Source organism: Sciurus vulgaris, assembly GCF_902686455.1.
Source record: "Sciurus vulgaris genome assembly, chromosome: 1".
Taxonomy (NCBI): domain Eukaryota; kingdom Metazoa; phylum Chordata; class Mammalia; order Rodentia; family Sciuridae; genus Sciurus; species Sciurus vulgaris.
The window spans coordinates 161,022,261-161,094,349 of record NC_136461.1 but is presented as its reverse complement, the minus strand read 5'-3'; the positions used below and the strand labels follow the sequence as shown (position 1 = coordinate 161,094,349).

The 72,089-nt window shown below is 36.8% G+C and overlaps 1 protein-coding gene across 1 annotated transcript; it reads left to right on the top strand.

Moving 5' to 3' along the window:
- The first annotated feature begins 13,859 nt into the window (after positions 1-13,859).
- Positions 13,860-50,033, top strand: CA1 (carbonic anhydrase 1). Its single transcript, XM_079128607.1, has 8 exons — positions 13,860-13,933; positions 39,156-39,198; positions 39,656-39,853; positions 41,045-41,163; positions 44,421-44,516; positions 46,014-46,076; positions 48,690-48,845; positions 49,628-50,033. The coding sequence occupies exons 2-8, from the start codon at positions 39,162-39,164 to the stop codon at positions 49,742-49,744; spliced, it is 786 nt and encodes a 261-aa protein (XP_078984733.1). The 5' UTR covers positions 13,860-13,933; positions 39,156-39,161; the 3' UTR covers positions 49,745-50,033.
- The last annotated feature ends 22,056 nt before the right edge of the window (positions 50,034-72,089 follow it).

Here is a 72,089-nt window from a genome sequence, read left to right as displayed (position 1 = left end):
ACAAAAATTATTTTAGTCAACCAAAATATGAGGAACCCAGGGACTTAGCTAACCCTACCCTGCTTACTATACATAAGCTGTGCCTGTCTGGTCCACTGTAGTTTGTTGGTACCCCGTTTGCCTGTGTGACCTCCGGTGTGGCCCTGCCCAGAAGACTTCTCTGTTTGGAGCTGTAACAGTTCTGCTTTTCATCTGGCCAAGCATTCATGCATTGTGCTTAGCCACCAAAAGAACCTCTAGAGTCCTATTTACTCTCAATATATTAAAGTTGAAAAGTTTAAAACTAGTTGTTATAAAGCTTTTAAGTCTTGTGAGGGTCAGGGAGTCCTGAGGGATTAAACCCGGGGTGCTTTACCAGTGAGCTACATCCGCAGTACTTTCTATTCTTTATTTTGAGACAGGATCTTGCTAAGTTGCCCAGGTTGGTCTCAAACTTGGAATCCTCCTGCCTCAGCATCCCTGTCATTGCTGAGATTACAGACATGCACTACCACACCCAGCTAAAGGTTTTGCCTAACAAGTCTATAAATCTTGAAATTTGGGGGAATACACATTATTATTTACACTTATTCCTTGATTAACGTTCAATATTCATTCCTTTGAATAATGTAAGTGTTGGAACTGATTGTGTTCCTTTAAATATTTAAACTGTGTTAATTATAAACTTGTCTCTCAAACATCTCAAATGCTTGCTGTTAGTCTTTTATACACTTGATAAATTTTTTTTAATGGAAAGGAAATGCTAATAATTAAACCAAGTTCAAAAAGGAATAGAACACATGTGTGTACTAATAATTTTCTCTTCAATATTCCAACTGTGTAGAGAACTGTGTATATGATGGGCACATACCTATAGTCCCAGCCACTTGGGAGGCTAAGGTGGGAGGATCACTTTAGCCCATAGTTCAAAAGCAGCCTGGGCAACACAGAGAGACCCTATCTAAAAACAAACAAAACTACTATGTAGAGCCTTAAGAAAAATTTTCATATGGCTCGTATGTCTAATTTTCTAATATGCCAGGTTCTATTACAAGTTTCAAGTACCTTAAGAAAACATCTTCATAGATTATTCCAGTAATTATAAAATTAAATTTCTAAACTTAACATAAATGTTTTAACATTCTGAGTTTGATTGAGCTTACCATTCCTGTAGCTATTTCTCTCTTTTCCCAGAATTACAAAGTCACTTAGTCAAATAAAGAAGAGACTTACCTCATTGGGCTGAGGTAACTGCATTAAGAATCAGGGCCAAAGTTGAAATGTCAATGTAAAAACGTGAGAGAGGAGAGGAGCAGGGACCTACTTAGGTTTTACATCCACCCAAAGTGAACTCCCTGAGCCAAGGTTCAGCATGCTGGACATTTCCTTCATGCAACCTGATACATCATGTGGACATTTACCCAATTTTTTAAATTACCTCTTTAACAAGTTTTAATTGTCTTATCTGATATAGGAAATCTTCCTCCATATTAATATTCTTTATCACTTGACTAAATTTAATTTGTTTTGTTATTGGGGTTTCATGTTTTTTATGCTTTGCAGATCTGGTTTGAGGTCAATAATCCTTTTGCCATTTTATTGACTCTTCCCTACGTATACAATATACAATAATAGTGCTATTTACTGGATTCTTTATTTTAGAACATGGAATTAGATATGCTAGCAGGACAGAACTGGCACTGTGAATTTTCTGAAGGAGGTAATAAAAAAGCATGAAATGAGACTGAGCTATTCCAGTGCAGACTGGCATGGGCTAGGTGAGTTCTCTCTGGGGCCTTCTTGGCACAAGCACTTTTTTGTGTCCTTATTGGTGTGTCCTCACTGACTAGTGAGGTTTCTCTCATTGCCCTTACCTCAATGATTTATAATTATCTGAAGTACAATAGTATAGTAGCAAGAAGCAAAAATGTAGGAGTCAAACAAAATTAGAACAAGGTGGCATTGTGATGAAAAACAATGCTTAAACTTCAGGACAGTCCACTTGCTTGGTCTACTTCAAAGACCTTGGAAGGGCCCTAGAAATGTGTTTACACTGTCATAAAATTTGCAAAAGACATTTACCCCAAATCAGTCAAACCCATTATCATTTTAGTCTCTCTACCCATCAGTGTTTTCTGTGTCAGGTGGTGGTAGAGAGGCTGCAAGCATTTTTGAGATCCAGGGGCAAGTTGAGTTCAGAATAATTTTTGTTTGACTTTAGTGGGTCTTTATGGGATTCCTAGTCACTTCTGTATATGTATTTGTAATTTTTTGCTAGTCATACTGGCATAATAAAAACAAATATCCAGGGCTGAAAGTCCTATCAAAATGTCCTTATAGCTCCTAGATCCAGACATTTGTAGAATTGAAGAGAAACAGATTGTGAAATGTACACAGGAAGTACTGATCTATTGTAAATTATTCAGTTTCCAATGTATGAAACTGCAGGCAGAGAATTTGGTTTTCATCTGATATTTAGTCAAAATGAAAGTTCTCTCCTCTCAATATATCTGATGCTATCTTATATATGATGAAAATCACATCATACTTTCATCTTTTAAAATGGAAATAGAACAGTGTTTTAAGGCACAGACCTGTAGCAATATTTCAAATGTGTATACAGTATTTTGCATCCTTAATCAATAAAAACACAATATGAATTTTAACCAACCATTCTGGCATTGTGACTGGAGTAACTTCCTCTTTCTTCCATAGAAAATAATACAAAATTTCTGCCATATGAAGAGCTAATCAAAGATTACAATCCTGGAAATATAAATAAAAGGCATAATAGAATTATATCAGGCTGTCAGTTAATATAAAATATAGTGTTATATTTTTGTTCTGTCTTCTCTTTGGTGTTTAACATTTTTAATGTCTGATTTCTTACGATTTTTTTCTTGTTTTAAATAGTTGCTCCAGAGACTCATTTTTATAATTAATTTTGCATTTCCTTTTTGTGGTAAAATTACATGCACCATTTTGAACATCTTTAGCTTACAGTTGTGGCACTAAGTACACGCACACTATTGTGTAATCATCACTTCTCTTCATGTCAAGATCTTCTCCATCTTCCCAAACAGGATGTCTATACAATTAAACAACAACTCCTCCCTCCCCCAGGCCCTGGCAACCACTCCTCTACTCTGTCTCTAACTTTGACTATTCTAGGTACCTTATGGAAATGCAGTGATATGGTCTTTGTCCTTTAGAGCCTGGCTTATTTCACTTAATCATAGTTTCTTCACAGTTTATGCATGCTGTGGCATGTATTACTCCTATTTCAAGGCTTAATAAGATTCCATAGTGTGTGTGTGTGTTATTTATTCATTTATTTGTTAACAGACACTTGACTTGTTCCTACTCTTGGCTGTTGTGCATAATCCTGTTATGAAAGTGAGTATGCAAATATCTGTTGAAGTCCCTGCTCTTATTTCTTTGGGGTTTGTACCCAGAAGTAGAAATGCTGGACCAGATGACAATTGCATGTTTAATTTTTTGAGGAATTGTCACATCATTTTCCACAGTGTCTGCACCATTTTGTATTCCCACCAGCAGTATGCAAGGATTCCATTTTCTCCACATTACTGATGACATTGTTTTCAGGAGGGCTTTTGTTTGGTGGTTGTTTATTTCATAATAGCTATCTAGTTGTTGTGAAGTGTATTTTTAAGAGGGCCCCGCAAAACTTGGGCATCCCCTGGACTCAGGACTGAACTTCAGTTCCACTGTCGTAAGTGGTCAATATGTTCCATTTCTCTGTGGTTTTGTTTCCTCACTTATAAAATGAGGATAATGGTAAGCATGTCTCTAGGATTGTTTTGAAGAGCTTGTGAAATAATATATGTGAAACCACCAGCATGACACCTTCCCTTAGAAGGTAGCAATATCCTTCCTCACCAGTTAGCTACACACCTTTCTCCTGTACTGCATTGTGAGTTTCTCACTTGTTTTTTATCCCCAGCACCAAGCTTAGGGCCCCACACACAGTCAATAGTTTTTGGGGTTGTTTTGTTTTGTTTTATTTTTCAATACTGGGGATTAAACCCAGGAGCACTTTACCACTGAGCTACATCCCAGCCCTTTTTACTTTTTAGATATATTTTATTTTGAGACAAGGCCTTGCTAAGTTACTGAGGCTGATCTCAAACTTGTAAATCCTCCTGCTTCAGCTTCCTGAGTTGCTGGAATAATGGTTGTGTGCCACCACCCCAAGCACACAGTCAGTATTTTATGACTGTTTGATGATGGGCTTTAAAATAATCTGTAGAATGCAAGCCACATTCTCTTGGCCAAAAAGAATGTAGGAATTCAGATATTCTTAGGTGAAGAGGAATAAAAGTAAATATCGGAATCTGAGTGCTCTGTAATTCCCTGAATGCAATTAAGTTCTTATCAATATAATAAAATCTTTATTGTTCTCATTCCCTAAAGTAGCTTCACCCATGCTCAGCAAATCATTTTATTTTTCTCATAAAGTTATAAATCATAGTACCTCTCTGGGTATTGCGTTAGACAAATACATATATTGAGTGGACCCTGCCTGACTACTGCCCCAAAGGGTAAGACAAGAACAATGTCATGTGATTTAGGATGCTGCCTCAGTTGGTCTAGTTTCTGTCAGGAGTATGATATATAATATTAGAGCCTACAATATTCAGAGATCCCATTCTTATATGTGTCTACATGCCAAACCCCAAAATGGTAGGAATCATAACACGTAGTTTAAAAAAATCCTAGCGGTATCTAGAATAGTATGAACCTAAGTTCAATACCTCTAAGATCACTTAAAACATAAGAGGGGTCTTTATTTGTATATGTCAATCATACTTCACCTATTTTTGTGTCTTGATCTGATTTTGAAAAGTTTGAAATTATGCATCTTTAATATAGGACAGATAAAACTCAGTTCTGTGAAAAGTCAATAAAAATAAATATTAAATCAGGCACAATAATGTATTTATTTATTCATTAATTTATCAATAGACACTTGAATTGTTCCCACTGTTGACTATTGTGCATAATCCTGCCATGAAAGTGAATATGCAAATATCTATTGAGGTCCCTGCTCTTATTTCTTTGGGGTTTGTACCCAGAAGTAGAAATACTGGACCAATGGTAATTGCATGTTTAATTTTTTGTGTGTGATTATGGAATATTTTATTTTAACTTATAAGAACTATATAGAAAGTAGCCTACATTTACACATAACTTATTCTTAATAATGTCTATCAATGTTGACTTATAAAGGATAAGTAGCAAACTTACTAATTATATGGTAGGGGGTTAGTGAATCCAGACATAGATAAAAGGTTTTCATTTATATTTTGTTCGCTTTTTACAGAGAGTTCAATGATTTATTTCTAGAATTTCAAATATGTCCCTATTTATTACAATCTTATTCACAACTGAACAAACACTTGACTGGCACAAGCCCAGGGAGTGTCTTGTTGATTTACCATTTTTGGCACTCAGAGAGATTTGTGTTTTTGTCTCATCTATATTAGGTTTGCAGGATCTACGTTTCTTGTATCAGCATTTTCATCTTCCATTTTTTTTAAAATTTATTTTTATTGTAAACAAATGGGATACATGTTGTTTCTGTTTGTACATGGAGTAACAGCATACCATTTGTGTAATCATACATTTACATAGGGTAATGATGTTTGATTCATTCTGTTATTTTTTCCTTCCCTCCCACCCCTCCTTTCCCTCTATACGGTCCTCCTTCCTCCATTCTTGGCCCCCTCCCACTCCCCATTATGTGTCATCATCCACTTATCAGTGAGATCATTCGCCTTTTGGATTTTTGAGATTGGCTTATCTCACTTAGCATGATGTTCTCCAATTTCATCCATTTGCCTGCAAATGCCATAATTTTATTATTCTTTATAGCTGAGTAATACTCCATTGTATGTATGTATATATATATATATATATATATATATATATATATATATATATATATACCACAGTTTCTTTATCCATCATCAATTGAAGGACATCTAGGTTGGTTCCACAGTCTGGCTATTATGAATTGAGCAGCTATGAACATTGATGTGGCTGTATCTCTGTAGTATGCTGATTTTAAGCCCTTTGGGTATAGGCCAAGGAGTGGGATAGCTGGGTCAAATGGTGGGTCCATTCCAAGTTTTCTAAGGAATCTCCACACTGCTTTCCAGAGTGGCTGCACTAATTTGCAGCCCCACCAGCAATGTATGAGTGTACCTTTCTCCCCACATCCTCGCCAACACCTGTTGTTGCTCGTATTCTTGATAATCGCCATTCTAATTGGGGTGAGATGGAATCTTAGGGTGGTTTTGATTTGCATTTCTCTTATTACTAGAGATGTTGAACATTTTTCCATATGTTTGTTGATTGCTTGTAGATCTTCTTCTGTGAAGTGTCTATTCATTTCCTTAGCCCATTTGTTGACTGGATTATTTGAATTCTTGGAGTAGAGTTTTTTGAGTTCTTTATAGATTCTGGAGATTAGTGCTCTATCTGAAGTATGATTGGCAAAGATATTCTCCCACTCTGTAGGCTCTTTCTTCGCATTGCTGATAGTTTCCTTTGCTGAGAGAAAGCTTTTTAGTTTGAATCTATCCCAGTGGTTGATTCTAGCTTTTATTTCTTGTGCTATGGGAGTCCTGTTAAGGAAGTCTGATCCTAAGCCAACAAGTTGAAGATTTGGACCTACTTTTTCCTCTATAAGATGAAGGGTCTCTGGTCTGATTTCAAGGTCCTTGATCCATTGTGAGTTGATTTTTGTGCAGGGTGAGAGATAGGGGTTTAGTTTCATTCTGTTGCATATGGATTTCCAGTTTTCCCAGCACCATTTGTTGAACAGGCTGTCTTTTCTCCATTGCATATTTTTGGCACCTTTGTCTAATATTAGAAAATTGTATTTATTTGGGTTTGTGTCTGTGTCCTCTATTCTGTACCATTGATCTACCTTTCTATTTTGGTACCAATACCATGCCATTTTTGTTACTATTGCTTTGTAGTAGAGTTGAAGATCTGGTATTGCAATACCCCCTGTTTCACTCTTCCTGCTGAGGATTGCTTTAGCTATTCTGGGTTTCTTATTCTTCCAGATGAATTTCATGATTGCTTGCTCTATTTCAGTAAAGTACATCATTGGGATTTTAATTGGAATTGCATTGAATCCGTATAGCACTTTTGGTAGTATGGCCATTTTGACAATATTAATTCTGCCTATCCAAGAACATGGGAGATATTTCCATTTTCTAAGGTCTTCCTCAATTTCTTTCTTCAATGTTTTGTAGTTTTCATTGTAGAGATCTTTTACCTCTTGGGTTAGATTGAGTCCCAAGTATTTTATTTTATTTATTTTTTTTTTTTGAGGCTATTGCAAATGGAGTTGTTTTCCTCATTTCCCTTTCAGTTGTTTCGTCGCTTACATATAAAAATGCTTTAGATTTATGCATGTTGATTTTATAGCCTGCTATTCTGCTGAATTCATTGATGAGGTCTAGAAGTTTTCTGGAGGAGGTTTTTGGAGCCTCTAAATATAGAATTGTGTCATCAGCAAATAGCGACAGCTTAAGTTCCTCTTTTCCTATTCATATCCCTTTAATTTCTTTGGTCTGCCTAATTGCTCTGGCTAAAGTTTTGAGAACAATGTTGAATAGAAGTGGTGAAAGAGGACATCCCTGTCTTGTTCCCGTTTTTAAAGGGAATGGTTTCACTTTTTCTCCATTAAGAATGATGTTGGCCATGGGCTTAGCATAAATAGCCTTTACAATGTTCAGGTATGTTCCTACTATCCCTATTTTTTCTAGTGTTTTCAGCATGAAGGGGTTTTGTATTTTGTCGAACGCTTTTTCTGTGTCAATTGAAATAACCATATGGTTCTTATCCTTAAGTCTATTGACATGATGGATTATGTTTATTGATTTATGGATGTTAAACCATCCTTGTATTCCAGGGATGAACCCCACATGATCATGGTACACAATTTTCTTAATATGTTTTTGGATACGGTTTGCCAATATTTTGTTAAGGATCTTTGTATCTATATTCATCAAGGATATTGGTCTAAAATTTTCTTTCCTTGATGTGTCTTTTCCTGGTTTGGGTATGAGGGTGATATTAGCTTCATAGAATGAGTTTGGTAGGGTACTCTCCTTTTCTATTTCCTGGAATACTTTGAGAAGTATTGGAATGAGTTCTTCTTTGAAGGTCTTTTAGAACTCAGCTGAGAATCCGTCTGGTCCTGGGCTTTTCTTGGATGGTAGATTTTTAATGGCTTCTTCTATTTCATTGCTTGATATTGATCTGTTTAAATTGTGTATGTCCTCCTGATTCAGTTTGGGAGGAGCATATGTCTCTAGGAATTTGTCAATGTCTTCGGTAGTTTCTATTTTGTTGGAATACAGATTTTCAAAGTAGGTTCTCATTATGTTTTGTATCTCAGTGGTGTCTGTCATGATATTTCCTTTTTCATCATGAATTTTAGTAATTTGAGTCTTCTCTCTCCTTTTTGTTAGTGTGGCTAAGGGTTTGTCTATTTTGTTTACTTTTTCAAAGAACCAACTTTTTGTTTTGTCAATTTTTTGAATTGTTTGTTTTGTTTCAATTTCATTGTTTTCAGCTCTGATTTTAATTATTTCCTGTCTTCTACTACTTTTGGTGTTCTTCTGTTCTTCTTTTTCTAGGGCTTTGAGCTGTAATGTTAGGTCATTTAGTTCTTGACTTTTCATTCTTTTCTGGAATGCGCTCCATGCAATGAATTTTCCTCTAAGTATTGCTTTCATAGTGTCCCAGAGATTCTGATATGTTGTATCATCATTCTCATTGACCTCTAAGAATTTTTTTATCTCCTCTCTGATGTTTTTTGTTATCCATGTTTCATTCAATAGCATATTATTTAGTCTCCATTTGTTGGAGTAATTTCTGTTTTGTATTTTGTCATTGATTTCTCTTCTCAGTCTATTATGATCTGATAGAACACAAGGCAGTATCTCTATTTTTTTGCATTTCCTACAGGCTGCTTTGTGGCATAACATATGGTCTATTTTCGAGAAGGTTCCATGTGCTGCTGAGAAGAAAGTGAATCTGCTTGTTGATGGATGGAATATTCTATATATGTCTATTAAGTCTAGGTTATTGATTGTGTTATTGAGTTCTACAATTTCTTTGGTTGGTTTTTGTTTGGAAGATCTATGTAGTGGTGATAGTGGTGCATTAAAGTCGCCCAGAATTATTGTGTTGTGGTCTATGTGATTCCTGAAATTGAGAAGGATTTGTTTGATGTACAGGGATGCACCATTATTTGGGGCATAAATATTTACTATCGTTATGTCTTCCTGATTTATGGTTCCCTTAAGCAGTATGAAATGTCTTTCTTTATCCCCTCTGACTAACTTTGGCTTGAAGTCCACTTTATCTGATATAAGGATGGAAACCCCCACTCTTTTACTGAGTCCATGTGTGTGGTAGGTTTTTTCCCATCCTTTCACCTTTAGTCTGTGGATGTCTTTTTCTATGAGATGAGTCTCTTGCAGGCAGCATATTGTTGGGTCTTTCTCTTTAATCCATTTTGGCAGTCTATGTCTTTTGATTAATGAGTTTAGGCCATTAATGTTCAGGGTTATTACTGAGATATGATTTGTATTCTCAGTCATTTGGCTTATTTTTGGTTTTTAAGTTGGCTTGGTTTCTCCTTTGAGTGGTTTTTCTCTAAGGTAGTTCCTCCCTTTGCTCACCTACATTGTTGTTTTTCATTTCCTCCTCATGGAATATTTTGTTGAGAACATTCTGTAGTGCAGGCTTTTTATTTGTAAATTCTTTTAACTTTTGTTTATCATGGAAGGATTTTATTTCATCTTCAAATCTGAAGGTTAGTTTTGCTGGGTATAGGATTCTTGGTTGGCAACCATGTTCTTTCAGAGATTCAAATATGTTGGTCCAGGCCCTTCTAGCTTTTAGAGTCTGGGTTGAGAAGTCTGCTGCTATCTGTATTGGTCTCCCCCTATATGTAATGAGATACTTTTCTCTCGCGACCTTCAAAATCCTATCTTTATTTTGAATGTTAGGCATTTTCATTATAATGTGCCTTGGTGTGGACCTGTTGTGATTTTGTGCATTTGGTTTTCTGTAAGCCTCTCATATTTGATTTTCCATTTCATTCTTCAGGTTTGGGAAATTTTCTGATATTATTTCATTGAATAGGTTGTTCATTCCTTTGGTTTGTATCTCTGTGCCTTCCTTAATCCCAATAATTCTTAAATTTGGTCTTTTCATGATGTCCCATAGTTCTTGGAGATTCTGTTCATGATTTCTTACCATCTTCTCTGTTTGGGCAACTTTATTTTCAAGATTAAATATTTTGTCTTCATTGTCTGAGGTTCTGTCTTCCAAGTGGTCTAGTCTGTTGGTGATGCTTTCCATTGAGTTTTTTATTTGGTTTGTTGTTTCCTTCATTTCAAGGATTTCCGTTTGGTTTTTTTTTTTTTTTTTTTAAGAATCTCTATCTCTTTGTTGAAATGATCTTTTGCTTCCTGCCCTTGCTCTTTCAGCTTATTGGTATTATCATTCATTGCCTGCATTTGCTCTCTTATCTCATCCTTTGCTTCATGAATCATCTTAATCATGTATAATCTGAAGTCCTTTTCTGACATTTCTTCTAACACACTGTCATTGGATTCTATTAATATAGAATCTAGATTTGTTTGGATCATTTTCTTCCTTTGTTTTTTCATGTTGTTCACGTATCTTCCCCTCTAGCAGTGCAGATCTGGGGTATTGCAGATTTCCCCCTATAGGCTTATAGAGGCCCTATAGGTTTCCAAAACCCTTTCTTTAAGGGGAGATCAATATTAGCAGTGCCCAATTCAGACACTATGCAATCCTAGACCAAATAGCCCCTATGAGGACAATAACAAAAGTGTCATAATAAACAGAATGAGTTCAAATATTATCTTCAGTAAAACAAACAGATTTGCCATAAGGTCTGCAGTTTCTAATGGAGGACAAAGAGGATGCAGAGGGATGTAGAATGTGGCTGTTAATGGGATAAGAAAAGAATATACAGAAGTTCTAGATAATAGAAAGGGTGAGAGTATAATCAAAAGAAATTGGATGTTAGCATGCAAAAAAGGGAGAAAGAGACTCTGAGGGAACAGGTAAACAAAAGGAAAAGAGAGCAGGAAAAGTAAAGAAATAAAAACTTAAACTTTTTCAATAAGGAGAAAAAAAGAAAATATACAGTATAACACTCATATAGTAATGAAACCTCCCAGAGTTCAGTAGCCTGATGCATGAGAGGTACCTGACAATGAGCTTCAAGCCTCCAGCAGGCGTCTCAGGATGGGTTTTGCCCCACCTAAAGATCGGAGTTACAGCTTCCAGGATTATCCAAGATGGCCGCTCTGGCTTCGAAATGTGTTGGCAAATGGGGAGCTGCAGCTCAGGGTGTGGCCGTCGTCAGCAGGAGGTCCTGGAGAGGGATGCGGTTGGTCAGGCAGGGGTCCTGGAGGTCGGGTGTGTTTGGTGTGGTTGTGGGATCTTAGAGGCCAGTTGCAATCAGTCAGTCTGGGGTCACGGTGATAGGGCACAGTCAATTGGTCTGGGGGTCCTGGTGGCAGGGAGCAGTCAGTCGATGTGAGGGCCCCAGAGGCGGGGAGTGATCGGTCAGGCTGAGGGATCCTGGAGATGGTGTTCAGTCAGTCCGGCCAGGGGTCCTACAGGGCCTGGCTGTTGTCTCAAAATGGCGGCAGCCACATATAATCAAACCTGCAGGTACTGTAACAGTGAACTTCCAGGCAACAGCAGGCAGCTGGTGCTCCACTGGCGGTAGGTGATCTGTTTGCTGATTGTTGTCGGAAGATCGGGAGGTGAACCTTGTGCGTTGGGTGATGGATAGGTGTAAGGCAGGCGATGGACAGGCGAGAGGCAGGCAAATGGCGGAAGATAGGCGCCTGACAGTGAGCAATCTGCACTCAAAAAACGCGTCGATATGCTGGCAGACTGCAGGCGATCACAGCAGACAAATGGGGTAAACACCAGGGGATGGATAAGCAGCAAAAACTGCCTTACCAAGAAACAGATATCCTCTGCTTGAAACCGGAGTTTCAGAGCAACAAGGAACCCAGCCTCCCTCTAGTCCGCCATCTTGGATCTTTCCATTCCGCATGTTTAATTTTTTGAGGAATTGTCACACAATTGTTACAGTGTTTGCACCATTTTGCATTCTCACCAGCAATGTGCAAGGATTTTAGTTTCTCCTCATCATCGACCACATTATTTTCTGGGGTTTTGTTTGGTTGTTGCTTAGTTGTATGTTGGTATACACCTGTAATCCCAGCTGCTTGGGAGGCTGAAGCAAGAGGATCTCAAGTTCAAAGCCAACCTGTGCAACATAACCAGACATTGTCTCAAAATAAAAATTTATAAAGGCTGGGGGTATGGATCAGTGGTAGAGGATCCTAGGTTAAATCTCCAGTAGCAAATAAATAAATATTGAGAAAAGGAAGAACTTGTCATACTGAGAAAGTCGAAGTTACTTTTTATTCTATAAAAGTTAAAAGCACCTCTACTTTCATGAGCAAGTTAAACTGGCTGGACCAGCTAAGAGATTGTTTCTGAATTCCATGCTTATACAAATGAGCTAGAATGTTTCACATGCTGACTAAAATTAAATCATCCAAGGTGACTATGAGGGCTCCATATCTGTTATTTTAAAAAAAAATAGAAAGAAAATAGAACACAGCCAAAATATTTTAAGTACTTTTTAAGAATTTCCAAAGTTTTATATCTGCTAAAGCAATGTAGAATATGAAGGCTTTGTTGACTTGGTTTCCTCTCATTTCACTTTTCCTGTGACTACTGACTGCCATTATCATTCATATCCTCAGAAGTCTGAATAAAGTCTGAGCAAAACTACCCTTCCCTAATCCTGCTTACTGAACTGATTTTCAAAGGGTAATAGTACAAATAAATATATGAAACACAAGAAGCAGAAGTCCTAGTGGGTTGATAAATTACAGATTATACATTGTCGCCAGTTCTCTAGAACACTTCAGCCAAATCTACAATCCATCTAGTCCTTCAGGAAGTGGTCCAGCTTTGCAGGCAGCTGGTCTGACTCCCCTCCCTTCCATTTCCTAGCCTGATTCCAAAAGGGTGGGTGCCCTGTTATTTCTCCCTACAAAAGAAGTGATCTGCCAGACACCTTACCTCCCACCCCACATAGCCAAAGCCCAGGGATCCTTATTTAGCCATGGACTATTTGTTGAACTATAATCCTGCCCCTCCCTTTACATTCAGATCCAGAACTATAATAGTTTCTTAATCATAAGCAAGCATAACTTCCAATAAGAAATCGATTAACATGGGTAACAGGGGTCAGCAACCCATCACAGTGCCAGGTGCCTATTCATTTCTCCTTCAGGTAGATATTCCAAGTACACTTTGAAAAGAGAACATCCTTCCTATGTTTCCTACTAAAAAGCAACAAGGCTAACTAACCAAGGACCTGTCCATGACTGGAGTACTCATTACGATGTGAGGAACCCTGAGAAGTTGCTCTGGTCAAAACTTCTCCCTTACCAGCCTATGCACTCCATAACATACAATTGCCAGAAACATATCCCTTTACTTAAGATCTCTTGAGTTTAAAATTACCATATAACACACAGATGGGACTGGAACATATTAAGCCATTTCCTGCCATTAATGTCCTGATGTGAATTTCTTTCAATAGTTAACTAGCCAAGGTTAGGCAAATTTGGATGTGGGACTGGAAGTTCGAGAGCTCTGACCTAGGGAATCCAAAGTGATCTCTGAAGTGGCTTAGCTGAGAATCAGCATTAGGAAACTAAACTTGGAAAAGAGAGGATAGCAAGCAAGATGAAATCTGATATGAACAAGGATCTGTCAACCAGCTGCAATCCTGACCTCTGAATTCCCTAAAGTAAGAACTTTCACAGTAAACACGCTATTTTAATGTATTATTTGAGTTAGCCGTGCAATTATGATGTACAGTTTAACTGGAATGGGGGCGGGACTCTCAAAGGAAGAGTGCAGACAGGAGCCCAAGATTATGAGAGAAGAAAGTGGTGATTGCTTGGAAATGTTTTAGGTGTCCTGGTCTGCCACTGATCTATGGCCTTCAAACCCAAACTGCAAGGGAAGCTTTTTCTGAGCCTCCCTGGAAGAAACCCATGACCCAAAAATCCTTCCCCAGAAAGTCTGTCGAGAGGCGTGGTACTGGGTCCAAGTGCAGTCTGATTTGTTTTCAGGAGGGATGACCTGTGGGGACACGATGATGACAAGTCTGGAACCTCTTGGTTTCAATGCTTGGCTCTTGGGTCACCTTACAAATAGGGATCTGTCCCCATCCCCGTCAGTAAAAAGTTACAAATCTCTGAATTTTCTCTTAACACTTTTCTCCCTCATCCCCCAAAATAGTTTAATTTTTAGAAAGATGAAGGATTAATCTTGAAAAAATTATCCAGAAACTAGAAAGAGAATACTGTGCAAATCAGCTGCCTCGGTCACAATGCAGCACAACTGACAAAGACATGCTATATTGCTTTTTTTATAAAAATAAAATTTCAACATGTTCAAAGCAAATATGTACCACAACTAAAGATAGGAACATTTTATTTAAATGTAATTCACAAATTTTTACCTTCTTGCTTTCAGTGCTTTCTGGTTTTATTTTCTATTATGGGTAACTAGCTGGAAAGTTATACAGTTCATATTCTCTTATAAGTAATGAAGAGAAAATGGGATTCAATAGCTTATAAATAATTCTCCATCATGCTTACATCCTTTTGATTGTTCAGTGCTTTTGTTTTTTTATAACATACAAAACAATAGCACAGCATATGTAGTGTTAGCAGGCAGTTATTAAACTGTTTATAATACATATTCTCAACCCCATGTCAGATATGACTTATATACATCTTTCCTGGACTCTGGTCTTGCTCCTGGAAATCTCAGCCATTTCTCACAAAGGGTATACAATAATATTTTAAAAGCAGTGATTTCTAAGTGTGACCTTCAGACCAGCAGCATCAGTATCAGCATCACGGGGGAACATGATGCAAATTCTCAACTCTTAACCTAAACCTATTGAATCAGAAATTCTGAAAGTGAAGTTGAGCAAACTGCATTTTAATGAGCCCTCCTGGTAATTTTGATGCACACTAATGTTTGAGAATCACAGGTTTAAGAGCATGAAGCAAGGATTTTCATATGCTTCAGGGCTTATCCCTCAATTTTAATTTTTCCAGTCACTTTATTTTAATGTTTTCTCTTCTTATGCCATGAAATTTTGCCCTTGATTTTTTCAAACAAGCACATTTTTTCTTTCATAAGAGAGTATAATTGCCATGCAGGTAGCATAAAATAAAATAGCTTCTCATCTGGTGTTTGGCCAGGCAATTTTCAATTTTATAAGGCAATAAAATAATACTCCAAAGACTGCACCCAGCTCTATTGACATGCCATGTCAGTAGATGCATAGTCAATCTACAACTAAAAAGAAAAAAAGAAAAATGAAACTGCAAAAATGGCTCATATAAGTGTTTAAATATGAGACTTTTGAGAAAAATTTATAAAACTATTACATAAATAATATATATTCATTACAATCATCGAACAATACAGATGTAAATGAAGTAAAATTTAGTAGTCTGTCCCATCTCTTCTCCCAATCACCTCCATTTCAAGGCAACAAATTCTGCCAGATTGTATTTATCTTTCTACTCTCAATTCACTGACTGCATAAGCTTGCATGTGCAAAAAGAAAGTTTTATAAGCAAAATCAGGATCATGTTATTCTATTGCTCTGAAATTTGCTGTTAACACCTAAAATATCACAAACACAGTTGCCTTGTATCATTATTTCATCCATCCTCTTTTAGGTTATTTCGAAAGGCCTACTCTTAGAAACATTGATTCAGTTAACATATATGTTTTCAGTAGTGTGGAGTCCTAAAAATGAGATTTTGGTGTCCACTTATAATTTAAATAAGCACTGTGAACAAATGATTGTAACACTTTATATTTCTACAAGGAATAATATTGATGTTTTCAGTTTTGGTCTCCCCTTGTTTTGGTTTGCATTTCCCCACACAGTGGATCCCACTGGAGATTTGTGAGCAGAGTTAAAATGCTTCCTTGGAATCAAAGGGGAAAAAATAACCTCTTGATGTTCTGGATGAGAGTGGGCTTGGTGGGCTTCCCCGCAGCTCAGTTGTGGGGATTGATAGCAGTTCTGCTCTAAGTTGCAGTTCCTCAACAGGGGTTAGAGTTGACCAGCATGAAGCAGCCTACACACTGGAAACTGACAGAGGAAAAGTTTTGCTAAAGAATCACAGGAATATACTGGGTTTAATGGGTTGTACCTACTCAGGGAGCCAATGTTCTGAGTTTCTCACCTCAGGCTAAAATATCAACCCTCCACCCAGCTAGGAGCCTCTGCCCTCTACCTGAGCCTGTACACAATGAAGCCTGTACCTATTTATTCTTAAGATTGTATTTTGGAGGGTCCTGGGCCTTGCTTATTCTGCTGGTTGAATCTTACCAGCAGGACATTGGCACCGAGATCAGGCCATAGATGTGCAAATTGTCCTCTTATCTCTTGTGTTTTCTTCATCTGTATGGCCACAGTTGTTTTCCCTGTGTTTAAAAATAAATTAACAAGCAAAGGCTGGAAAGAAGATGGAGAAGAGATGATTCTAAAATGTTAAAAGTGGATTATCCTTTATAAATTCATCTAGAATAAAACAAAAGTTTATAAAGCGATTTTCCAGTTCTTCCAAATGCTAATTTTAAAGAAAAAGCCCTATGTATGGATGAGTGCAGAACACTGCAGCACAAAGACCATTTTTGACTTCCCCAGTCTGAGATGTGAGAAATTCCTTTTACCATAATAATATTAGGGAGGCTGTGTCCAGCCAAGCAGGGTTCATTTTCTTAAGTCATAGAGGTTCATGAGGTCAGGCAAAGTTTCAGAATCATTTAATCTCACCTTTCATCATCCATTATGATAGAACAGAAGCTATCTACTTTCAGATTTATGTGCCTGTAATTTTTTCATGATGCTCTGAAATGCGGCACCTGTAAGTTTACTCCCCAGGAGATGCTCAGCTGCATCTCCAACCTAACCTTGAGTCCTCCTCCTAAGACCTACCTCATCTCACCCCATATCATCTTGGACCTTTCAGTTCTTGGAGCTTTCTCGTCTATCTCTTGGACCAAGGGAGAGAGCCATAAGGCAGCTGTTGCTGCCAGTACCATGACTGGAAGCTGAACACCTACCCCCACCCCAGCACCTCTCTCTCCACATGCCCCTAGGTGGCACCAAAAAAGACTTAAAGCTTGGGCTAATTTGATACTCTCAGTTCTGTTACAGTTTATGATCTATTGAAAATTGAAACTTATTTATTCTCTAGTTAGAAGGTTTCAGTTTTCTAGTACTAAGATTAGACCAAATCTTGGTAGAGAGATGGTATCTCTTTGCTGAAAATGGTGTACTAAGATTCTGGCATGTTTTCCAGAGATGAGATTTTTTTTTTTTTTTTTTTTTTGTAGCTCAGTGTATAATATAGCTGTTCTGCTTGATTGAAAATCGTGTTATTCCAGTTCCAAATGGGTCTTATTCTTGAGTGAAATCAAATGGTTTGTTCACATTATCACTAATCTCCCATTAGTAATAAATGAACAAAATGAATTCATTTGTTAATTCATTCCAACATCTAACAAATATATACGAGTATCTATTAAGCTAAATGAAGGATCCTAGGATTAATAAGATTCTGTCTCTGATTTCAAGTACTTTACTTTCTGATGGAAAGACAAGTGCACATATAAATGTAATCATGATTCGAATGTGAAAAAGATCATAGGAAGATACAAAACAAATTCTACGGCATGCAAAGAATTCTCCCAACTTTCATGAATCTCATGAAAGAATTAAGGAAATGCTATAGTTCCTCTTTATCAGCTGGTTTTATTCTCCTAGTTTAAGTTACCTGCAGTCAACTACAGTTCAAAAATATGAAATGGAAATTTACAGAAATAAGTAATTCATAAATGTTTAGTTGCACTCTTCTCGGTAGTGATGAAATCTCATGCCATCCTGCTGGGGATGTGACTCATTCCTTTGCTCAGTGTATCCACACTGTATATACTACCCATCCATTAGTCACCTACTAGCTCTCTGGTTATCAAACCAACTATCATGGTATTGCAGTGCTTGTGTTCAAGCAGCCCTAACACACTAGCCTAATGTCTATCACGATGCCTACATCATTCACCTCACTTCACCTCATCATGTAGGCACTGTATCATCTTGCATCACCACAAGGAGAAAGTGAGTGCAGTAGAATAAGGTATTTCGAGAGAAATTCCATTCACACAACTTGAATTATAGTAGATTGTTACAACTGTTTGATTTTATTAGTAGTTGTTGTACTCTCCTATTGTGTCTAATGAATAAACTTTATAACTTTACCGTAAGTATATGTGTATTGGAAAAAACATAATAATTATACAATTTGTTGGTATCTGTGGTTTCAAGGCATTACTGATGGTCTTGGAACATCAATCATGTGGATAATGGGTTCCTCTGTACCTATCACCTAAGATTTATTTGGAATAATGGGACAATTTTTCTGTTCTGGATGGGAAGCTGAGCATTTCACATGGAAGACCAACAGATGTCAAACATTGAAAGTGGAGAGAGACACATAGCATCAATTGGACATAACAGCCCTGTTATGTCCAAATCAACAATATAAAGGGAACTTCCAAAGTATATATAGAAAAGTGGATTTGAGGCCCTTGTGTGCTAGGTCTGGTATTCATCTATTATGCAAAGTTGTGAGAAACTATTCAAAGTTCCCGAACTGTGAATGAGTTGATTGGACCTAGTCTTCAGGACTATGAGTCTCACAGTGAGACTTGAGCTGGGTTGAAAGAACAAAGGCTCAGGCAGTGCTAATATGATTTTATGTCAGCAGGTGAGAGGCAATGGTAGGGAAAGGAGAAGAAAGAAGGAAGGAATGCCAGAGGACACCTGGACCCAATATGGACAGCATTCTTGCCTGGGAACTTAAGGAAGGGAGGGATAGCTCTAAGAGACAGCTACACTCTGACCCTCCATAATAGCAGCAAAAGGAAATGGAGGTAAAAGGAAAGCAGTTCCCAGTGTAGGAACTGTTGGAGGCAGGAAGGGCCCAGAGTGCGGACAAGTCACTCTAGCAGTGCTGACTCTTCAGCAGATAGAAGAAACAGACAAGTTTGTAATTAAGAAATAATATTCTCATAGAAATACTTCAAAAGTAAATTTGCATTTTTAAATGATTAGCAGATGGAACTCTTGACTTCATTCTTCACCTGTATGAACAGAAGTATTTGTCGTGCTGTGCTCCAGGGGTTGGAAGGACAATGGACAAAGATTGGTTTTAAAATGATATGTTAGAAAACTAGAATTTCTGTCAGTAGAAAAACTATGCAGCTACCTAAAAGTGTTGAGAAAGGAAAATATTTCAGTTAAGATTTTTTTTTAAGTAAACTAAAAACAGAATAGTGATTATCAGAGATGGGGGGGCATTGATTAGGGCACACTGTATGTATGTACAGAAATATCATACCAAGCCTCATTAATATATGCAATTAATATGTGCGAATTAAAAAAAAAAAAAGCTTTTCCACAAGCAGAAGAGAAAGAAAAAAAAGAAAGGAGAGAGGGAGGAAGAGAGAAAGAAAGATAAAGAGGGAAAGAGAGAGAAAAAGAGAAGTTCTAGTTCTTGGAGTTCTCTGTCTCCTTTCCCTTTCTTAAAGAAAGAGAGAGAGAGAAGAGAAAGGAAAGGCGAGGAGAGGGGAGGAGAGGAGAGTGAGGGGAGGAAAGGCAAGGGAAGGAAGGGAAGAGAAAGTGTTTTCTTTTTCCCCTAAATTCGTGGATGGATTTGCCACAAAATAGTAACCTTGATGACTAAGCAAACATATATACACTTAAGAGCCCTAATAAGATAAAATTTACACCAAAATCAATCTGACTCCCCTTCGTACTATTATGTCACAGGAGAATTTAAGGTTGATGGTTTACATTAATGACTTTATTGATAATCATTTTGCCAAAACGAACATTTTCAGTTTTTCTTAATTATTTCTGCTCAGGTATCTATTATTGATATCAGCACTAATATTTTCCTCAAAGCAATATATGATATATTATCCACCTAGAAAAATACAATAATGAATGACCAATTAGTCACTTACATCAACTAAAAACAATGGTAAAATATCTAAAGAATGATGGTCTTCATAGTAGTAATGAAACTTACTAGTTCATCATATTATTTCAATTACCAGTATCTCCCCTTGTTAGCTCCACCCCTCATACCCACGTTTTATTATTTCTTTATTCAGTTAGTGCTAAGGATTGAACTCAGGCCATGTGCTTCTCCAATAAGCTATGCCCCCAGCCTTATACCCACATTTTATAAAGCAAACTTCCTGGACCTTTTTTAGTACAACATGACCTAAGTTTCTTGTATCTCCCACCTAAACATGCCAATGCAATCACACCGAGTGCTGAATTTCATCTCTTGTCCCTCAGTTGGCCTGTTTTCTCCTGGAGAACCCATCCACTCCCACCTCCAATCTTTATCATTACTTAATGAATCCTGGAGAAGTTGCCCTTTGCTCCCTACCTATAACTGACTAAATAATGGCCTTCAGAGACATCCACATCCTAATTCCCAGCATCTGCAAATATGTTACCTTACACATCAAAAGAGACTTTGCAGATGTGGTTGAATTAAGAATGCTGAAATGGGAAGATTATTCTACATTACTCAAGTGGGCCTGATACAAGTACAGGAGTTCTTACAAGAGGAAGGCAGAAGAGAAGAGGGAGAGAATATTCTTGGCTGCTGACTTTGAAGATGGAGAAGGGAACATAAGCCAAGGAATACAGGAAGTTTCTAGAAGTTGGAAAAGGCAAGGAAACAGATTCTCCTCCAGAGGCGTCAGAAGGGATACAACCTTTCTGACACCTTGAATGTAGCCTCTGAGATGCATCTCAGACTGGTGACTTCCAGAAGTGTTAAGAGAATAAATTTATAATGTCCTAAGCCACTAAATTTTTGGTAATTTATCACAAGAGCAATGGAAAACTATTACAGTGCCTCTATATATGCTATTTCAGAAACTCTCAACCACAAAGTCATAGAACAGGTCCTCAGAGAGAAACAAATTGCTTGATCAACACAGACCTCAGGATAACAGTAGCTGGAGAACTGGTGCTTACAGCCTTGGTCCAGAGTAGAAAGGATGGAGGAGGATCCAAATAGAGCTTCCATACAGTGAGCACCCACTGCACTCCAGACACCACGCCAAGTGTTCTGTAAACGTTCTCTCTTTGACATGTTCTACTTTACTTTCTTCTTATATTTGAATATACAACGACTGTTTTCTTGAGTATCTGGTGGTCTTCGAGTGTGAACTCATTGTTTGATGATGTGAGAAGTCCTAAGTTTCTAAGTTGGGCAGTCTTTTCTTCAGAGAAGTCAGTAGCCACTATCACCCACCATGAATTAATTCACCCAAGCTTTAGCTCACCAAGTGCTGGAGAATGGTGGTAGTAGAAAATGGTGAGAAAGGAGATGGATTTAAACTGCATTTAGGAGGAAAAGACTATTAAACTTGCCAGAGACTTGATCTGTAGGTTTGGGGAAAGGAAATATTCAAAGAAGACTCCTAGGTTTGTTCTTCAAGAAACAAGGAAGGGGCCGTGTGCAGTGGCTCATGCCTGTAATCCCAGCAGCTCAGGAGACTAAAGCAGGAGGATTGAGAATTCAAAGTCAGCCTCAGCAAGGTGCTAAGCAACTCAGTGAGACCCTGTCTCTAAATAAAATACAAAATAGGGATGAGGATGTAACTCAGTGGTTGAGTGCCTCTGAGTTCAATCCCCAGTACCAAAAAAAAAAAAAAAAAATTATTTTTTTAAAAAGTTTCAATATTTAGTGTCCAGAACAATTTCATTACCTTTTAGGTTGACAAGAAAAGGTCAGTAGTAATTTTGATTCTTATATATGCCTACTTTAAGGGAAAATTGATATTACCTCTTATAAATAATATCTGATTGGGTTTGATTTTCTATTTAAGACAAAGAGTTAGTGAATATTTCAAACAAGTGGAGGTAAAGGAGATAAAAGAGTGCAAACTCTCATGCTTTTTAATCTTCCTGGAAAAATTTATAGAACTGTGAAATGTGTCTCCAAAAACTGACTGGTAAGGATTTAATGCAACTTGAATGGTTCCTTATCTTTTATCTCTTATTTTGTTTTAAATTTCTTCTTCTTAACCAGTGCTGCAACCAGGAAATGCAATCTGTGCGGAACGTCAGTATGTGTTCTCCATGTTCCTCCAAGGAATTCAGTCTCCTCATTGGTATATCGTGTATAATACCAGTAAACAGGTCTTGAGCCAGTAGAGTTTACTCCAGGGCTCAGCTTTCAGAGTGTACGCATGTCCTAGGGTATACCAAGGAGACAATGATCAGTGATAATGTATATGCAAATATCATGGACACTAGCGGAATGAACCTCTGTTGTAACTCCCACTCTCCATGCAGTTGTCAACGATAAGTGAAGTCCCACTGCATCCTGCTTCTACTGGATTCTTGCAGAGATGAAGGGGAACAGAAGCTATCCCTCAGTGAAACTGGTCTCCTCTTCTTCCAGCTCCCTCTTCCTGCCTCCCTCCATCTCCACATCAGCCTTTCTTTTAGTTTTAGGCTCATCATCCTTTTTCTTTCAGATCTTCTCGACCAATCAAAATAAGGCAGGTCCTAAAGTCATCATTTGCATTTCACCTAATCTTATTTTTACTTATGTGTTAGGTACTCCAGGTATTTCTATTTTTATATGTTACTTGAATTCCCCTAGGTCTCATCCACCAAATGAAGTCACTGATTCATAGATCTCGCTCACAAGAATAGACTCTCCTCACACCCCGCCCTAGTGAGAACACCACCCAGTCAATTCCTGGCATCCTGTGCTCAGAAACAAGTCTGCTCATGTCTGTTCATCTGGTCTTTCTCTTCTAGCCTTTCTTACCTCAAAAGTCATTTTTAAAAGGCACTTTCCCTCCATCTTGGCTGCTGATAACTGTACTGGGACTGTGGCTTTCCTAATCAAGGTACAATCTGTGGGTACTTTCTGTACAACTCGAGGTTATCAAGTGACACTGTTTCTCTTTCGGTCCTCACTGTGTTCAAGCTACTATATTGTACTTCGTGAGCTAATGGGCTGAATGTGCCCCAGGTATTGCAGTCTGTCACCTGGACCCTCAGAGCAACTTGGCCTTGACTGTTGATCTCGCCAAATCCATCTTGAACACATTTCTTTGGTTTCTACTTGTCCTATTTGTCCCCCCACACACACTTTTTTTTTTTCTTTTTTTGAAGAAAATAAGGTATTTTAAATCTTCACCTTCCATTCCCTTTCCCTTTTTTCCCCTAAGAGGTGATCATGATCACCAGAATTTGGTGGCTACTTTTTTCAAGAACACTGTCTATGTTGTCACTATTAGTCAATTGTGATGCATATTTTAAACTTTACATAATTGGCGTTATACAGTATTCACTGTTTTGCAATTTAACTTTTTTGATTAGTTAATTTTTTTACACTTAACAGTGTTGATGTATTCTGTTTATACTCCATGATATGCAGTGTCACATGTATTTCTCTATTTTTCTACAGGTTGACATACAAATTATTTTTAGTTTTCACCTATTAACTACTATAAACCATGCTTCAATAAATATTTTTCCTTTTAAAATAAATTGAAGCAACCCTAAGGTTGGAAAACTTAAAGAGATTGTTCTTCAGAGATCATACTTAGTAGCACTTAGTCACACTTCTTGGGAGCAATACCATTTGGGTAAAGATAGGTAAACTGAAGAGTTGCTTTCTTGAAATATCCCTTCCTTTCCTCTTATCTCCTTTCTAATTGTAGCACAACTTTTCCACTTTCTCACACATCACTGGTTTTCTCACATTTCACCAATCCAGAGCCATCTAATCACTTATTTAGGCAAGCTCTGGATTAAAATACCACCTCCACCTCTGTGAAAGCTTGAGCAAAGCTCTAGAACCCATTTAAGTTTCATTTTTCTCATCTGTAGAAATTAAAGTGACACTAATCACTTTATTGTGCTATTGTGAGGAATGAGAGATAATATCTGAGAATTTCCATGGCAGGCTGGATTCTCCTTGTGATCTCTCCAGTATAATAAACAGTTTTCTAAATGGAAGCATAGACTCCCCAAGAGAATGTTCCAAGAAAGGGAAACAAGCTTCTCTGATGTCTTAAGTCCTGAACCTGGAAACTGGCATTGGGTCTCTTCCACCATTATTCAAAGCAAGAAATTGATGACTAGAAGAGGCTTCTCACTGGCCTCTTCAGTCATGGATCTTTACCCTTTAAATCTGGATTTCATATAAAATTGTATTTCATATAAAATAACTTTACACGTGTCTGGTGCTCCTGTCTACTTCTCTAAACTCTTCTCACAGTACCTTTCTCCTACTCACTGTGCCTCCACTCTGTTTCAGTTCATTCACATGCAACAAACCATTTAAAATATTTTAAAAAGTCACATGGTCAAACCTGGAGCCAACCTGGGGGAGAACAAGGTGAGGGTGTAAGTGACAGGGGGTAGATTCTGTGGGGGCCATTCATGTGGCAAGACTGAAATGTCTTGTTCTAATGAAGGCCCCAAGCTCTTGACTACCTAAGAGCCTCTGCAAAATCTCTTCCCTTCCTTCATTCCACCAATGCTTAGGTATCCAAAGATACTGGATTAAATGTTCATGACTCACGTGAATCTTTCTTCCTAAAGGAAAAAAGCACGTAACAAACAAGTGCAAAAATAAACAAGATGATCTTAAATGATTATAAAAGCTCTGAAGAAATAAACTGGGGTAATGTGTAGAGAGTCACTTGCAAAAATGGAGGAGTTAATTGAGGTCAGGAAGGTGTTCTGAGGGATGGCCCTAGATCTGAAACCTGAGTGAAGAGGCGAGTCAGACTAATGGCTTTACAGAGGAGTGTTACAGGCAGGGGAAAATAGCTCATGTCTCCACCACCGCCATGCTGCCCTGCCCTCACCACCACCTGCCCAGCAAACTCCTTTAGAGAATGTGCCAGAACTTGTGGGCATCAGCTGTTGTTTTCTTCTTCATCATAAGTCCACAATAAACTATAATATCCATGAAGATAGAGCCATGTCTATAGATTTCTTGAATATTTTTATATAACTTTGCTTAGTCAACATTCAAAAAGAATTGTTACATGAAGAAATAAATGAATTCACAGTCACCCTCACAGGCTAAAAAGCAGGACTACAAGATGCATAGGGTGGCGATAGGCCTCCTGGATTCAGACTACCTTTGACCTATCTCCCCAGATTGAGGTTGGAATCAGCCCACTGTGCAGGTTCTTTCTACCCCTCTGGGAGGTTCACTTGAGAGGCTATTCGGAATTCCCCTGACTCTGGGCTTCAGTCAGTGCTGCCCTATCTAGCCCAATGGGTTTTAATAAATTTAAGTGCCGGAGAGAAAGCTTTGGAGGCTTGCTCTTTTTTTTTTTTTTTTTTTTTTTTTTTTCCTTTAAGAAGTTTGTTGGGATTTTTATACAAATCCCTAAACTCTTCTCCTCCTTGCTCCAAATCTGAAATAATAAAATACAGAGCTTGTATTCAATTTCATTAGAAACCGCCTCTCATGAACAATAATAGCAGCTGACCATTGTAGTGTGCTTAGCAGTACTTGGCATATAATATCATTAACCCTCACAACTATCCTCCAAAGGAGGAATCTTCCCCTAAGTGTCCAGAGGAAAACACACAGAGGCTTATGGAGTTGAATAATTTCGACAATGTATTTGAGGAGTAAATGAAGATCAGGGTTCAGATCCACCTGCATCCATATAGAATGGTCTTCCTGCCACCCATATTGCCTGTGTGTTGACCTGCTCAGCACAGGGACTGAAGATGCAAATTCACAGTTTCTTACCTCCAGTCCTGAAATCCAAACATCTAAAAACCAAAAGTTTTACTGCAAAAACCTGACCTGGCTTAACTCGAGCAAAACATGATTTGAGGTAACATGAATCTACTTAGAGTCTTTTTACTCTTAGTATAAATATTCATGTTTTACTACAAAAATAGTAGTGTGCTTCCCCAAGTCCTGTGAAGGAAATGACTGGCATAGTTTAGTCTTTGCATTGTATTGTTTTCATAAAATCTGAAAAATTCTGAGTTCTGAAACACGTCTACCCCAGGGGTTTCAGATAAGCACCTAGGAATTTGTAATAAGTTGTACTTGTGAATGGCTTTATAGTTCACCGAGCTTTTAAGAGTTGAAGAATTCTATTTTATTTTCCTTTAATATACACAGAGGAATTTGGCAGATTTTTATGTGCCTTGTTTTCTTTCTTTTTTTTCAAGCAGTTTTGTTTCCTGATTTCTGGCTACTAACCACACTCGGGTTTTGGGTTATTTATTCTTGTAGAAAGATATTTAATTTATTTAATTTTAAAATTAAATTAACTGAAAAAGATGGAAAGCATCTCAATAAGCACTAATGTTTTACAAATATTTTAAATTAATTTTAATTTTTTTTTTTTTTGTACTAGGGTTGAACCCAAAGGCGTTTAGCCACTGAGCCACATCTCCAGCCCTTTTTATTTTGTATTTAGTAAGTTATGGAGGACCTCACTAAGTTGCTGAAACTGGCTTTGGACTTTGTGATCCTTCTGCTCAATCTCCCAAGCCACTAGGATTACAGGCATATGCCACCATGCTCGACTTAAAATTTTAATGTCCTAAAAAGTCTTAAAACAACTTTAACCATCAAGTAAATGATTCTTAAAATGGTAAATAAATATTGGAAAAATATAAGAAAATAATAAAAATACCTTGCATTTACACATCAATTCACACTTTCTTAAGTTTTTTCACTTACCTGATCTCATGTATAATCATAATTATTGTAGGAAGTTGCCATTTGCTTTCTTTGCACCAGGTACATGTAATGAGACAAGGAAATAATAGGAATTGCTATAGCTGTGTGTTATGCAGTAATAATAAGCTGTATTTAGTATTTGCCTGGACTTGTAAAACCAAAATAAAGGCACCTGGTGACAAACTTGCTGTGTGGCAGGATGACACTCCTGAACAATGCTGATATGAACCTTTATCTATGATTTGAGTGGGGGCTCCTAGTCTAGTCGTGTTCTAGTCTTTATCAATGAAGACCAGAGCATGACTGGGCTGAAAATCATTACTTAAACCCCTGGACTTTTGGAGCAAACTGTCAGCAGCACCGTGACCAGAGGACTCCAGGTCGTTCTGTCTCTTGACTGCCCCGGCTGCTGTCCGCTCCATCACTGATTGCTGATCAATCATTTTCACCGAGGCCAAACAACTGACCACCTCTCCCGCTACGACGACTGCCACATGGCCTCTGGCTTATCGGACACCTGAGGACATCCAAAGACATCCGAGGAGCTGAGAGAGGCTGTGGCTGAGAAGAATCCCCTGTCTTGCTGACTGACTTCTTGGCTAAGTGACGTTGCATTGAGTAAGTCCATGGAGATTGGACTCTAGGTGAACAAGGGAGCGAATCTTCAATGTATTTTGACTTGCTATTATTAGGAATGTTAAGTTTTGTGTACATTGCATCATAAACAACATTACTCATCCTCACACATCTATATTGTGGGCATTATTATTTCTATTTTACAGTTAAGGGAAATGAGGCTAAAATATTTGGCTCCTGTTGCACAAATAGAGGACTAGGGTGAGGACAGGAGGGCCAGGTCCTCTCTGGTACATCACAGCAGCTTCTCCTGAGCCAAGATATCCCACAGATAAACTTCATGAGAGCTCTGTAGAAGGCATTTCCTTTCTGGAATTTTATTTTTACTAACATTATATTTAACCTTCAAATTCCTGATTGTGATAGAGAGAACACTTGGGCTGAAGGCAAATTGGGATCAAATATCGACACTGCCGCTCTGAAATGTGACTTCAGACAAGTGACATTCGACTTCAGTCTCCTCATTTGTAAAGTGAAGGTCACTATATTCAGACCGTATGTTGTTATGGGGACCATTTCAGAATTAGAAGCATTAGATGCTAAGGGAAGCCATGTGAGTCATAGCATGCAGAGGTTCTCCATATTTGTATGAAAACTTTTTATTGGTGCATTATAATTATACATAATAGTGGTATTTGTTGCATAGTTGTACATGCACAGGATAGGACAATATAACTTGGTCAATATCATTTCCTAGTACCTTTCCCTTTCTCTCCCTTCTTCCCTCCTCCAATCCCCCTTCCTCTATTCTACTGGTGGTTCTCAAACTTTCCATAAGAGGAAAGGGTATTCTGAAACCTTTTGTACCTCTGAACTTAGAACCACAGGAATATCAGTGCCCATTCAAAAAAGAAAAAAAAAAAAAAAAAAAAAAAAAAAACCTGAAGTTTTAAATTAAAACATCCATGGGTAATTTATTTTTTTACAATGTGTCAGAAACTCAAGATGCAAATACTGCCAACATCAGCTGAGCTGGAAGTACATAGCTTCATGGTAGTTTTAGTGTGGCACACATTAGTGGTCCATATTCTTCTTCTCCCATTTAGGCCAGATGTTTTCCCTCACATTTTTGACCACTGGAGTGCACACAATGCCCTTTGTGCCTGGTTCAAGCGAGAATGTACTCTTTCCCTAAGGGTTGGATCCCTGGATAATAGTCTGCAGACCTAAACTCAGCCACTTACCTGAGCCTGAACTCAACTAATGGTCATCCCGCTGCCAAAGATAAGAGGGTGCTCAACTGGAAGCTGGACTGAACTGGCAGATAGGGGAAGTATGAGTCCTGAAACAGGAAGCAGTCAGTAGCTGTGACATAGGCCAACCACATGTCAAAAGAAAAGTCAGAGTCCAGGTTGGAGGACTAGGGCCTGTCCAGAAAACTGAGTTATTCCTAATGGCAAAGACAGAACAGAGACCAGCCAAACAACTATTGGTCTGATATTCAAGCTAACCTAAATCCATTTACCAGAAAAGACAGGTCCACACAAGTCCATTTCAGAATGTAACTAAGGATTTATGTCCCCAGCACTGGTTTTCAGCTCTTTTCCTTCTGAGGACATATAAAAAGAAGGGATTGGATTCTGCAAATGCCACTTATAACATGGATTAGGGCCAAATATGATTCTCTCCCCTGCCATTTTCAGTGATGTCTATCCCAAATCTTCTACCCTATGAAGTCATGGGTCTTCAAGTTCCAAACAAACTGTCCATTCAATCCTTGGAGTTGGGTTGACTGGTTTGGACGCAGCCCTGATGTTTAAGGAGACAGGCTGGTGACATCAATGACACTGTGTGAGTAACTAGGTTGCAAAAGTCAATCTACAGCTTATTTCAGCAACCAGAAGCTGTGGTGCCTGAAGCAAAGGCAAACTGCCATGGTACCATTTGTTTTGTTCCTTGTTCGTATTATGATGAAGGGATTAAGTTGTGCTCAATTTAGCTTCATCTAGACACTTGGTTCAAGTCCTCAGTCAGTAGCTCCATTTTAATCCTACAGAATTTAATAGCAATGCCAAATATCTCTAAGGTACATCAATTTATTATTGATCATTATGTTGTTTCAACAACAAGCAGCCTTATAATTAACAATGAATACATCTGGTCCTTGCCTCTGGGCTCTCTGCAGAGGGAGTGAAAAGAACTGGATTGTTGAGCTTGCTTTGGAAGAGGCAAATGGGAAGGAGACTGAAAACTGATCATAAATCAGTTGCCTTAGGCAGAACACCTGCCCTGTCAGTCTTAGCTACATCCAAATGGAAAAATGGGTGATCTAGGATTACCCCAAGGCAATGCCAATGGCCAAAGCACTGAAAGGTCATATCTATTATCGTTGGCATTTCTCCCCCCACTGGGCTGTTTTCTGAGTGGATGTCATACTCATCTCATACAGAAGGCATGTCCATCATGTCATAGCATTGCTGTCAATATTTGATCTAATAAAAGACACCCTATCTTTCTTTTCTTCAAATTTCATTATACCTAGCTGCTGCTAAAAGATGATTCCTTTCTCCCTTACTACTCCAACACATTTTAGGAATTGGAAGCTCAAAGCAAAGCTTCACCAAGTGCCTCTGATTTTAAAGTTAAAATGATTCTTTTAAAAATATTAACCAAATGAAATGGCATAGTCAGTCCCCTATCCAGAAGTGGCTTTATGTAAATAGTGAATGATCCCTTGGAAGAAAACACTGGCCCTTACAAATATCGTGTTTGCCAGCAATCAGAAGTGGGAGGAATGGAAAAACAATCTTAACACACAAAAATAAAATAAGATAGACAAGAGTAGCAACAGCTGGTGCCGGCTGCAAGCAACCGCACAGAAAAATGCCATCCAGATCGGCCGAGGAATTTACGAGACTGCCCAGGGCCTTCTACAGGAGCAACAAAAGACCACAGTGTAAGAACAGCAAATGTGAACCCTGGCTAGCTAGTGCCCCTGGGAATTACCAGCAGGAGGCACTGAGAACATTGCCAGGAATTCATCCTCCCCAGATCAAATCACTGTATAAAAATCAGCCCTATTTGTTCTAAGAAGTCTACACTCAGGGCTTCCTTCTAACTGGAGTGTGGTTCTTAGCTATCAAGACCCTTAGGACTCCCTTGGACTTCATGGGTCTCCATTTTAAAAGTGTTATTGACATGAACCTGGGAGGTGCTTTTCCTGGAGTTCTTTCTCACCAGACTGGTTCCGGCTGCCTCCTGGGTGATGATGGAAAACTATGGCACTTGCCAACATGTCATTCCCTCATTTTGTAATCCTCAGGCAGTTGTACAAAGGTTAGATGGAAACTTACCAACTAGTGAAAGGCAGAGTCCAGGACAGTCTTAAAGGAATTAGGCCTATCATCGTAGTTTCCAAGTATTGCATATTGAGAGACTCCACCACAGTGCCAGATAAAACTCAGTGTGAGGGGATGCAATAAGAACCCTTTCATTTAACACCTTTTCACTTATAACCCTGGAGTTTTGAAACCTAGGGCCCTTAAATCCTAGTTGAGAACTGCTGCCTAAGCAGCTTCTCCAAAATTTTCTGATTCCAGAAACTAAAGGAGCTCTAAGAAGCCAGAGGACAAAACCCTGTGCCCTCTTTTTATGGGAATTGTTGCTAAGGAAGAGTCTTACTATAATAACCAGAGATCGTTAAAAGTCCTTAAAATTCATCATCTACTAATAGATAAATCTATCTTAGAGATCAACTTTTATATTTTATATATTCAGGTATCTCTCTTTTGCCTAGAACAATTTGAAAAAAATTAGAAAGAAAAACAGAAGAAATCAAAATAAGACCTGGCCTCTATCAGCTAAACTAATATGTTAGTCATACTTTCATCTCTGTGCCCATAATACCTGACAAGAACAACTTCAAGGAGAAAAAGTTTATTTTGGCTCACGCTATTAGAGGTTCAGTCCATTCATGGCAGCCAGGAAGCAGAGAGAGGGAAGGGAAGGGAAGCACACCTTACCTGCCTACAGTAACCACCCAGTCAATCCATTCAAACTAGGCTGAACTGATTAGGTTATAGGTCTCATAATCTAATCCCTTCACCTCTGAATCATCCTGCATTAACACAAGAGTTTTCAGGGGACACCTTTATTTAAGGCATAACAATTAATTTCCCAAGAAATCCTTTGCACAAGGGAGTCAGGACTTGTGCAAAAAGAACTTTCCTATAAATCCTGCTAGTTTGCCTTCAGCTAAAATGATAGGGATCTTTTCTCAAAAACTTGCTATTCTTTGTTTGTTTGCTTGCTTGCTTGCTTACTTTCTATCCAAGAAGTCGAAGGAAGGAGAACCTATTCTCTTATTCCTGTGCTATAATTCTTTCCTCCAGGACTAGAAAAAAATGAAGGTTTTTGTGGAAATGTAGAAATATGTCTTCCCTAGCTACTCTGGGATCAGGGAGTATAAATCACATTTATCTTGGTTTCTTCAAAAAGAATAGGAAGGATAGGAAAGATGGGCACTGAAATAGCCCCAGTGGGGCTACATGAGACTGCTCCATGATTCTGGACAGGCTGGCGCTGGAAATGTAAAAGTCCACAGTAGGCATTCACTTGGGAGAGAAGATGACCCATAATCCCACCACCCACTCCCATGAACAGAACCAAGCCCTGTCTACATCAACATTGTATGATCTATTTTAGGGAAACTATAATGACTGCTTTGAAGCAATAACTTCTCATATGAATGAACTCTTTGTGATATAAGGAGTAAAAAGTGGTGGAAGAAAGAAAGCTATTGTTAGTTCGGTTTTGTCAATAATTGGTCATAGTGGAAAGAATATTGACATAGAATTTGAAGATTTGTCCTTCTAATTATAATGCTTACATCTGACTTTGGACAAGTGCCTTAGTTTTCTCATCTTGAAATTCTTTTTCTTCATTTTGAAGCAAAAACACTAACATTTATATTAACCAGATTTCTTAAAAGTTAATAAATAAGATCATGTGAGTTAATATTATAGTTGGATAAAGCCTCATTCTGTGGGACTATTCTAAAAGAAAGTATTTCTTTCTTGAAAAGCACCTATAATCCCTCACCTACTTCTCAGAAAAATCCCTAGGGAGGATTATGCCCTGTGGCTTCAGGGTTGATTAGCTAATAGGCTTCATCCATCAATTGAAGTCTTGGAAGCCCTGGCAGAGCCCTGGGTCCTCCTCACTCTTGCTTCAGTTAACTCCCCTGTCCTACTCAACCACAGCCCATGCAGCTTTCCATTATGATTAGTGTGTGCAGGAAAAATAAAATCTCTTACAGTGTCCCTGCTGCTTGCCTGTATCTCCAATACCCATTAAAAAAGAAAAAAAAAACTTCAAGGTGAGTTATTAACCCAGGTTCACAGAGACACACAAAAGAAATAGCACTACTGAAAGAAATTGCAGTAGAATTCTGTAGTTAATGTTAACAGCTGTGAAGCAAAAGTCTGGGAGGCTAAAGGAACACTGTAAATGTCACTTCAGTCCATTATGTATCTTTGTTCACTCTTTTAAGATCAGTGAAGAGATGCTCCATAATAGACTTCTTTCTCTGCCCTTGGATAAGAAGTCATCCCACAAACTACTAGTTCAAATAGTGCACTTGCTTCCTTTTCTATTTTTAAATAAATCTATGAAAAGAAGGATCAGATGAGAACAAAATTAAAATAACAACTTCCTGCATGCAAAAAATGGATATTTCTACTACCTAAAGACATTATCTCTACTTAATAATGGATCTGATTTGAGCATTTGATCCAGACACCTCTGTGGAGCAAGCTACTAGACCATATTTAGCATACTGACTCAATGGTTGAAAGGATATGGCAAAAATGAATGAAAAAAATAAATTCTTCTCTGGATATTACTAAATGCATTAAAAACTTAAGAAATCTGACGAGGAGAGAGACTAATTTAATAAAAGAGTAAGTATTTTTGAAGTGGTTTCTGAAATGAATACTAATTCACTGTTTTCTAAAGGAGAATGCATGACCAGCACCTCTCCTTTAGAATCTTTAAAAAGGGGTTGTAGAAGGAAGTGTCCAAATGTGATTTTCAAATATCACCTGGGAATGTTTGGTAAAAAACACAGATCCTAGGCCTCACTTGCAGAGATTTTGACTCAGTGGGTATTATATTTACATATGATTTCAGTATAAATAATGTATTTGCTTATATAATCAAATGTTTAATAAGAGTGCTTAGTAGCTTCCTAATTAGGACCTCACATCTTCAGAGATGGCCATTTGGGTATTTGCAGCAAAAATCAACAATAGGTTTGTTATTTACTATAAAGGATGTTAGAAATAATTTTGTACACATAAAATCAATGGTATCAAAAGTAGTAACTGAGTAGAAAATATTTACTTGACTCAGTCCTTATACAAAGAGGACATTTGAATGAACAATTCTAGCACATAAATTCCATTTATGTAATATGTCAGTCTATGCCCCACTAAACCCAGCTGTTGTGGTCCAACAAAGAGGAACACCAGGGATTGCGGTTGTATCTCAGTGATAAAGTGCTTGCATAGCATGTGTGAGTCACTGGGTGCGATCCTCAGCACCACATAAAAGTAAATAAATAAAATTAAGGTATTGTATCCATTTGCAACTTTAAAAAAAATTCTAAAAAAGAAGGATTACCAATCTTGATGTCATAAAAGCCTATTTGGAATGAATCTTTCCTGTGAGGTCTCAGTGGCTAGCATCACTTACAGGCATCTCTCCTGCAACCTCAGACAAGTTGTAACTATTTTGTGCCTGTTTGCTAATAACACTGTCCAACTGAGGAATTTGGCTAGAGACTTGCTCTCATTTAAATATGTATCTCTCAGTGATAGATTTTGGAGGTAGAGTTGATACCCCCCAAGATAAGGCTACCGATACTTACAAAAAGAGATTAATATTTGTTAGTCACCCAAATTGGCTACGGTCATTTCACCAAAGTAAGGAATTAGGTGAGATACACACATAAATTTTTGTATCACCCCAGGTGAATTTGAGGCAGGTGATCTGCAAACTATACATTAAGAAACTCTAGACTGAGAAAGGACGTATTTAATTGTGAACTAAATAGAAATTTAGTCTTTGATAAAAAGGTTTTGGAGCTTGCCAGGGTCCAGCCCTAGCAGCAGTTGGGGGTCCTAGGCGAATGGGAGGCATTGGCGCGGTGGAGAAACAGCAGACAAAGACACCAAGTGTTCTGAGGCTGAATCTGAATCTTCATTATTCACAGAATCTTTTTGTATGTTTTTTCTTTGGTATTGATTACATCATTTCATGGTTAATACAATGAAATGTTAAGTAAAAAAAATCTTTAAGAGTAAAATTAATGATCTTTTTCAAGAAACATGTTCTTACTGCATGATAGCTTAAATTAAAAAATAAATAAATAAATAAATAAATAAACAGTTCCCAGCAAGGTAGAGGGCACCAGGCTCCCTTTACTTTTTGTTTCCCTGAAAAATACGTCATTAAGTTTCTATAGAAGTTACCCTTTCCAAAAACTCTAATGTTAGTTATTAACAGTGGAAAGTTTTTGATATTACTAACAGAGAATAGAAGAATCAGCTTATAGTTAATATTTATTCTATTTCATGTACTCAATGGCAGACTAAAACTCTATTTTGATCTTTAAAGAACTAGACATAGGAAGATTACAAATTGTACTTATGATTAACCTATTTATTTTTTTATTAAGTGGGAAAAATATCCTTAAACTTAATCATAAACACTAAGAAAGCAATGAAACCAAACACCACATCAAAGCTCAGAGGAATACTCTCACATACTTATATATAACTTTTAGAGAATTTGTATACTAAAAGAAATCACAGACTCCTTACAAATTTGAGCAAATCATAATTGCTTATTTATAATTTCATCTAAGTATTAATATTAAACTTTATTGTATGTTATTTTGTGTCCCAGCATCATGAAATATCCCCAGTAGTCTCTATAATCTGAATCTAAGGATATATTGATTTTTAGTATTAAAAGCAACTGCACATGGAGACATGCCACGCCTATGGCCCCCAAGAGGGAGGATGATCTTTCAACAGAACTATGGAAAGTGATGAATTCTCTACTCCAACAGAACCATGTCCAGCGTTGGAGTGGTAGGAAATAGATGCGGCAGGAGCTAATGAAGTTATTAGGGGAGTCGGAACATTTCTTAATCTTAAAATAATTTTAGATAGACACCCCAAAGAGGTGCATGATAGAAGTTAGGACAAAATGACTGAGAGGACTGATCTTGACCTCCCTTAAAATTTACACTTAAGAACTTTTCTTCTTCTAAATACATAAAGTTTAGTTTAATATGCTGCAAGCAAATATCTGTTATGCAACTGTTTGAATTTCAGACCACATGCAATCACTTGAACTGTTTTGTTTTTATATAATCATCTATTTGCCTGAGAGTTAAAATCAACTTTTTTTTTTTTTTTTTTTTTTTTTTTGAGGCTAACTTGACCACTTAAATTTGTGCAGTGTTTTAGGATTTTCAAAGTACTGTGCATTTAAATTGTTTTCTTTTTAGATGAAAAATGCTGCTTAATATTATCATTGTTATAGAAGGACACACTAATTCCCCAACTAATTATAAACACAAGATAAAAATAGTATTTCTCAGTTTTAAAGATAAATATGAGGATGTTACAATTAACGTGCTCACATCAGCCACTCATGTAATAGAAGATTCCTAACTATTATCTTAAAGGTTCACAAACCCATATTCTCAGTGTATCTTTCCAACTGGTAATTTCAATAAGCTTGGCAGTCAATTAGACATATGTAAAATTTCAAGTTTTCAGAAGCATGAAAATTTAAGACACTACAAACACTTATATGTCTCTGCTATGGATTAAAGTGGTTATCTAGTAGAGTTGACTTAGTTGTTAATAAAAAATATTCATCACTAGATTTGAAAATTTTTTTCAAAAATAAAATATTCTTAGAGAAGAAATATTTGTTTGAGAATTCCTTAAATTATGGTAGTAAAATCCTTAAGGATTATGAACTTTTAAAATTTATATGACAAAAATTCAAACCATATTTGAAGAGTTAAAGTTTGACACTTATAAAGTGTTAAAAAATTTGACACTTACAAGGACCAAGGTTCTCACTCTCCCAGCAATGACTGACAGACACAGTTGGTCACCTCATTTCTCCCATTAATAGAACAGCAAGGGGAAACTTTCTTTCTCCTTAGTCCAAATATGATCATGAGTTTACCTCTAGCAAAGCTCATTCACGTGCTCACACATCAGTGTGCCATATACTGCTGAGTTTAGATCTGTGCGTTTGGGTAGGCCTAGTCCCTGAGGAGCATTCTGTCCTTCCAGCCTTTATAAAAAGAAAATAGTTGAAGTTAAAAATTATATCTAACTCCTCTCTCTACATTTATTGAGCACTACTAATTTCCAGCCAGGTTATAGATGAAGAATATACAGTCTTTTCCTCTCCCAACTTAATGTCTACACTATCATCATCGAGGTACCATTTTAGAGATGGTTATAGACATTAAACAGCCTTGTTTCTCGAGATTAAGTTTCAACTGCATATGGATTTATTCAGAATAGTCTATCAAGAAAAACATATATATGTTTTTGGATTTGATCACCTTAGGAATTAAGCTGTTTAGAAGACCAGAGGCTGTGTAGATTGAATGCATTCTTGGTATACCAAAGCAGTTCAAAGATTACAGCCCTGGAAAAGTATACTGGAAGAAGTCTATGGATAAAAGTGAAATTAATGCAAAATTAAACATCTTGGATTTAGTGTAGATATTAACTTTGGAAAGGAAAAGACTGTGAGCAAAAGAAAAAAGAGGGATAAAGGTAAATTGGAGGATGTTAGGGATTAAACTATATGCGCTCATTAAATTTTACATCCTCTGTTTAATTTTATGCTTGTGGGAGTACTCAAACACACCCTGAGAACATAATAAAATAAAGGGTCATAAGAGTTAAGTAATTTTGTACCTAAAACTTTAAATGACTGTTAAGACTGATGTGATGAGTCATCATGTAATCATGGAATGAAATGGGGGTTATCTTTTTCCAAATATGTTGTTTAATATAATTGTTCAATTTAGAGTTTAAAAAAGTTGATCAAAGGTTACATAATTTCAGTTAGATAGGAAGAATAATTTCAAGACATCTATTATACAGTGAGGTGACTATTGTTAATGGATGATTTATTGTATTACTAAAAAATGCTTAGAAAATGAGTATTAAGTGCTACCACCACAAAAATAACTATGTGGAGTAATGTAATTGTTAATTAGCTAGATTTATCCATTTCACATGTATTCATGAGCCATTGTCCATTCTGACACAAGGCAGCGTGCTGTCATCAACCACAGAGGAGCCAACAGTGGGTCTTAGTCAGCCTTGTTAAAAATGGGTCCTGACCCCTTCTTCCTTCAGGGGCTGCAGACAGCTTAGGCAATTTCACCAGGTGAGATAAAGTATGACTCTCATTATTATGGAAGCTTATTTTTCTGGTTGTATTCCCTGTGAGCACATGTTGAGCCTTGAAAATGAGGACCCGACCAGAGAAACACATCCTGATCAGTTATCAATACTTCCCTGAAAAGTCCTGTGGATCTTCACATACCTCAATAGATGTTGGTTCTCATTTTGTTCCAGATTTAAATTGATCTTAAGAGAACTGTGAGTGACAAAGGAGAATTAGGGACTCATTCACCTCATAACTCACCAATGTGGAATTTGGCAGTGGTATAGTGAGGGAAGCAATTTAATCAGAGGCTGAAGTCTTGACTTCTTGCTAGTTGTGGTGAAGTTCTCAACATCTCTCTACTACATAATGTCATTCTTACTTTATAGAGTGTGTTGGTAAAATAGCTTCAAACAAAGTATAAATTTGTATAGAATTACAAATAAGAAGGTTTTTATTCTAGTAGACTTGGTATATAAAATAAATATAATATTTAATATTAATAAATCTCCATTTATGAATTCCAATATTGCTCCAGAATGAAAATTCTCATTCTGTGCATCTATAAAATGTGCCACTATGAATAATATATATTACAAACAGTAATTTCATTATCTGATTCTAAATTAATATCATGATTCTAGCTCAGTTCAGCCTATAAACATGCAAATTAATCTTATTAAATTACAGTTGCTGGTATTGCTTAAGTAACTAGCAAGAGTGGAATTGGAAAACTGAAGTACATGAAATATTTTTAATATAGAAAATTCAAAGAATTGCATTTGACAATATTTTCTAATAACATGAAAGAAAGAGGACTTGGTGCAATAAAATCTATGATTTTGGTATCTTTCATAGTAAAATAAAACAATTGGGCTGAGCTATCCCTTGCAGACATTCTTGTTACAACATCTTTTTTATATGCTTCCTGATAAGCAGAGACATGATGAAATAGTGGCCTATTAAGGGCAGGGAACTTTCTATAAAAACCCCATGTGAAAGTTGAAGGTATCTACTGCATGCACAGTTGTGGTTGGTTATTCCAGGTATTATTTTTGTTTTCAGAAAAAGAAAACTAAGTAGAAGATCATGGCAAGTTCAGACTGGGGATATGATGGCAAAAATGGTAAGAATACTTCTTTTCACATGGATCCAAATGATACTCATTCCCTTTACTAATACACAAGGTATGAAGTTTTTAAAATAATATACAGCCACAGGTTAATAGTTCAAATTGCCTGTTTTGAATAATTACAATATCTTTGTAAGTATCTTTAACTGTTCTTTGTGGCATCTTTATCTATAAAAGGTATTTGATATATTCATATTAGAAATCAGCTTATAGTAAATTTTATAGTCTAATCCTATAGACTGGGTACATAGGCCTATACCACTGATGCTGATGAACTTTTACAATATAGTATAGAAAAGAGACATTGCCAAACACAGAATTTCCAATTAACAGAATGTCATTTAAGACACCTGAATAAATTATAATCTAATAAGCAAACAGGTAGAATCCTCAAACTTGGAATCAAGCATTCAGTAAAGTGTTGGTTGTATACATATGTTTATCCTGATAGGTCCTGAGCAGTGGAGCAAGCTGTATCCCATTGCCAATGGAAATAACCAGTCTCCTATTGACATCAAAACCAGTGAAACCAAACGGGACACCTCTCTGAAACCCATCAGTGTCTCCTACAATCCAGCCACTGCCAAGGAAATTATCAATGTGGGACATTCCTTCCATGTGAATTTTGAGGACAATGATAAGCAATCAGGTTAGCCCAAAAATTATTCTGTTATTTTTCCTTAGAATCTACTGGGGAAATTGAAACAAAGGGACTAAGAAACACCGCCTGCCATCACAAGTACTTTGTGCAAATGTGTAGTGTTGCCTTTGTCTGGTGAGGCATTTTGGGCTTCTGGAAAATGCCCAAGTGGTAAAGATATCTGTGAAACTCCCAGCTCTGCCTTTGCTTAGCCCTTTTCCTTCTTAATGACACCATCCTGTCTCCCAGGATCTTTAGGTTCACTTCACTCTCTCAGTATAGACTACTTTTTCCTAAAAGCCTAAGAAGCAAATCATTATGAATATAAGCCCAAAAAGGAAAACATGAGTGTAATGAACATGATGAACACAGTGGGGGAAAGGGTCAGGAAGATGATTGAGTTATCATCCTATACCAGAATCTGGCACATTGCCTGCTACATAGACAGCTTTTCATAAAGGTTTGCTGAATAAATTGTTAAGCAACACTTTCCAAAGACAGTTCTACTGATGATAAGGCCGAATTTGTTTTAGCACTCTTCTATGAGGTTCCAAGTCTGAGGTACCACGGGTGCTGTGTCCTTTATTAATATTAGATTAGGTCTGTGTTTAAGTACTTACAATTGCAAAGACTCTCCAAAATGAGCCCCTTCAATGTACAGGTTTTTAAAGTAACCTTGGCCCACAGGTGCTTTCTTTTGGTCCCTGGCCAGGGATTCTCAACAAAGCTGGCATGATACATGGTTGTGTCATCATGAAATGCAAAATATGTGATAAGTAATTTGATGCTCAAAACAAACAGCTATACCGGTCAAGGCATGCCATCTTTGTTGAAAGAATGAATGAATGAACTTGCAAATTAAAGGAGATTCAAGAAAAGCTCTTAATCATTCATGTCACAGCATGAAGCACAATTCATTCATGTCACAGTATGCTTTCTTGGAAGTATAAACAGATAAAATTGTGCTCGTGGGCTGGGAATTGTTATAACGCATGAACTCTGTCGCATCAAGCCACAATCAGGAATGTGCCATACATGTACATGCCGTTATCCTGGATGAAAGGGTTAGAAATCAAGATGAAAACTTTGGCACTAGTGTTTGCTTTCATTTCTACTAAATAAAATTTAGTGTTTGTTTATAAAACATGCAAAGCTGGAGTTTATGATCATCAGACTAACAGTAGTTCCCTTTTCTTCTAGTGCTAAAAGGTGGTCCTCTCTCTGAAAGCTATAGACTCAGTCAGTTCCATTTTCACTGGGGCAGTACAAATGAATATGGTTCTGAGCACACAGTGGATGGAGTCAAATATGCTGGAGAGGTAATGTAATCCAGTAAGAGATAATTACACTGAGAGTACTCCCCAAAGCAGCTCCACTAGTACATAAGTCACTATCATAATGACTTTGAAGGAGTGAGCACTCCGGGCTGTGAGGAACTTCCCGTCTCCATTAAAATCAACAGATGCACCATGTTTGACAACTGAGGGATATTTTTCATGTAGAAAGGAATCGCTGAACTTGGAGCTGCACTCCTGAGGCCAGAATGTACCTCTTCTAAAAATGCCTTAAACAGTGTGACCTTGACATCACACAGCTTTATAGATGGCCTTGCTTCCTTTGAAATTCTAACCCTGAATGGGCACATTACTATTCTCTTTGTACTTAGACTTTAAGTTTGGACACACCCGTCCCATGGGTGTGACCAGCAGAAGCACTTTAGTAAGTCTCTACAAGGAGTTCAAGTTCAAGTCCAGCAATGGTCGCAGGGAGGAGCACACACCTAGTGAGGTTCTGAGGTTCCCTGGCTGCAGCAGCCCCCACCCCACCAGTGCCATCTCCTGGACTGCCCTCATGTGGGAAGCTGTGATCATTTCAAGACACTATTATCTGTATAGCCACATGAACCTGTGCACATGTACATCAGATTCAACACAGGGCCTAGACAATTCAAAGGGGAATTATGTGCAAATATATAATACATATATATCCATATATACAGGTTAACTTTTTGATTTTACTTTTATTAAATGAGTTATATATATATATATATATATATATATATACACACACTTTTAAAACTTGATGTTCTTCCCTCTTTGCAGATTATCATGATTATTTTTCCAAATTAAAAGGTTTATTTCCACCTCATTTTTTAACATCTGTGTATTATTTCAATTCCGTGAATATATCAGAATTTATTTAATTGGCCTCTATTAATGGATAATTACAATGTTTTCTGATTTTTATTGCATTGTGTTCTTCTTTTTTCTTTCACGAAAAATACCTTAATAATTGCATGGCACTTGTATTTCATGTACCAGTGAAAGTGATTATGCAGGACAAATTTTCACAAAAGAAATGGCTAGGTTATAAAGTAAATGCATCTTTTATTATGAAAGAGGATTTGGAGATTTTATACAAAACTAATTTGCTTTGTGTTTTATTGTAATATTTGGATAATATGTGCTGCATGAATCTATTAAATGTTTATCTGCCATTTCTCACCCATAAAATTGGAGGTAGGCCAAAATCAAGTGGACTAGGAATCTAAATTAGTATTGTGTTTCTGAAAGAATCCTTGGTAGTATTCAAGAAATCTAAATCAATGATTCTCTCACCTAAATGGACAAAAGTAAATAAAATCAAGGTTAATGAGAGACAGTTAGTCACAAAGTTCAACAAGTCATTCAATACACCTATGTGGGCTACCTATCACCAGGTTAAGAAGTGGCACAGCCCAGGGGTTAAGAATGCGAGCTCCTCAGATGACTTTCAGAGTTCGAATCCAACTTCTGCCACTCACTAGTTGTAGAGCTTTGGGAGAAACTGCTGTGTATCCCAAACTTCTTATCTAGAGAGTCAAGATAATATATTAGCATGTAACTCAAACAATTGTTGGACAGAAAGAAATGAGTAAACCTCCAGCTCCTTTCACACCGGAAGTGCTCAGCAATGTTACTTAAAATACTGCAAATAAGACATAAGAGTGTACTCCTCAAGCAGGACAGATATGCATAAGTGATTGTGATTAAACAAACAGAGCAGCAAAAGCCAGTGTGAATATTCAGAAAGCACCCTGGGAAGATAGATGTAAGAATAATCAAGGGTAGGGACAGAACCTAGACTGGGTATCAGAGGAAACTCTAATGAGATGACACTTCAAGTAAGACTGATGTGAACTCTTCGATATTTTGCTCTAGTTTTTTTTTTCAACAAATTGTTACTGATTCAGGCATGGTAGCGCAGACCTGAAATCCCAGCAACCAGGGAGATGAAGCAGGAAGAGTGAAAGTTCAAGGCCAGCCTCAGCAACTTAGCAAGGCCCTAAGTAACTTAGTGAAACCCTGTCTCAAAAGTAAAAAAAAAAAAAAAAATATGAACTGGTAATGTAACTCAGTGGTAAAAATTCCCCTAGGTGTATGTATGTATGTGTGTATATATATATGTATATATATATATATACATACACACACACACACACACACACATATGTATGTGTACACACACACACAGAAAGAGAGAGCACTTACCATATATTAGATATTATTTCAGAAAATACTTGCTATCAGAATTTGCATTTTGGTAGGGAAAAAGAAATGTAAAGAGGAAGGAAAGAAGGAAGAAGGGAAGGAAGGAAGGGTAGGAAGAAGAGAGAATAGATAAGTGGTATTTAGAGAAATGATTTGATTTATGGTAGTCACTTTATATTGGATAATCAAAAAGAGATTCCTTGAGGAGTGATATTTGAGTTCAGCCTTAACTCAAGACAAATGTCTGCTATTCAAAGATTCTGAGGGGAGGAATCCCAGAGAAAATCAACAACCAATGCAAAGATTTAAAATTATGATCAAGTGAGGAGGTATCATGAGTGAGATGTGATGTGGAAAGTAATAAGTTAATAACTTTGGTACTTTTTGATTAATTAGATGGATAGCGTTATCTTTTCCTAAGAAGGGAAAATTAAGCAGGTTTGCCAAGGAGGAATCAAGAGTCCTTCTGTGGCCATGTTAACTTTGAGATGTCTACTAGACACCTGTGTAGTGATTATCAAGAAGCTATCAAGCCACACAGACATATCTGCATATACAGATATACATACAGACATATCTAGATATACAGTCTAGAGTTAAACTGGGAGTTTAGCTGCAAATGTTGCTTTGAGAGGTGCCTGGAAATGACACTGATGTGCCCCAGAGACTCTGTCATCAGTCATGGCTCCCAGGCAATCCATGAAGCCCTTCTTACAAAGTTACCACAAATTACTTCATATGAAAGGAAATTACTTCAGTTTTTGTCCTAGAGCTAGTTAGTCATATTTCCTGATTTTTTCATGCTGGAGAGAGAAATTTTTTTAAAGGACTAACATTGAATAGTTGATGATATCATAGGAAAAGAAATCTTATTTACTGATCCCAGGAGTTGTCATCAGCACACCCCTCCTAAGAGTGGGACGTAGACCCTCTTATACACTGGATACAGCTCAGACACATAGTCATATATGGTCAAGTTCACTTGCAACTTACTTACCTTTTGCTTTTACCCTTGTATAAGTAATTAACCACATTGTCGTTTTTAGCTTCACATAGTTCACTGGAATTCTGCAAAGTACTCCAGTATTGCTGAAGCGGTCCCCAAGGCTGATGGTTTGGCAATTATCGGTGTTTTGATGAAGGTGAGTTAGAAGTAGTTGCACAGTTGTGCTAATGCTAATCCTTACCAATCCGACCTGAAAATAGGATGACAGAGGCAAAAGATACTTGAGTTTTTCTTTTTGGAACGTTCCCATTCTACTTATGACTACGGATAATCAGTTTCCTCGGGCTTTTTTTTTTTTTTTTTTTTTTTTTTTTTGCTTCGTTTCTCTGTATTTCCTTCTTAAAGAGAGAAATAAGCCTCAGGTGGGGGTGAAATAGGAAGTTGTAACAGAGAAAAGGGAATTTCTTCCTGATTAGAATAAGTTATGCTTCCTGTATGCATAAAATGTCAAAATACACTCTACTGTTAATGTACATCTAAAAAGAACAAATAAAAAATACCAAAAAAAAAAAAAAAAAAAAAAACCCTAAAAACAAAAAGAGGAATTTCTATTTTTCAGCTCTTCCTAATTCCCTGTTCTCTGAACTTCCTACCTCATAGACAGGGATTTATCTATTTAATATCTCATCAGGAAAGAAATATTAAGAGAATTTTTCCCTATAAAATTCAATTGATTTTTGAAGTAGGGATGTTGCTCAAATCTCCTACTAAGGAATCCCTGAATCATTTTAAAACTTTGGAATTACAATAATTCAAGCTAACTTTATTGAGCACTAAGTATGCCAAAGACTTGCCAATCATAACTAATAGAACAGGCCAAAAGTAAAAGCTAATTTTTTGTATCACAGTTTTGCTAAATTTCCAGATTTTATCTTGTATAGCTTTGAACATCTTGCTCATAATTAAATTTAAAACAAGTTTTTTCTTTGCTCCTTTATCTGTCATTTTACCTGATGAACAATTTGTAGCGTACAAGGGCCTACAACGACATACAACTTTGGTACTTTTTGATTGAGTAATTAATTGCTGTTCACTAAAAAAAGAAAGATTTAGCTCAACAGTACTCTCGTGATTATAATCTTTATCTCACACTTTTTATTTATTTATTTATTTTTTTAATTGTAAACAAATGGGATACATGTTGTTTCTCTGTTTGTACATGGCATAAAGGCATACCATTTGTGTAATCATAGATTTACATAGAGTAATGTTGTTTGATTCATTCTTCCCCCCCCACCCCTCCCACCCCTTTTTTCCCTCTATACAGTCCTTCCTTCCTCTATACTTGCCCCCCTCCCTAACCCTAACTCTAACCCTAACACTAACCCTTCCCTCCCCCCATTATGTGTCATCATCCACTTATTAGCGATATCATTCGTCCTTTGGCTTTTTGAGATTGGCTTATCTCACTTAGCATGATAGTCTCCAATTTCATCCATTTGCCTGCAAATGCCATAATTTGATCATTCTTTATGGCTGAGTAATATTCCATTGTATATATATACCACAGTTCCTTTATCTATTCATCAATTGAAGGACATCTAGGTTGGTTCCACAGTCTGGCTATTGTGAATTGAGCAGCTATGAACATTGATGTGGCTGTATCTTATTTATTTATTTTTTAAATCTCCAGGTTGGTCAGGCCAACCCAAAGCTCCAGAAAGTACTTGAGGCCCTAAGTGCAGTTAAGACCAAGGTAAATAAACACATTAAATTCTGAGAACAAGAATCCAGGGAAGCGCAAAAATCATTTAATTGCTTATTGAAGTGGGAGTAAGAAGATTGGTGTAAAAGCTAATTTGAAAATCAAAGTCCTACTTACAAATTGTGTCTAAGAAAATCCCTAGTGCAAGGATTTGTTTTGTTTCATTTTCATATTATCTGTCAGTTTCAGCAGGAAGAAGCCTATGGAAAGCAGGTTACTGAATCAAATTTGCTTGAAAAACTGAACCCAGACAAGATGTAAATGTTTTTTCTACTTCATGAAACATATCTATATTTTTTCAGAAGTATAAAAACTTAGGCATGAAGAGTAGTCTTTCAAGATACCATTAATGTGCAATATTTGGTAATCATGATTCCCAACTAAAAAAAAAAATGGATATTTTGAAATATCCAACCTTAGCGCCACCATTTAACAACAAAAAAACCATAGAATCAGGGATTTTTTTTTTCACAGTGTGGATAACTGTCCTATTTTTATATAAAATAAGTTTGTTTTGTGCTAATTCCAAAAAAAAGATTAAAGCTTAAATAAGTATATTACAAAGAGGGGGAAAAAAGAATATAAAAGATGCCCAAGATACATTTTAAAATATGAAAATAGGACATAAGTAATAAATATCAAAGCATAAAATAATAAAGAAAAATGAATAAGCAGCATAAAATAAATTTTTATCAAGAAAAGGAAAGTTGATTCTTTAGGATAACCAACAAAAAAGGTATATTTTGGCAACTTTGGTAGTGGAAAAGTGGCACATTTACAAAATATTATTAGAAATAAAAAAAGAGGATATAACAAAAATATAAGGAAAAAAATTAAGAGAACATTATGAAATGTAAATTTTAAAATTCATATAAAATGGATGATCTGTGAAAAAAATGAAGAGAACTGAGTTGACTCAAAGGGGGCGAGGAAACCTAGGTAGACCAAAAGCCTAAAAATAAAGTGAAAAGGTTGTCAAAAAGTATCCATTAAAAGAAAACTCTGAGCCTGGATCATTCTAGGGAAAAACTGTTCCCCAACCTTTAAGAAACAATCATATATTTTACCTAGGTAAGGGAACAGGCAAAACATATTCCATCAATTTAATTACATTTAATATCAAAACCAGGTAAGAAAACTACAAAAAGAAAACTAGGCCAATCTTTCTTAGGCATACAGGTAAAAGAAATCTTAAAATTAGTTATAGCAAATCAACTTCCACGTATTGAGTACTGTTTCTGAACTAGTAGAGTTTATCCCAGAAATGATTGATATTCAGTATTAGAAAATCTCTAAATATAATTTATTATATTAACAAATTAAAGATGAAAACTATATCACCAATTTGTTACCTGCTTGAAAAGCATTAGATAAAATTCGATACACATTCTTTTTTTCTACTTTTTTCTTTTTTTAATTTAATTTAATTTATTTATTTACTTTATTACCAGGGATTGAACCCAGGTGCACTTGATCACTGGACCACATCCCCAATCCTTTTTTATATTTTATTTAGAGACAGGATCTTGCTAAGTTGCTTAGGGCCTCGCTAAATTGCTGAGGCTGGCTTTGAACTCACGATCTTCCTGCCTCAACCTCCCAGGCATGCACCACCACACCCAGCTCAATACCCATTCTTTTTTTTTTTTTTTGTGGTGCTGGGGATTTGAACCCAGGGACTTGTGCTTGCGAGGCAAGCACTCTACCAACTGAGCTACATCGCCAGCCCTCAATACCCATTCTTGAGGATAAAACAAAATAAGTAAAAACTTTTAGAATTTGATGAAGAATATTGCTCACTATTATATATAATTGATGCACTAATAAAAACATAAAAAGGAATATTACCTAGAAACTTGAATCAAACATCAAACTGATTTTAAAGCAATTGAAGCATTTCTATTTTAACAAAGAACAAGACCAGGGTGCCATTACAATTAAACATCATAATTAAAGTCTGAATTAAGACAATAGGAAAGAAATAAGAGCAAATATTGGGATAAATATTGGGAAAGCAAAGTCAAAACTATTATTATGGACAAATGATATAATAATTGACATTTACCAGAAAATTCAAAGGAATCACCTAAAAAACAGAATAGATATAAAAAGTTTGATAAAACTGCCTGTATATAAAAGATTAGTGTACCAATATCAGTTTACTTCACATACAAATAAAAACCAGTCAAAAAGAAACTGAGAGTAGGTAAGACTAAAATGTAATCGATATACATGTCTATAAGTATCTCTGTCTCTAGAACAAAATTTAGCATCACCTCTAGAGACACAGAAATGTCTTATATTGGAAATTAAATATTTTTTGATGAACACAGATTGTAAAAATTTTTGAAACTTATCTTCAACCAAATGAAGAAGAAAATTTCTTAGTCAAAACATCCATGTCGTCCATCTTCCGTCTTTTCCATTGTTTTTAGATTTTAGATCCACAAACATGCCAGTCAGGAAATAATATACAGAAAGTCAATTCAACTCTTAGCTAAAATCTCAGGATAATATATAATAAGGTAAAAATTACATGTATGTAACATATTGATATAAGTATTTTATATCACGAAATAATGATACAGACTTCTTTTTTCTCAGGGCAAACGCGCCCCATTTACCAATTTTGACCCCTCCACTCTTCTTCCCCCCTCCCTGGATTACTGGACTTATGCTGGCTCTCTGACTCATCCTCCTCTCCATGAAAGTGTGACCTGGATCATCTGTAAGGAGACCATCAGCATCAGCTCAGAACAGGTAGCATATCCAAGTGAATGAATGGAACTTGGGAGGACAAAGCAGGAATATCTCCTCAATGGACAGTGCCAGCAGAAGCCATTATGACTTCAGTCAGGTTTCTGAGGAGTTTATTTTCCTTTCCATCTAAAAAATATTCATTTCTGGCACAAATCTATGGAATTATCCAAGAAAGCATATTTATAATACTGTTTTTACTTTGTACATAAAAGAGAAAACATGGAATTTAGAACTCCCACTATTCTCAAGTTTTTAAATTTTTAAATTTTTTTCTTCAATCATTTTTTACAATGACAATGATAAGAATTATCATTGAACAATACATTTATTTAGGTGTCTTGCATGTGTTTTGTCAGATAATTCTCATAACATGAATGGGGGACAAGCCTTATATCCTACTGCTATCTGACATTTATTGAGCACATAATATGTGTCAAGCATTATTCAAGATACTCTACGTGTCTGAGTCCATTTATTCTTTACAGCAACCCAATGAAGTAGGTACTATATTAAAACTGAGGCACCAAGTATATGTCAACTTACCCAAAGTACTCCAACTGGCCAGCGAGAAAGTTGGTATTCTGTAACCCAATTATCAATAATTTAAGCAAAGTACCTAGTTTAAAGGAATGTGAAGGATCTTGGTCTTCCTTGATTACCAATGGTGAATACCCTGCAATTCTCAATTCAGTTTTCTAAATAACAGTGTGTTCATTATATTGGATATTAAGTGCTTTGTGTGACTTACTTGTTTTTGATTCTCTTATATTTCACCCTTCCAGCTGGCACAGTTCCGAAGTCTTCTTTCAAATGCTGAAGGAGAAAACCCCGTCCCCATTCAGCACAACAACCGACCGCCCCAGCCCCTTAAGGGCAGGACTGTGAGAGCTTCCTTCTGATTAGCCCAAGAGGGAGATCATCCTCTCTCAAGAGCAGGTCCTACATCTGACATAATCCAGTAAAATAACATTTTCTAGGAAACAAATTTATTTCAATATTAACAAGATAGCATACCTGCAAATTTTAATCTGCAGAACTAAAACAACATTAATTTTAGGTCCTAACTCAGATAAAAATCTTTAAGCCTGCAAATATGTAATCGGTAAGCATAAATTTATGCTTCAATTCAACTTTATTTTGTGGAATTTTTTTTACAATTGCAATTTAGTGATTCGTATCTTTTTCTAGTTTTTTCATTTTAGCTCATACAATAAAATAGTTTGATCTCTTCCTTCTTGTCTATTGTTCATTCTATAAAAACCATTAAGTTTGTACTCCATTTACACTAAAAACATCTTAAATACCTTATTCGCAAAAGTATTTTGCCTCCAATGTAATAACCTAAAAGAAGCTTCAGGTGAAATATTAAGAAGACAAATATAGAACAAAAGATGACACATGCATTTAATATTATTATGCTGGCCCAATATTGCTACCATTTTTTCTCTGTGATTAAAAATGTTATTTTTTTATACACAAAGATGATGCTTCTAGATATTGCTTCTACATCTTCTCCCTGCAACAAGACCAGTGCTTTTATGCCATATTTATAACTAATCAATTTGTATCCAGAATCTGTGCTTTCAAATGCGAAAAAAGTCACAAGTGAATTGTTTATAAAAACACTGAAGGAACCTGGTAAAGAGGTGCTTGCTTATATTCCCAGCAATTCAAGAACCTGAGGCAGGAGGATCAAAGTTCAAGACTTGCCTGGGCAACTTCAATGGTGCTGTGTCTCAAAATCAAGTTTAAAAAAGGACTGAAGCTCAGTGGTACAGCACCTTCTTAGCAAGTCAGAAGCCCTGGGTTCAACCCCCAGTACGGCAAAAAAAGAAGAAAATAATACTGAAGGAGTTATGTGGGGTTAGAATACATGTGGGTGTAGAATCATACAGAAACATCATTCAATCTTTTATGAATTTAACCTGAATCAACTTTTTTCCATAGCTATACCTACATTCAGAATTTTACAAATCCTGGGCCCAGTGTTTTTAGCCTTGTGGTTTACTTTAGTTCTTTCTTCTGAAAAAAAAAAAAAAAAAAAAATCATATTAGAGAACAAAGTCAATTCCAGTGTTTTGTTTTGTCTAATATCACAGGATCCATCAAAACCCCTAAATAGCTAGAATCAAATTTAGACAGACCCAGCAGATTCTTCTTTACTCTGAGGGAGAACTTCCATGGAAGTTGTGTGTGTTTTTTTTTAGCACCTAATGATTGTACCAACAGACTTCTTTTGAAATATTTTATTTGGAATCCAGAATTTACATTAATTCTCTTTATTAAAATATGATGAACCCAAGTAATACCTCTGCTCTCATAAATGTCAATAAATATAAAATATTTTTGTTTACAAAGGTAATCTATGTAAACTACTCTGTATTTGCCAAATATTGAGAAAGCTTGAAACAGTTACACCTGTCCTATGATCTCTTAGTGCGTTTGAGATATCAATTGGATTTTAATTCAAAAGTTACCAAAGGTCATGAGAGCCACAGAAAGAGGGATATGAATTTAATTTGAGAAACACATCTACAACTGATAATCAGGACATAAAATATTTGAAAACATTTATGAAAAGAAAGTAAACAATTTAGAAATAAATTTCACAGGAAGGACCTGAAATATACTTGATCTGATGATCCATGTATTTTTTAAGAAGGTTAAAATGGATTCCAGGATTTATGAATAAGTCTATGAGTTCTATAAGAGAATCGGTAAACAGGTGAGAGGAGATATACGATGATGATCAGACTCTACCCCTAACCTGAATGCCTGCTGGGGAGTTCATTTCCCTTTCCTGCTTCTGCCAGAACGTTATGAATCTGGCAGAAATCATGAGGTGCATTATGGGTGCTTTCCGTGTTTCTCTCTGAAGTGTCCATAAAAACAGGTGTCAAGAGACAAAGTGTGCAGTAGGCATGGGGCCATTTGGGAATTCGGCTCATGTTTTGTTGGCTTACCCTCCTACTGTATGCCCTCCTCTTGCTGACTTAGGTAGAGGATTTGAACATCCTGCAAGGATTCTGTTTTTTCCATATCTTTGGCAGTTAACTGTCTTTATGCTAAATCTGTTGGGCTTCTCAGCATCCAGAATGACAACAGCAGCTGATGAGGCATGGGGCAGTTTCAGGGAGAGAAAAAATACTTCTGCACCTTGCTGCCTTGTCCCTCCTTCTCAGAAAGACTGTACTAAATACAGCTTTAAAGCACCTGTCAGCTGATTCGTGAGTTCAGGGAACTCAAAATATTTTCTAAGTTGTTCATTTCTGTTAAGTTTCAGCAAAAAAAAAAAAAAAAAAAAAAAAAAAAAATCTTCTAATGATATTAAATTCATCAAAGAGGGGATTAAGCCAAAGAAAAGAAAGGAAAAGAAATATCTTGTTTAATTTCCTTACAAGACTCAAAAGAGCATATGTCTATTTATTATAACTCTGGTTACACCATATTAGTGATTCTTCATTATTTTGTGGTCACAAATGCCTATGAATACATGATTAAAGCTATAAAACTCTTCCCCCCTCCAAAAAAATAATGAGATGTAGCCAAATTTTGCAGTGGGTTTTAAAACATTTAGAAACTCATGCTTTTCCTTCCTTCCCCACCACAGAGTCATTTCTGGACCTCAGCATAAGATCCTTGCTCTAAACTATTAAAAAAGAGACTTGACCTTGTTTCCTAATGTAACTTGGAATTTTGCTTTTCTACCTCATTCTTTACAGCAGGTGCCTAGAGATAGAATGACAATATATTCTGGTACAGGTAGTGAATTATCTCTGTGTTGTTTTTTCCCCTCTCCAAATACTTTGAGTTGATAGAAGTTCCCATTGTGAAGAGATGTAAAAAGACAAAAAAAGAAAGAAAGAAAGAAAGAGAATCCAAATTTCAGTGAATCGTTCATTTGTGGGTAAACCAACGAAGAGTTGCAAAAAAAAAAAAAAAAAAAAAAAGAGTAAAAAGGATGGAGAAAAAAAAAACACTCACCTGAGGAAGATATCATCAGAGTAGTAATGGACCATAATCACTCTGAAAGCCATCAACATTCTTTGAATCCAAGACCATGAAAGCAAAAGGAAATATTATTTTATGAGTTTTATCTTCATATTATCTCTGAACTATAAATGTTTATTTGCCCAATGTTCTCCGTAAAACACTGTACAGTATTTCCTTGTTACTAACCAGATTTTGCTATTTTTCAATCACAGTAGATAGAGAAATAGTCATAGATGAATAAAAGAATAAATAATTACATTTACTTCAGGGCTACTCTACTTTGATAAAATAGGACCATAAAGATAAGCCTTGACCCATTACAAGATGATAGATAATTTTGTGTTCCTAGACTTATAGAAACACATTTATAAAGCTAAAGAAAAAAATGCATAAAGTGAAAAGTATTTTAGTAGAAATAGAACATGTTCCAAAGAAATGAGAAGTGGTCATACTGTTCTTGTTTCCAAATTCTGCTTCCAACAGAGAAGTAACTCCTAAGAAGCAACTTAGAGTCTTAAAGATATGTGCTTGGTCTCATCTTGTACCAACAGAGGAAGCAGGAAGGCAAAGGGTCAAGTTATAGATGTTGGAAAGCTGAGACTATAAGCACATGGACCAGTGATTTCTCATGATGGCCTCTGGGAGGCTGTTCTCCTACTAAGAGAAGGTGGAAATAGCAGTTAAATCATAGAGGAATAGAGTTAAGTGGCTTTATTTTTCTTCTCAAAGACTAGAGAGTATAACTTTTCCAAGTCATTGATAAATATTTTAATACCTTTAGAGGCAGATTCATGTTAAACCATTTAGGTACATTATTTTCTGCTATGTTATTAAGTGACCTAAGTTGCCAGCAAGAATAAACAGGCATAACAGAACCATATTATGCTAGAATAATGTTTAGTTACTTGGAAAAAATTAACAGAGCTTTATCTCAACTATCTACCAAAGTAAATCTACCAAAGTAAACTTTTCAATGAAATAATTAATATGCTAGAAAATAAGTAAGTATTAATATTTGGTGAATAACTTTATTCAAAAAAATTCCAAAGGAAAATAATAGGATAATTGATTAAACTATGAAAAAATTTAAATGTTCAGGTTAAAGCAACAATAAAAAAAATTTAATGAAAAGTAAAATGACAGCTGGGAAAAAATGTTTCAACATAAATGACATCTACAGGAACAATGGTCCTGCTATGTAAAAAACTTTCACAAGTAATTAACATAAAAATTGAATTCCCAAGAGAAAACAGCAAGAAGATGCAATGAGGCAACTCAGCAAAGAAGAAATACAAATGACCAATAAATACATGAAATGAGCTCAATATTAACAATCACAGAAGTACAGATTGAAACAATGTTCCATCATTCCTTATGGATAGAATTAGCAAAGGTTTTTAAAATAATACAGTGTTAATGATGCAAAGAAATAAGAACTGTCAGACATTTCTGGGAAGAGGGTAAATTGGTACAATTGGTAAATTGGTACAGCCTTGCACTAGAAATGCAAAAGTTGTGTTCCAGAAAAAAAATCTTATTGTCAAAAATCATGTAATAAAAACTATAGGCTCAACGTAGAAAAGGAAAATTAGGTGGTAGAATTTTAGATTTGCACTAATGAGGTTAAGTATCCTGGCTTCAAAGGCTATGTTCATGATATCCAAATTCATATTTTCATTCAAAATAGGTCTTAAATGCCTACATCTAATGCCTATCTGATATCTCCACATATATATACACATATATATATACACATATATATATATATACACATATGTGTGTGTGTGTGTGTGTGTGTGTGTGCGCGCGTATACCATAAGAACATTTCAAACTATTCAAAACACAAATCTGGTCCTTCCTAAGTTGATTTTTACCATCCCTGATGTGCAGAGACCACAAAGCAGGACTGCTTAGCAGGACGAAAACCAGCACAGCCTGACCTTGACTTGCTGACACCACACTAAACTTGAAGTGAGTCTCATCGTTTAACTTTTCAAGCACAACTTTCCCTTATGTGCTCCATGGTGCTCCTTTTTTGTGTCATCAAGAACAAAGTGCTCTCCAAATAAATTTCTTATATAACCAGCTACTTCTTACATTTTCCTTTTACAGAAATGAAGATATCTACCACATGAAGAAATAAATGTTTTTCTAGTCCATTAGAGATTCCTAGGAAAAAGACCCCAACTGACTTGAATGGGGTCCAGCCCTGGTCCCATTGGTATGACTGAGCACATGGTTAGGAACCCATAGAATTTGCTGGCTTCCAGGAGCCTCTAGGAGCAGATGTGATTCAGGTTATCATTGTGAGTCAAATAGAGACTCCAAAATGGGTTACAGCTTCCTCGAAGATGAAAACAACAAAGGAAAGAGGAGTTTTTAGACTAGGAGTAAAGTCACGTGAATCTAAGTAAAGCTTAGAACTGACTTCATTTGAGGAAGATAACTCTAATTGTGAGACCTGAATTTGCCCTAAATTTATAATAGTAGAATCCTAATATATCAGTTGTTTATCAAAAGCAACCACTTTCTACCATCCATATGAACTAAATAGCAAGTCAGGAATTATTTTTATTTTATAAATACAAGAGCAAATTACTAAGACGGTCCAGGAAAATAAATCTCTTTATAAATCAGAAAACTGAGTCAGAAAACACATACAAAGAGAAATCTAAGCTTGTAATCTAAATGTAGATTAAATAGAAGATTAAATAGTTAAATTTTAATCTAAACAGATTAAATAGAAGAAATTATTCATTTCATAGAAAGGAGGAGCACAGAAAGTCCTGCAGTTTAAATAACAAGTAAACAAGAAGAAATTGAAGTCCCTGTTAACATTTCTTTTCTATAGGTAGCTCAAACTCAATAAAAGCTAAAGAGGAAAGTTCTACCTAGGGAGAGATTTTAGAACCCAGACATCTCATAGGCATTTTTTTTCCCCTAAAATTGGAAAAGAGCGATTTTTTTGTACTTTGTACATTGGCAATGTACAAAATTGTTCTGGAAAGTTTCAATTCCTCATCCTAACAGGAACATGGTTTTCTGTTGCACTAAAGGACAGGTTAATAAGGATTCCATTCCAGCCTCCAGCCAAGCCTTACGTGCTTTGACAGCTCATCAGTTCTCATTAAAAGCCTGGCGAACCCAGTCCTACCAAGAGGAGAGTGCTCTTTTCTTCTTCCTCATGAGCTTTTTGCTTTATCTGACACTTTTCTTGTAGCATTTTCCCCCTTGATTCTACCGTGCTAAGCAAACAGAAGCAGGTCTGTGCCCTTCTTCATTTCAGCTCCTATTTCAGATTTTCACCATTGTACCCTGAATTCCTTTCAGTGACTTCAAAACTTTTCCTTCTCCCACCTGAGCCCTCAGGTCTTGGCTAAAACTTTACCTCCGCACAGTTGTCTCCCCTACTCAGAATTGTCAGCTCCTGATAAGCTTCCTCAGGGAACCCCGCACTTTTTCTCAACAGCATTTAACACAGTTATAATTCGTATAATTAATTACCCATTTAGTGTTGGTTCATCTTGCCAGAATGCTAAACCTATGAAAAGAGCAACAGTGTCTGTTGGCTTCCTCTCTTGTGTTTTCAGTAATTCATATGCTATCTGATATGTCAGAAGGACTCAATTGATTTTTTGATGAATAAATAGAATTTCCTGGTCAGTAAATCTAAGATCCACAAGTGACTCCCAAACCTGGAAAATAAAAATCACTTGAAGCTTTTTTATTTTTTTCTTTCTTGAATAGAGTTTGCTAGTGCCCCTGACAGTCTCATTCAACGGGTATAGGGTGATTCAGGATCTTTTGTTATAGGGTGCAACTTAAGAACAGACCGACAAAGGTGCCAAAAATATGCAATGGAGAAAAGATAGCCTCTTCAACAAATGGTGCTGGGAGAATTGGAAATCCATATGCAACAGAATGAAACTAAACCCATATCTCTCACCCTGCACAAAACTCAACTCAAAATGGATTAAGGACCTTGGAATCAGACCAGAGACTCTGCAGATTATAGAAGAAAAAGTAGGTCCCGATCTTCAACATGTCGGCCTAGGACCAGACTTCCTCAACAGGTCTCCCATAGCACAAGAAATAAAAGCAAGAATCAACAACTGGGATAGATTCAAACTAAAAAGCTTTCTCTCAGCAAAGGAAACTATCAGTAATGTGAAGAAAGAGCCTACAGAGTGGGAGAATATCTTTGCCACTCATACTTCAGATAGAGCACTAATCTCCAGAATTTATAAAGAACTCAAAAAACTCTACACCAAGAATACAAATAATCCAATCGACAAATGGGCTAAGGAAATGAACAGACACTTCACAGAAGAAGATGTACAAGCAATCAATAAACATATGAAAAAATGTTCAACATCTCTAGTAATAAGAGAAATGCAAATCAAAACCACCCTAAGATTCCATCTCACCCCAATTAGAATGGCGATTATCAAAAATACAAGCAACAGGTGTTGGCGAGGATGTGGGGAGAAAGGTACACTCATACATTGCTGGTGGGGCTGCAAATTAGTGCAGCCACTCTGGAAAGCAGTGTGGAGATTCCTTAGAAAACTTGGAATGGACCCTCCATTTGACCCAGCTATCCCACTCCTTGGCCTATACCCAAAGGATCTAAAATCATCATACTACAGAGATACAGCCACATCAATGTTCATAGCTGCTCAATTCACAATAGCCAGACTATGGAACCAACCTAGATGCCCTTCAATTGACGAGTGGATAAAGAAACTGTGGTATATATACACAATGGAATATTACTCAGCCATAAAGAATGACAAAATTATGGCATTTGCAGGCAAATGGATGAAATTGGAGAATATCATGCTAAGTGAGATAAGCCAATCTCAAAAAGCCAAAGGACGAATGATATCGCTAATAAGTGGAGGATGACACATAATGGGGGGAGGGAAGGGTTAGTGTTAGGGTTAGAGTTAGGGTTAGGGAGGGGGCAAGTATGGAGGAAGAAAGTACTGTATAGAGGGTAAAGAGGGGTGGGAGGGGTGGGGGGAAGGGGAAAAAATAACAGAATGAATCAAACAACATTATTGTATGTGGATTTATGATTACACAAATGGTATGCCTTTGTGCCATGTACAAACAGAGAGGCAACATGTATCCCATTTGTTTACAATAAAATAATAAAATAAAAAAAATTAAAAAAAATAAAAAATTAAAAAAAAAAAAAGAACAGACCGATCACCACTGAGAAGTCCAGATTTGAGAGTTTTTATTAAGCCAGCCGGCTGACTGTCTCACACAATGCCCCCAAAAATGGCTACTGGGAGAACAGCCCTGACCATAAGGTTGTAGGGGTTCTTATACCAAAAATCACATCAATCATAAGTGTCTGTTGCTATGATTTGAAATTACAAACTAACATCATGAGATCATCAACAGAAGAAGTGGGTCAAAATGACCCTTACCTAGGTACAAACTAAAGAATGGTTACTAACATCCACACAATCACTGTTCACATGGTGCATTGTTTAGGAGCCATAGGGATCAAAAGAACAATTTTTTTTTACATAGGAATCATCATTCTGTATTGTTAAACATGTCACACTAAGTAACTTATTATGGGCACAGAGGTGGGGTGTTCCCATGGGAGAAGCTTATGTCCTATATAACATGGAGTCTCAGAGCAAAATGGAGTCTGTTTAGTCATTTCCCTTAGAGTCTGCTCTATAACATTCTCATGGAGCCAGATCTGTCAGCCCATCACACTTTCTCATAGAGTCCCAAAAGATTATGATGCCTGCCACGAGTGGAGCCAACAGATGAGTATGTGTGGGGCAGGGCTGTTCCAGGCTCCCATTATCTTCTAAAGTTAAGTACAAACTTGCTGAACTTCATACTATGTCCCATGTACTTTTACCCTGCAGGGCTTCCCGCACCCTTGATTGCTGTTTGTGCATTGTGCCTTGCCTGATGGACATTTTTTACATTCTTTAAACACGTCTTGCTCCCCTGCCTCTGCTCAGGCTCTTCCCTTCTCCAGCCATCCTCTTCTATTAAAATCCCAGCCATACTTCTGTGTTGACTTCAAATGCCTCCCCTCTAGAAGAGCTCCTGGGTCCCCACAGCTGGATGCCAGGCTTCCCTAGCATGGAGTTCCCATTGAACATCAGCTACACCTCTCTCAAGCTCTTCCTTTTCTCTTCTTCATAATTCCTTTGTGCTTGGTTTATCCATTCCTTTAGACTCTTCACAGAATGCAACAAGAGCAGGTGAGAGCAAAATACCATGAAAGTGATGATTCATTTTATCACTCATCTTTCTATCGCCCAAGTTGCTCAAAGTTAGAGCCTAGAGTGGGAACTCCATGTGTTCGATTTGACTCAGTGCATTCTCACTATGAAAGAGTAAGGACATGGTCTACGAAAAACTGAACACTAACAACCTCGCAATGGACCACTTATGTGCAGGGAAAATAACCAAACACTAAATTAATACTGTATTATAAATCAAACTATATTAATTAATAATATATTATAAATCAAATGCTATATTAATAAAATGACATTCAAATTCTATACCATTTCAAACATTTAGTATTTTACTATGTAGAAAGCATTATGCTGGTGTGTTGAAGATCTGAATAGAACACTGATCTTACTAAACAATCTTGCAAACTCTACCTTTATATTTCTTCATTTCTTTTAATTATTTACTGTGTATTTGCCATTCGAGAAATACTACATTAATGCTGCTGGGGACGCAGGGATGAATAAGAATAGATTCTGTTATAAAGGAGATTATAATTCAATTGGGGGATATATTGATGTAAATAACTAAGTCAAATTAGAATAAAATACATACTGTAATAAATGTGTGAAGTCATCTGTATCTAGCAGAATCAGACGTGGTTGAGCCCTAGAACACTGAGGCCTGACTCCCAGAAACTGGCAGCCCTGAGGGACTGTTCCAGATCACCACGAGGAGGTGGCCCTGTGTGGGAGTGGTTTACCGCCTGGTTATATGCTAGTTTCCCTGAGCAAATGGCTCCCTAACTCCACCCATCCTGTCCATCACAGAAGAAGCCCCTCCCAGTCTTTGCCCCCTTTACCTGTGTGACTATAAAATAAAGGAGTGGTGGTCTACTCCATCTTGTAAGAGGGCTAGATCTGGTATGCCCCAATCAGTCACACCCCCTCTCATTTGAAAGGAGTATTAGCTCTTGTGTGTTTATTGATTAGATAAGTTTATGGGTAATTAATTGATTTATAGCCAACATCATTGTCCTTGGCAATTAATCCTTCCCTCATCTACACGTGATGTGGCTGAAACCCCCACAAATAAACGTACAGCAAAATGCCAGGAAGGCAGAGGGAAAGTGACTTCAGCTTCCTGTTGCTGTTTATCAAACAAGGTTTCTACCTGGATGCGAGCTACAAATTTGCCTGCCTTTCAGGATGCAACCAACCTGCTCAACAAGTACTCATTGAACACAATGCAAGAATGTGTAATCTATGGTCAGTCTTTTCTCCTGAAATGAAGAATATGCTGGGGAATACATCCAATTCAGTGAATGGAAGAAAAGCCTTCCCTGGCACATGAAATAAAATATGTAAAAGGTAAGGCATCAGACAAAAAATGCAGTAAGCCTATACTGAGAAAGAAACACAAGACAACAGTATGTCCTGAGGACACCCAGGACCAGCCAATCATCCCAAGTGCTAATACACAATCAAGAGACACCATCCCAAGACTAGGGTAGAGGAACCAGGCTTCAATTCCTGGATTTAAAAATGGGTGACCTTCAACAAATGGTGCTGGGAAAACTGGAAATCCACATGCAGCAAAATGAAATTAAACCCCTCTCTCTCACCCTGCACAAAAATCTACTCAAAGTGGATCAAATACTTAGGCACTAGAACAGAGACCCTGTGCCTAATAGAAGAAAAAGTAGTCCCAAATCTTCATCATGTCCCCCTTAGGACCTGACTTCCTTGACAAGACTCCTAAAACACAAGAAATAAAATTAAGAGTCAATAAATGGGATGATTTCAAACTGAAAAGCTTCTTCTCAGCAAAGGAAACACTCAATAACATGAAGAGAGAGCCTAGAGAATTGGAGAAAATCTTTACCACATGCACATCAAATGGAGCACTAAGCTCCAGGATATATAAAGGACTCAATAAACTTAACCAAAAAAAATAAATAAATAAAATAACCCAAGGAACTGAGCAGACACATCACAGATGATATACATTCGATCAACAAATGTAAGAAAAAATGCTCATCATCTCTATCAATTAGAGAAATGCAAATAAAATCAAAACTACTCTAAGATTTCATCTCACTCCAGTCAGAATGGCAATTATTAAGAATACAAGCAATAATAAGTGTTGGCAAGAATGTGGGGGAAAAGGTATACTCAGTCATTGCAGGTGGGACTGCACATTGGTACAACCACTCTGGAAAGCAGTAGGAGATTACTCAGAAAACTTGGAATGGAACCACCATTTGTTCCAGATATCCCACTCCTCAGTCTATACCCAAAGTACTTAAAATCAGCGTAGTGACACAGCCATACCAATGTTCATAGCAGTTCAATTTATAATAGCTAAACTGTGGAACCAACCTAGATGTCCTTCAAGATGTGAAAGGATAAAGAAACTGTGGTATATATACACAGTGGAATATTACTCAGCCTTAAAAAAGAATGAAACTATGGCATTTGCAAGTAAATGGGTGAAGCTGGAGAATATCATGCTAAGCAAAGTAAGCCAATCCCAAAAACACAAAGGCCAAATGTTTTTCTGAAAAGTGGATGCTGATCCATAATGGGGGAAAGGCGGGGGGTGGGGGGAATGGTGGAACTTTGAAGAGAGCAGAGGGGAGGGGAGGAGGTTTGGGAGTGGGAAAGATGGTGGAATGAAACAGACACTGTTACCCTATGTACGTATACGTATGATTGCATGAATGGTGTGATTCTGCATTGTGTATAACCAGAGAAATGAAAAGTCATACTTCATTTGTGTACAGTGAGTTGAAATTCATTCCTCTGTCATGCATAACTAATTAGAACAAATTTTTAAAAATGGGTGAGTCAGGTGCAGTAGCACACACCTCTAATCCCAGATAATCTGGAGACTGAGGTAGGGGGACTGCAAGTTTAAGATCAGTCTGGGCGAGTTAGCAAGATGTCGTTTCAAAATAAAAACAAAGGTTTGAATATAGCTCAGTGCTAGAGCACTTTGCCCAGCGTATGCGAGGCACTGAGTTGAATCCCCAGTACACACAGGAGGCAAAAAAAAAAAAAAAAAAAAAAAAAAAAAAAAAAAAAGATAAAAGTGCATTGTCCATATCTTGGAGAACTCAGGTTTTGGGAACTACAGCATATGTCAGTAACAGTAGCAGGCTGACTAGGGGCAGAGTCACTAGTTGCTAAGGTGGACAGTCTTATATCCCTCACTTCAAGACCAGGACACATTTTAGAGACCAGCAGAAGTGAATTTGCATCAAGCAGTCCAGTTGCCCAGTTATGGTGAGAAGACAAACATAATAAGCATGAATAAGAAGGGCTTTTAAAGAGACACAAAAACAACATAATTCCTATCACCTGAGACTGCCAAATTTCCAAGTCAAGTTCAAGATACATTTGTTACAAATCTGCTCCCAATCAGTTTTGAAAGGTTACTTGTGAAGTCAAACAGAGCAAAACAAAACAGAAGCTGTTTCAGGTTAAACAAGATTTAGAGATAGATGATTCAGCACTTTGAAGAACAAGGAAACATTTTATAAAGTTACAGTTTATTTAGAAAATTCAAGAAGGATTCAAATTGTCCCACTGTGAAAAGAAGACAAAGAATCTTACCAAGGTAACTCAAGGGCAGTGCAGTATGCACACAAAATGTGTACACATTACAACCGTTATCTAGGAACTGATGGACCTACGGGATGAACTTGAACCCAAGGAGACAGCAGTCGAGATGCATGCTTGCTCATATTGGAAATGAAGACAATTATGTAACAGTATTAGACCAGCTTCACCGAGAATTTCTGGCCTTAGAATCAATCTTTCCTTAGAATGTACCTGCTTTGCAATTCAAAGTATTGAAACAATATATCCAAAATAATTCAACTGAACAAAGGCACATGATAGTGCAGTTAAAAAGCTGGAGACACTGGAAACAGAAGCAAAATTTCACTTGAACAAATACTTTTCAAACAATTACAAATGCCACGCCCACTTGTCCATCCAGCCTCTCACCTTATTCCACATCTGCTCAACTTCTCTCGTCAGTTCCACATCCACTGCCACATCCTTATTAAAGACATCATTGCTTCTCCCTGGGATAATTACCACCCAAACGAATCTGTCTTTGTTATTGTCCTTCTCCTAACTGTGCTAAAGTTCAATTTAATCAAACATGCCCTATTATAAAAGTCTTTAGTTTCCTTCTCGCATTAGAATAAACTTCAGATTCTTTAAATTTGGCTCTTAGGATCTCTGTGGACATGTCCCAACCTCCATGACTCTCCAGCTTCACTTCCCACCACTTTGCTCAGCAACTTCTGCTCCAGTCATACAGACTTGTCTCTGGTTGCCTGAACAAGCTGCACTGCTACATACCTCAGTGCCTTTGCACACTCTCAGCAACATGCCTCATGTTGCAGGCTCAAGTAAATATCTGACTCATCTACAAAAGTCATTTGTCTCAGGTAGTAGTTAACATAGCCCCTTAGATCTAACTGAGAAGGAGCCCTGGGCTAGACCCCACTCTTTGGAGTAGCTCATATATCATAAACAAAAATAAATGTATTGGTGAACATAGGATGCCTCTATCAAGATCTAGTTTTTGAACTTGTGCAGAGGACTTAAACATCTGCTGTCATGACTAACATGATTCAGATCCGTTATGGTTTGAATATGAGGTGTCTCCCCAAATAGCTTGTGTTAATGCAGGAATATTCAGAGGTAAAAAATCATTGGATTATGAGAGTTGTAACCTAAGCAATCCATTCTAGCTTAAATGGACTGCCTGTGTGTAGTAACTATAGGCAGGTGGGGTGTGGTTGGAGGAGGTGGGTCACTGGGGGTGTGCCCTGGAAGGATGCATCTTCTCTCTGTCCCCCTCCCTCTTGATCCTGCTATGAAGAGAGCAGTTCCCTCTCCAGCACTCTTCCCTCATGATGGTCTGCCTCACGTCCAGGCCCAGAACAATGGAGTTGAACATCTGTGGAGTGAGACCTCTGAACCCATGAGCCCCAAAATCGTTTCCTCCTTTAAGTTGTTCTGGTTGAGCATTTTGATCACAGTGAAAAATACTAACACAGATTCCAATCCCCCCCCCCAAAAAAAAAAAGTACATCTCCACATCTCTAACTCTGACCTTAAAGTAAAGCCAACTACGTCTGAATGGTGCAGAGATTTATGGGTTATAAAGCTGCAGATGTTGTACATCTATATGGCTGCAGAGTCTAGAGGAGACTTAAGCAGTAATGGTGCTTAAACAAGAGGAAGCTCTCAGATAGCACTCATGCAATCTGGAATTTGCAAATAGATTCTTGCAAAACAAACTACTATTCCCAGTAGAGAGAGAGCCAAGTATGCACTTTCTTTTTTGCCCAAGTGCTCAAATGGTTCCAAAGCTACTCATGAATTAGTGAGCATTTGCAGCAGCTATGCACCGACCTGAGAAGCATGTGGCACTTTTTAAAAATCACATTACTCTTAAATTTGTATATAAATTGATCTAGAGGAAATGTGTGTGACTTGTCAATCCATTTAGCAGCTAGACGGCCTTTAATTGCTAGGATTAGGAATTGTTTTGTTTTTATAAAAATGTTTAATGCAATTCAATTGCATTTTTAAAAAATTGAATTAGAAATCTGTTTTAATTAATTTTTTAAAGTTTTCAGTTTTCTTATACATCTTACATTTTATTTTTAGTATATTACTTTACATGAAAAGCAAATTTTAGGGGCTAGAGATATAGCTCAGTTGGTAGAGTGCTTGCCTCATAAGCACAAGGCCCTGGGTTCAATCCCCTGCACTGAAATAAATAAATAAATCTTGAAAATAATTTAAATTTTGTACTGTTTTCAACATACAACCTGATAAAAATAAATTCACGAAAGTTCAAATTAATCAGGACTTCCATAAGAAAACAAACTCCAAGTCTTACAAAAAGTTAGATATTAGTTTTTGAACAAATGCTTTAGTGCCCTTCCCATATCACTTAGTTCTACCCTGGAGGTCACCACATGTGCATCTTCTTGTGCATGTAGACAGCTTTTTCTATCTCTTTGCCTAAGGTCACATTCTAGCCACTGGAGTATGTTCGGTCTGTCTTTGGGGGTCAGCCAGATGTTCTGGGGGGGTCAAAACCTCAGGGCTATTCTCAATCGAAAATGAAAAGAATTGGTGTATAAATAGCCCACGTTCTTTGGCTCTCAGAGTGAAATGGGATTGAGTACATGTTCCCTACTCTCTCACAGTGCTTCCAGAAATTATCTTCAAAATTAAGTCTTTGCAGGCAAATATCTGTCATTGAGATTTGCTTTTAGGGGGATCTACACTGTCACAGCTTATATTAATCTCTGTGGTGTGATGAAATCACAGAGAAAGCATGTTAAGTGTTTATATACTGAAATCATCAAACCATTTTGTTATGTCCAAGCATTTACCTTGATTAGTAATAATCTGTTCACATAATTATCATGTGGGTCCAAATATAATTCTGCATTTACTTACCAAGTATATTAAATGATTCAAATAAATTTTCATAGCACAAAAAAAAGTTTGAATTTTATATGCTTTGAACACAGGTATATTTTTTAGATGTTCAGGTCATTACTGTTAATAGTTTACAGATTGCATGAAAATCTTGCTTGTAAAATTATAATTAGTGATTTTGTTAAAAGTAAGGCCATAAAAATATATTTGTGGAATGAAATAAACACATAAACAAAAAATACAACAAATTGTACCTCTATTATATGTACTGTTGTCTGGTGTTTTGCAAAAAAAAAAAAAATATATATATATATATATATATGGGTGTGGGGGGGTGTCTGTATATATATGCACATATGTATACATATATTTGTGGAATAATTAACTTTGTTTATAAATTGTGTGTAATTTACTGCTTATCCAAACATTGCCATTCCTTCAGAAGAATGCATAGACATGCCCACTAATATTTAAAATCAGTCTTTTTTGAATTGTGCCAGTTAAAGTCAAATTCATAACTTTGCATATACTTTCAATTTTGTCATTACAAAAATGGCTTTATGGAATTTGATAAATGATGTTTAAATATTTGGTCATGTGGAATGTGGGCCATGTCTGCACCTCTTTCCCGGCCCCGTAAGTACGGAGAGGCCTACCATTCAGCATCCTCCCTACCCTGCTTCCATAGGCCACTGCTCCTGTCTTCTATGGATGTACATTATATTATACTTATTTGTTCACTAATCTCTCTTCACCACTAAACCATGGTCTTCTCAAGAGCAAAGACTTCTTCATCTTTGTAACTGGAGTACCTAGGACATTTCCTAACATATGGTAGGAGTTCAGTAAATTGGCTGAAGTATCATGTAAATACAAGAGAACACTGTGGCTTAAGAGCTTGAATTCTTAAACCTAATTGTCCATGTTACATACCTGGCTCTCTCTGATTTTGTCTCTTAATCTGAAATAGTTACTTCTCAGCCCCTTGGTTTCCACATCTATACAGTAGAAATAATAAAATCATCTATCCCATAAAATTGTTAGGATTGAAGTATTATTAAGTAAAAGAATAAATGAATTAATGTTTGCCAAGAATTAGAAATGTAGCACTTCACCTTAAATGGTAAATATTTGCTAAATAAATACCTAAATGGAATCAGACCATATTTGCTTATGTTTTTCTAGAAACTGTATCTTATTTCCTCATCATGAACAGTTCTCTAAATGATGTATGATTATTATCTTTATTTTTCAGATGAAAAAAAATTGAGGCTTAGAGAACTCTCTTTGTCCAAGGACATATAACTGGAGCCAAATCTGACTTCTCTACCAAATTATCTTGCTTTCAAAAAAAAATCACTTTTTAAAATATATATATATGTAAATTAGAAAAATATAGTCCAGTTTCTTTTTCTACGTGTCTTATCTTTTTTTATTTTTACAGACTGCATTTTGATGCACTGTACACTAATGGGTTACATCTTTTCATTTTTATGGTTGTGCATGATGTAGATTCATACCATTCATGCAATCATACATGTACATAGGGTAATGGTGTCTGTCTCATTCCAGTTTCTTAATGCTATGTTTTTTTTTTTTAATTGTTAGAATATTCTAAAAATTTTCAAGAGAAAAAGTGTCCTGGGGTTGGGACTGTAGCTCTGGCAGAGCACTTGCCTGGCATGTGTGAGGCACTAGATTCTATCCTTAGCACCACATAGAAATATACAAATAAAGTAAAGGCAGGCTGTCCATCTACAACTAAAAAAATATTTTAAAGTATTCTGAAGCTATGCAGTAAGTTTAGTAAGCAGTATGTCAAACAAGGTAATATATTTTATTGCTTAATATGAGTAGGAGCAGTGAGTATGAATGCATATGTCATTAGCCCTTAGAAATATGACATGCTCCTAAATGACCTTGGATATTGAAGTATTTTATAAGCACTAGTATATTTGTTCTATGGTACAATAAGTATGTGATAATTAGAGACATCTGCCTGATGAAAAAAATTTAAATCAAATTACTTCTCTCGGGTCATTTTTGGAGCAAAGATAGTGACATTGATGTTCCTTCCTTCCCAGAACAAATTAGAACTACTATCCTACCACCATAGGCCAATGTTACAGAATGACTTCACAGACTCTGAGGGTGTTTCCACTGCGTGTTTATATTATCAAGTTTATAAACTTTCCATGTGATGTTCTCTATCCTCAAGGATTTTATAATAGAAAATTAAATTGGATAAGCACGGTTTCATAAAATGTGCCTGCTAACATTGTTAGAAATGAGAGGGAATTGAGTTTACAAACCTTGGGTTGTTGCATAATTCTCTGTTTATCCAGGCAGGCTGAACTACATGGAATATTCAGGAAAGCACAATAAGAAATAAAGCAAATGGCAATGGAGGAATCAGTACATAAAAGAAGAGGACAGACACTTACCTCGTGAGGTAAGAACAGTACATATAAGTAGATATAGTCAAGATGGCGATGTCCTAGATCTGTAATAAATCCATAGAGTGAATATAGGAAAATTGTGGTGGGCTGCTAGAATTGAAGATAAATAAAAGAGACCTCAAGATCATAATTCCTAAAATGTTAATATATTTTTCCTGTATTGGGTTGTTGCCTTTGTATTCTCTGCACACATTGTATACTCCCTATATGGTCACTATGTATCCTTTAAGAATTCATTTGCTGCACATAAGTATAGACCCTGCACTGCAGAGGCACAAGTAGAAACTAAATTTTAAGAACAGCTACTACAGGAAGAAGAGAATGCAACAGAAGCTCCCATCATATCTAGCAATATCTGGGATTCCCATGAAGCCAGAGACCTCATATGTCATTTCATTATCATAGTCAGCTGTTGTACAGGCAGTAAGTCCTCAATAAGTATTTGCTCATTCATGCAGATAATTCACTTATCAATAATGTAAGCTTGGTCTGTTTTTGTTCTGAGCACCAGGTTGTTGTTCTTGGGGGAGGAAAAAAAAAAAAAAACAGAGTGGTAGAAATATACAGGAAAAAAGTATCTCCTGGGATTATACAAGAGTAGCAAGACTTACATAAACAATGCACTGGCTTTCTTTAACTTCCAAAATCTTGCATTTCCTATACTTCATGTATGGAACAAATTCAACTAAAGTAAAATAATCAGAAAGGAAGAGGTTAGTTTCTAGTTGGGAAGATGAGAGGGTGGGAAACTAGTTAGTTCCATGATGAGGACAGCCCACTTGACCTCATTCTCCTGCATGTAACCCGGTGATCATTTTCTTTTTTAGAGTTTTGTGAGACAAAAATGATTTTTTAAGAATATTCCAAGGTGTCAGTATAAAAAAAAAAAACTGATAGAGTCCACATTCAATGTGTGTTGAATCTATTGAGTAAAAATAGTGCCTTTTCGAGGAGATATTTAAAAAAGAAACAGTTGTTCCAGACCTAGATGAGAACTAGGGTGTAGAAAACTTCACCCATTTAAAAGACCTTATTGGGGCTGCAGGTAGAGCATTTCCCTAAGCATGCGCACGGCCCTGGATTTCATTCCCAACATCATAAAAATGCATAAATAAATAAAAGATCTTATTAAGTCTTCCCCCATCACTCTGCCTGAAAAGTGTCGATCCTTTTTCAGTTTACTGAGATGAAGTATTCTTTTCTCGCCCACTCTTAACCCAACTGAATGAAGAATGTAATGCTTGCATATGCATAGTTTTGATTTTTAGATATCCTTTTTCTATCTGTAAGCTGTTGTTTTTTGGTCTGTTCTAATTCCCTTCAGGACCTTGCTAGTGGAAGCCCCTGGAAAAAGACGCTTAGAGACAGAACATCTGCTCAACCCAGTCTCTGCCAGGGGCATTTCAGAAGAAATTTCAAAAACTAACTTTGAACATGTCTGCATGTCACTCTGTGGCATAACATTCTGAAAATGCAGTATTAATGTTCTATTGATCTTTAAAAACGAATGTGCAGATTAACTTAAGAATATCGATCTTAAACCACAACCACTGTTAATTGTTGATAGTGCAGCCGTATTAGATCTGCTGGTCCTGGGAGCCCGTGACATCTATAGACCACTAGAGCCAAGGATGTGAAGTGTCTGTGCAGAAAGATAGTTTGGATTGTATTATTAACAAAGCAACTGAAAGATTATACCCTGAAGAAATGAACTCCAAGCAAATGCCATTGTAGAGCATTCAAAGTCACCATAGCATTATCTGCTTACTTTCTGAATGAGTAAAGTCATCCATAATAAGAAGAGATTCTTGTGGCAAAAGCTAAATTTTGCCCTAACAAAGTGTTTCAAAGCTGACAGTCATCACACTGACCTCTGAATTGGGGTGGGCATACCACGTTGAATGCTCTGACATGGCAACATTGCCTGATAATCCCCAGGCTAAAAAAAAGATGCAGAACACAAAAGGCATCCCGACAGTGGAATTGGCAACACTTTTTCTGTGACCAAACTGGTAAGCTTGTCATTGCGGAACCATCTCCACTGCTGATCCCCAACCAGCATTTACTGCCTTGTAGAATTGTATCTCACTGTCTTCTCTAGGAAGAATTTAGGATACGTTTCTTGAAGGAGACCCAGAAAGTCTCAGATTCATCTGTGGGTGTAAGAAAGGAAGGTCTATTGCTGCATACGTGCAAGAGAAGCAGCCCCCTTCAAAATTGTGTAGTTACCACTATATGGCATTTTTCAGGATGAGCGGGTAGAGAATGTGGGTTTCTAATACAGGTTCACTGTATGACAACTATAAAACACAAACAATTCTAAAGGATGAATAAAAATCACCCAAATCCTACTTCACAATGTATGCATGCATCAAAATACCACACTGTACTCCATAAATAGGTATGATTTCATCTATCAGTTAAAATATATAATTTTATTAAAAATTTTAAAGTGTATTAATAGAAAAAAAAATGGCCCATTTTCTACTATCCAAAACCACAATTTAGATTTTGAAGTGAATTCTTCCAGGGATATATGTATGCATAAATAGAGATAGAAAAATTTAAAGATATAGATACATAGATAAAAATAGAGGGAGCTAGAGTTAGAGAAATGATACAGATAAAAACATATGATAGATATTATAATTGATACCTTATTCTCTTAAAATTTGCTTGTTTAATTTGACAAGAATGTATGATTATTTCTTCATATCAATTAATACATTACAGGTTAATTTTTGATGGCAAATGTTATTCTAGCAAAATAGAGAGCCACAATTTATTTTAATAAATCCCTTACTTTTGTACATTTGCACTGTCGGGGTTTTTTGTTTGTTTGTTTGTTTGTTTGTTTGTTTGACAGACATCTTCGTAGCGATCATCTTCTACAAGATGCACATAGATATTTTCACACTGGCTTGATTTTGTTTTCTTGATATAAATTACAAAAAGGTGAAAAATAGGCATATTTTTCAAGATTTTGGTGTATAATTTTTTTATTTCCTTTGAAAACCAAGCCTAGGAACCAGTGAGGCAGGTTCTTCCATGATCACATTCACTGTTAGCCAGGGACAATCAACCAAATATGGGATCTAATATTTTGATAAAGAACATCTCCTTCAGGGAAAAAAAAGTAGGGTTGTTTTTCATTTTTTTTTTTTTTTTTTTCATTCTTTTGTGAGAAACTAACTCTGAAATCTCACAGACTAGCACATCCCCTGGGTCAATGTGCTGTGCACTATGTCTGACCCTCTGTAGCAGCTGAAGTGGGGGGAAGTGGGTTTCCATCTGTGAGCAGGACTTCAGGAGCCACAGCCTAGCCCTTAGGAATAAAGATGGAGCTCCTCCTTCCCTCAAGAGGACTTACGGCATCCAGATCCATCCTCTGGCTTTTGGGGATGAAGCCAGAAGTCATAGACACGATGATCTTGAACCATGGCCTTCTGGTTGTGGCTTATTTTCAGAAAGTGACACTGCTTTGCTCCTGTCATTTCCTTCACCACATTTCCATGAATACGCCTGTGTTTTCTTTACCCTACATAAACTTGTACCCCTTTATAAGCCACATAACTCCTATGCACACTCCTCGCTCGTCCTCTTATATACCACGCACATTTCCCTATTGCACAAAATCCCTGCCTAGTGTTTCCTCCCTGTTCTTCAGCCTCCTTCTTGATGTTCTGGCTCCTTCTGGGAAAGGATAAGAGCTAGACCACTAGTGACTGGGAGGCGATTTGGGGAGTTGTAGTGAACACCTAAAAGTGGTTTGATGTACATAAAACTGAGAGAAACTGAAGGAGAGAAGGGGGTTCAACTTTAGCATTATATAAAGATGATGTGAATGGTTTCCCCTCGCTGTAGTCAAAATTTTCAACAACTGCTATAACTTTAAAAGTTCACTTACATGAAACCACAGTGATAAACCAATAGGCATCAGCACTTAACTGAGATGGTGTTGGCAAGGATGTGGAGAAATTGGAGCCCTCATACATTGCTAAGTGTCAGACCCTCAAAAAGCTAAACATAGAACTACCATAGAGCTTAGCAATTCTACCTCTCTCTATATATATACAAAGAATTGAAAG

Coding starts and splice junctions, on each gene's coding strand:
- CA1 (XM_079128607.1), top strand. CDS start 39,162: ATGGCAAGTTCAGACTGGGGATATGATGGCAAAAATG. Junction 44,517..46,013: donor TTATCGGTGTTTTGATGAAG/GTGAGTTAGAAG, acceptor TTAAATCTCCAG/GTTGGTCAGGCCAACCCAAA. Junction 48,846..49,627: donor TCAGCATCAGCTCAGAACAG/GTAGCATATCCA, acceptor TCACCCTTCCAG/CTGGCACAGTTCCGAAGTCT.